The sequence below is a fragment of the Dromiciops gliroides genome, chromosome 6 (assembly GCF_019393635.1).
Source record: "Dromiciops gliroides isolate mDroGli1 chromosome 6, mDroGli1.pri, whole genome shotgun sequence".
In the NCBI taxonomy this organism is placed as follows: domain Eukaryota; kingdom Metazoa; phylum Chordata; class Mammalia; order Microbiotheria; family Microbiotheriidae; genus Dromiciops; species Dromiciops gliroides.
Window position 1 is genome coordinate 64,347,991 of NC_057866.1, and position 72,089 is coordinate 64,420,079.

The 72,089-nt window shown below is 35.6% G+C and overlaps 1 protein-coding gene across 1 annotated transcript; it reads right to left on the minus strand.

The window, feature by feature from the left end:
* Positions 1-25,091: 25,091 nt before the first annotated feature.
* Positions 25,092-25,496, minus strand: LOC122731999 (40S ribosomal protein S20-like). Its single transcript, XM_043972213.1, has one exon. The coding sequence runs from the start codon at positions 25,494-25,496 to the stop codon at positions 25,092-25,094; it is 405 nt and encodes a 134-aa protein (XP_043828148.1).
* Positions 25,497-72,089: the final 46,593 nt, after the last annotated feature.

Here is a 72,089-nt window from a genome sequence, read left to right on the forward strand (position 1 = left end):
CAATTTTCCTGGGTTCTTTAGAGTTATATTGGATCATTGCCTTGCTGAAAATAACCACGTGCTTCCCAGTAGATCATCTTACACTAATGCTATTATTTTGTATACAGTACATTTCTCTCTGCTTTAGTTCATGTGGGTCTTTCCAGATTTTTCTGATAGCATCCTGTTCATCACAATTTCTATATAGTACCTTGAACTTGACAGGGAGTTTTCTTCACAATAGACCAGCAGAGTAGGTACCATACATTTTGACCTTGTAGTCAATCAACGTAACTATTTGCCTCCATCTCATTCCCTTCCAATGATATTTATTCCATTTTCTACCTTATTTTGCCCTAATCCTCCTCATAAGTGTTTTGCTACTGACTGCCCCCTCCTCCACTCTACCCTCCATTCACACTTCCCTCCTTATCCTTTTCCCTTCCTACTTTCCTGAAGGGTTAAATAGATCACTCTTTCCTATTGGATGTATGTGTTATTCCCTCCTTGAGCCTGCTATGATGAGGTTATGGCCTTTGAGCTAATTCTGTTTTCCAAATTTTTCTTCCTCCCTCCCTCCTCAACTCTCCCTATGAAATCAAGCAATTCAATATATGTCATACATGTGGTGTTATGCAGAACATCTTCACCTTCCTCTAAAGTGTTTTGCTTTTTATAGCTCCCTCCCCCAAACTTCTCTTCCCTCCTTCTCCTCTTCTCCCCCACCCCCCATCTCCTTCTCCTCCCACTTTTCCTCAGGTCAAAATTGTATTACTATACCTGCTTGAGTATGTATGTTATTCCCTCTTTGAGCCAATTCTGATAATAGTGAGGTTCACTTACTCCCCCTCTCCTTCCCCTTCTTCCCTTCCCCTCCATAGGTTTTTTTTTGTTTCCTTCATGTGAGCTCCCTCTCCCCATTCCACCTCTCCCCTCCCCTCTCCCCCAGTCTATTCCTCCTACCTCTCCCCCTTTTTTTAAAGATGTCATCATTGGTTAGCTAGATGGCACAGTGGACAAATACTGCTTATTATTTTAAGGAAAGCTCCACCTATTCCTATGCTCTCTAGTGTTTTTTTAATAAGGAATGAGTGTTGTATTTTGTCAAATGCTTTCTCTGCATCTATTGAGATAATCATATGATTTTGGTTAGTTTTGTTATTGTTGTAGTTGATTATATTAATAGTTTCTCTAATTTTGAACCAGCCTTACATTCCTGGTATAAATCCCACCTGGTCATAGTGTGTTATCCTGCTGAGCACTTGCTGTAATCTCCATACTAATATTTTATTTAAGATTTTTACATCAATATTCATTAGGGAAATTGGTCTGTAATTTTCTTTCTCTGTTTTGGCTCTGCCTGGTTTAGGTATCAAAACCATATTTGTTTCATAAAAGGAATTTGGTAGAACTCCTTCTTCACCTATTTTTCCAAATAATTTGTATAATATTGGAATTAATTTTTCTTTTAATGTTTGGTAGAATTCACTTGTAAACCCATCTGGCCCTGGAGATTTTTTCTTAGGGAGTTCATCAATGACTTGTTCAATTTCTTTTTCTAAAATGGGACTATTTAAGGATTTTATTTCCTCTTCAGTTAACCTGGGCAATTTATATTTTTGTAAATATTCTTTCATTTCTTTTAGATTGTCAAATTTATTGGCATACAGTTGGGGAAAAAAGCTCCTAATTATTGATTTAATTTCCACTTCATTGGTGGTGAAATCACCCCTTTCATTTTTGATACTGGTAATTTGGTTTTCTTCTTTATTTTTAAAAATTAAATTAACGAAAGGTTTATCTATTTTATTGTGTTTTTTTTCATAAAACCAGCTCTTAGTTTTATTGATTCATTCTATAATTTTCTTGCTTTCCATTTTATTAATTTCTCATTTCATTTTCAGGATTTCTAATTTTGTATTTAGTTGGGGATTTTTAATTTGTTCTTTCAGATTCACTTTTACAGAGGAGTATTTACTTTAAATGTTCAGCAAAAACAATCCTAAAAACATTTCTGCCAATACACCAGTGACATCATATTTTTCATAATACCTTAGTCTCTGGTGAGAAAAGTAATATTCATCCCAGAATGTAACTTAGTTTCTGCATAAAATTAGTCCTACCAAATTTACACCCAGAACCTGCTTTCAGGTATGGTCATGCGACTCTAGCTTTACAGAGCTTTGCTGCTTAGCTAATTGCAACATACAGCTTAGAATTCTAGGCTCCATGGTACCTATGGATAAGGCTCTCAGGTACTGGACTCCTCTCTGCAACTAGAAATTAAAAGGGCCACATGGCCTATGGCAGGATTATGTATGGATAGATATGAATGGAGAAGGAGCTAGGCCTAGGACCTGCCCATCAAACCACATGGTTTTAACCACTTTTAGTGAATGAGACCTTCAAACCTGGAAAGAAAGACAGACTGTTGCATTCAGGTAGCTTTAAATATGTAGCTAATAGGAAAAGGGTGTTCCCAACCATGTGGCAGAGCAACACAGAATGTCCATCCATTTGGCAGTCCTTCTGTTTCTCAGCAGCAGGTCCCCGGTACTCCCCATGTGTGTAATTCTATTTTAGATGATCTGGGCACACACCAAATCTGTTACATATTTATATAGTACTATGTGAATATGGTATATTATAGAAGAGAAATGAGAGAGCAATCAGATTTTTAGGTTAATGTACTTTACCTAAAAGGGAAAAGAACAAATGGTAAGGCAAAAGACCAAGGCCTATTTCTACAAGACCACACGTCTGCCTCAGAAGGGAGGAGGACTAAGGGCTCTAACCTTATGGGATTATCACCAATGTATTCAATTGACTGAAATGAAGAGAAAACATCCCCAATGTGAAACACATATCTGGTTGTTATTTCCTTTGGTAGGGTCACTCAGTCTAACTATGCTAACCATTACAAAGGCTTTCCCTATCCTTGTAATTAGCATATCAGAACAGTTTACAATTTACAGAGTGTCTTAGCATTCTCAAGTCTCTCTTGGGCACTTTCATTGTGCATCTTCATAACATCTGGAAGCAGCCTTTAGAGGTTCTTTTCGTTGGAGAGAAAATGGCAGAGTAACTCTGTACATGCGCTTTCCCCCATTATTTAAATGCAACTGAATAAAAGAGTTCCTGTCCTCAAGAAGCTTGCATTTGAGAGAGGGAAGACAATATATTCAAAGGGATCTAGAGATGGGGAAAGAGAAGAGTGGTATGGGAGTGGAAATGCTTTGAAGTAGGGTGGAAATAAAGTGTAACATTCCCTGCCCTAAGGGAACATTACATTCCATGTGTTGAAATCTGTTTATGCACACACAAAGGCACACACATACACTCACACACACACTCACACACACACACACACACACACACACACATATATATATACACACACAGCACAGCAGAGTGGACCCAGTGCTGAGTCTGGAGGCAGGAAGACTGGCATTCAGATCCAGCCCCAAGCCTCCTCCTGTATGTATGTATGTATGTATGTATGGATGGATGGATGGATGGATGGATGGATGCATGGATGGATATGTATATCTCTATATTTCTTTTTATTGCTATCTTTATAACTACATATCTGCACCTATCTCTATGCCTATTTTGTGTCTACTTTTATATCTATCTCTATCTTTATTCTCTATTTATGTAACACATAAATTAAAGCTAATGGGAAAGTTAAAGATGAGGAGTAAGAAAAGCTTTCAGTAGAAAGTAGTATCTGACCCATACTCTCAGGAAGCTGGTCTTTTTTAGGGGTGAAGTAACAGAAGATATAGTGAACATAAGTCAACACATCACCTATTAGAACCTTGAGTCTTAGAGGCAGTAGCTAATGTTCTGGTTGGAGTAGGAAGATGATGATGGATGGAATGCATGCAGTGTGATATGGAGATGGCCCCAAAATGTCCTTCTTCTCTCTAAAAGAAGCATACCTTTCAGTCATTTTAATTCTCTATCAACAGAAGTGACCATTGAAATCTTAAACTTAGGGTTCCTGGACTAGTTCTGTCCAAAAACCCCAAAAACCCCAAAAAACCCAAACCTCCCTTCTCTAGCTTAAATGCTTTAGTTGAGAATAATGTTATCTCGGAATTTCCCTTTCCTTTTACTAGGAGGCATGCATACAAGAGTCCATGATCTCCCTTCGGTGGCCATGTGGACAGCTTCTAAGTCTTTCTCCAGAATACTTCATAAAGATTCCTTAATTCTGTCTTTCTTAAACTTTGAAAGTGCACTCAGTTCTTGTCTTATATTTATGCTCAGAAAAAGGGGAAAAGTGGCCCAAATCATTATCTCTGGCTATTTGCTTGAGCATATATAATTCCAATGAGTCTCTGCTCCAAGTAAGCCATGATGTTCCTACTAGGGTGTGAATTTTTCAAGTGGAAGAAATATGGAAAGAAAAACATTGCAAAATAGGCAAATTAAAACAACTGATTTGCTGTACTAAGGGAGTACCCAAATAATAACAAAACACATACTTAAGTGTTTTCTATGAATTTGAAAACAAGATTTTTGTACATATACATTATCAATGATCTTAATGCTATGATCTATTTTAATATTTAATATCAATACTATCTTTTGTTTATAATAAAGAGGTTAAATGGGACTTTCTATACTTTATTTTTTTTTTCTATAATGTGACTATTATGTAGGAAACACAAGTTTAGGTTAACTCCATGCATTTTTCCACCTGCCAATCTCCATCCTTTATACCAAGGCAAACATGAGTGCATTTTAAAAAACAAAAAACACAACAAGAGGTAATATTGTTGTATTAGTATTAGCTTTCTGTTACTTTATTTTCTTTCTAGCAAGCATATTGTAACTTTTTTCATTGTGAAATGAAACAATTTCCACATTTGTGCATGCTATGATGTATTATCTTCCATTTATTTCAGTAGAACATTATAAAGTATTCTAGGAGTTGTTCACCAGGTCAGTAGGATAGTTGCTTACCTTCCATTCAAAATCATGCGTGATGGAGGATATCCAGGATTGATTAAATTTCAAAATAAAATCCCTGTAGATGCTTTTAGATATTGTATCAGTCTGCAAAACTTGGTTACTGTAGGATTACATGACCTATCCCCCCCCCCCAAATAAAACAAACAAACAAACAAAAAAACCTGGCTCTACTACTTTGTGGAAATGCTCCTTTGTTGTGCATAAATCATCTTTTTTCCCTCAAGGCAGATGACACTTGATATAGGTAGGAAGGTGAAAGTAACTAAGTAGATATTAATTTGTTTACTTTGCAGTAAACATAAAAGTTGTGTCCAATTAACATAGTCTATTTTTCTACCCTGTACAAATAAATGCTTTCACTTTGAGAGCAGCTCCAGTCCTTAAAACTTATTCCCTAGGGGTCACCAAGCATTGAATCCAGATAAAATCATTCAAATTACAGTGGCCCTCACCCCTGAGATTTAATCAGGCCTTATTATGAGAGGTAGTATTAGCATTGTCATAGTCCTTATATAGAGAGACATGGAAAACCAAAAGGTTACCTCTGAGTAAGCTAATAAAATTTAGCAGCTATTTTTCCTTATTAACATTCCCACCTGAGGCCAGCTAGGTGGTGCAGTGGATAAAGCACTGGCCCTGGATTCAGGAGGATCTGAGTTCAAATCCAGCCTCAGACATTTGACACTTACTAGCTATGTGACCCTAGGCAAGTCACTTAACCCTCATTGTCCTGAAAAAAAACCAAAAAAACCAAAACAAAACATTCCCACCTGAGTAATTATTGTTATTCATCTTTGTAGTCCCTCAGAGGCACAATGTTGAAGAAAGTTGAACATAAACTTTGGGCTTTGTTTAAAATATGTGTATATGTATATGTGTGTGTGTGTGTGTGTATACCCTGGAATGGTGACTTAAACACAATATCTCATTCAAATATTCCACTTTTAGAATGAATTGTATATATGTTTTAAAAACAAAATTTGTATCCATGCCTATTCCACGCATTTTATTTTCCAACATTTTATTGGCCTTTTATAATGTTTGTAATAACTTTATCAAGATGATCTTTTCAAAAAATATCAAAGGACATCTTTATAATGGTGGGTGTTGTCTTTCCTTTTCAACATCCCTCCCCCCCCCCCAATTATTTTGCTATAAGAGGAAAAATTGCTTTTTACTGGTACAGCTCTGGCTCTCAGTAGTATTCATTCTGGGCCTTTTTTTTTTCCTCAGCTGATTTTGCAGCTTCAGTTAAACACAACCCTGAGAGTCATCCAGACAGCAGATGATGATGCAGATACCTAAATAAAGATGTTCCTGGCATGATCAACTGTTAAAAACCTCAAAGTTGTGAAAACAAGAACAGCCATGTTAATTTCAATTACATGCAAACTGCACATACACATCTCCTTTCAGAGTTTGCCAAGTGAAAGCTAAAAATGCTGGTGGTAAAGAAACATTTAATGCAAAAATTATTGTTTTCACCAAAGGAGAACAAGTAACAGCAAACAATATTCACCCTCCACTGGAAAGCTACATTTGATAATCTCAAATCAAGGTAAAGATAATAAATAAATTGTTCAGAATATCTTCAAAGGCCAGTCCCAGTTTTTAACATATGAAAAAGCAAGTAGTATAACGCTCCTCCAAATTTATTTTGAGAGGCCCATAGAGAAAAACAATTAGAACCTAATGGGTTTCTCATCTCTAAAATAAGGCAGGTGGATTAAATGGCCTCTAAGATCCCTTTTGCTTCAAGGTCTATTATCCTATTATCCCTTGAAAGCTGAGAGATCCAGGAGAAGATCTCTAATATGTTCAGTAGATAATCTATGGAGGATGTTTGGGAAGATATAGGCAACTGTGGAAGGGTTCCAATATGTACCACTGAGGGTCACCTCTATGTTGATAACATCATGTGGTCAAGAAGGCACCAACTCATAGACAGAATTCTTAGTTTTATGGAACTCTATGTTAACACAAAATTATCATTCTACTACTTTTTTGGGTGTGTGTGTGAGGCAATTGAAGTTAAATTACTTGCCCAGGGTCACACAGCTAGTAAATGTCAAGTATCTGAGATCGGATTTGAACTCAGGTCCTCCTGAATTCAGGGCCAGTACTCTATCCACTGAGCCACGTAGCTGCCTCTACCTACTTATTTTTAACAAGAATGTCTGTATATAAGATAAGCTATTGTCAGTCTTTGAAGGGGAATCTTTCATTATTTAAGTAATAAGGTGATCACCCTCCCCTGATATGCTTCCCCATGTTCCCATGTGTGCACCCAGATACACAGAGAGTTGTGGAGGAACCATTCCTAGCAACGAACATCCTGTTACAATCTGGGTCATGGATGTCAATATACGATCATGACTTTTACTCTGACATTACTAGGAATCTGTTACATTTCTGAAGACCAGAGCATGAAGGATGATTTGGGCTGAGCACTGTGTGCTAGAGAAATATACAGGAAGGAAATGTGAATACTCTGTGCTTTAAAACATTGAAAAAAAACTGTATTTGCTGAATACTTTGTGTGAAAGCAATGAACCCAATCTGTTTTTTAAGGTGTTACTTTCTTCAGTATATTTTTGTGTCTCCTTTACCAAGCTAATTTTTTTTCGTGATTTTCTTGCATCGCTCTCATTTCTCTCTCCATTTTTTTCCTCTACCTCTTACCTTATTTTCAAAGTCCTTTTTGAGAGCTTCTATAGCCTGAGACCAATTCATATTTTTCTTGGAAGCTTTGGATGTAGGAACTTTGACTTCATTATCTTCTGAGGGTGTATTTTGATCTTCCTCATCACCATAGAAACTTTTTAGGGTCAGCATTTTTTCTGTTTGTTCATTTCCCCAGCCTATTTCTTGACTTTTAACACGTTGTTAAAGTGGGACACTGCTTCCAGGGTGGAGGGCACACTTTACCAAGCGCATGGGGGGTTGAGCAGCTGTTCTCTGAGATACTTCTGGGAATTTGTAAGTCTTTAGTTCTTCCAAGGTGGTATGATTTAAGGAGAGTTATATTTACTACTCTCCTGGCCTGTGCTCTGGTCTGCAAGCAACCATAGAGCTACTTTTCTGCCCTGAAACTATGAAGCCTGCACCACTATGGCTACAAGCTCTTGTGTACTTGTATTCTTCCCCTGTCTAGGACTGCCACCTAAGACTTTGATCTGGATCCAAATATGGGCAAAACAACAGCCATGCCTCAGTGCTGACAAAGAGATCCCTGTTCCACTGCTGATTTAGAGGCTCTGGAGGCCTGCTCCTGGTTTGCTGTTGCTGTGGCTGAGGCTGCTCTGGGGTTCAGTCAGCACTGGCCCATGCTGGGCTGCACTCCACTTTCACTTGTGATAGGGCAGAGTTTCTAAGTTGTGTTTGGCTGGAAAATGATTTCACCCTGTCCTTTTGTGGGTTCTGCTGCTCCACAAATTGTCTTATGGCACTATTTGAAGGTATTTGGAGAGGTCTTGCAGAGAACTCAGGCAAGTCCCTGCCTTTCTTCCACTATTTTGGATCCTCTCCCTACAATGTATATCTTAAAGAGTTGCTAATAGTATTATCCACTACTGATTATGTTCATTTCTCCTCCATTCATTTCATCCCCCCCACCATGATTTTGTTCACGTCCTTCTACTTCCTTTCTTATAATTATTGTTATAAGTCCCTAACTACACCTTCCCCTACTTTTCTGTTTGGGTTTTGTATTAGTATTGTTTCTGGATTTGGCATCTCTTTTCTTATGTCTCTTTAAAAATTATTCCTATCTACTATATTTACAGGCCTAAAATCCATACGCAGAGAAAAAAATATAGGAACTATGATTCCTTTGGTATAAGGAAATCCCAAATAATAATAATAAAAAAAACCCTGCTTGTACCAATGTAGGCTGTCATCTTCTTTGCAACATGTAATCTGAGAGTGTTGCCTAGGGCACTGAGAGGATAAGTGATTTGCTCTTTGGTCACCAAGCCATTGTGTGTTAGGATTGGTCACTGAAACCAGGTCTTCCTCACTTAATGGTTGACCTCTTTCCACTCCATCATGCTGTTTCTCATTAACATAACAAGTTCTAACTTGGATTAGAACCAGAGATGTGTGAACCAGCTCAAACTGCCCCAAAAGGATCAGTTGTTAAATTTTCAACCTGAACATTTATGTATACCTATATCTATCTCTATCACATTATGTTTAATATATAATATAAATACATTATGTGCATATATTCTATGTACATATATATATTCTCTTATTAAGACATCTAGTTGGAGTTGGAACCAGGATTCTGGCTCAGGTGCCTGCTAAATCCAAACACAAATATTACCACCACCACATACACACACACACACACACACACACACACACACAAACACACACACACATTTATATATTTAATGGGAATATTATGAACAATAAATAAGGTTAACAATAATAATAAGATGTTAATGTTTATAAAGTACTTTCCTCACAGTGAAACTTTGGAAAAGGTCAGCTATGCATTATTATCCTTATTTGACAAATGAAGAAACTTAGGGTCAAAGAAATTAACTTGTTTCTCTTATTAAGATATCTAGTTGGAGTTGGAACTAGGATACTAGCTCAGGTGCCTGATAAATCCAAACTCAAAAATTACCACCACCACATACACACACACCTATGTATTTGTGTATCTATGCACATATATATATATATACATACATATATATATATATAAAGTTTTATAATAAAATAAATATATGAATATGGTTTTATACATATATAAACATGTATATATACATAGATATATTTCACATTTTACTCTATTTTTTCCATTTCCCACAATTCAAAAGGTGTCTATTTTTTAAACCATTCTTTTCCTCTTTTCTTTTTTACTTCTATTGTCATTCTTTTTAGTAAAAGCAAAATAATAGATAACACTCAGATTCTATATAAATCAGATTTGGATTTTTATAAAAAGTTTAGTGAATATCTATATCACTTCATACAAACATGGCATCCATTGAACCATGATATTTTTATTCCATTTGACAAATGGTTATTAAGCATGAACTATGTTTAATAATGGTGTTGTAGGTAACAGAAATACAAAGGTAATACATTCATTTTAATGAGCCTACATTCTACATAAGGGTGAGAACAGTGATATAATGAATGCATTAGCAAATAATTATAACATATTTTGAGCAGGGGAAGAGCTCTAATAAGTGTGTGCAGTTTGGGTTTGGTGTTGCTATCAGGAAAGTGTTTCAATTTCAAATTGGCACCTGAACTTAAGCTTGAGGAATAGATTTTAGGAGGTGTAGGTGAGGAACTGGTGCATTCCCAGCATCAAGTGTAGAGCATCTTTGCAAAGACATGGAGATTGAAAATAGAATGCTCATTTATAAAAATAGGCTAGTTAGTCTGACACGTAGATGATGTAAATGAGAATAATAAGAAATAAATCTGCAGAGTTAGATGAGAACCAGAATGTGGAGGGCCTTAATTGCCAGGCTGAGGATTTTGTATTTTATGCCAGAGATAATAAAGACTCATCTAGAAATTTAATTAAGGGAGTGGTGTGGCTTGTACTAACCAAGATGTCACTTTAGACTTTGTGGAGAGGATGAATTGAATAGTAACTATGTGAGTGAAGAGAGGAGAGTAGAAACAAGTTATGATATAGAAACAAAATAAATAAAATGCTGTAATTGATTAAACATAAGAAGTAAGTGAGAGAGACAGAGAGAGAGAGGAGAGAGAGAGAGAGAGAGAGAGAGAGAGAGAGAGAGAGAGAGAGAGAGAGAGAGAACCATGGTGAAATTAAAAACCTGAGTCTTTTGAAAAATTGTGGTGCCTTCACAAAAATATGGAAGTCTAGAAGAGTGAAGAAAATAGTCAATTCTTCTGTGTATAACCACACCTCTGGTTCTAATAGCTATCTATAAATTGATTGACTGATTGATTAATCAATCATTTGGTCTATCATCTATCTACCTATTAATATTGAACTTAAACCCAAGTCTATACAACAACTATATGGGTATTCTGTAAAGATAAATTTCTTTCCCTACTCCTGCATCTAGGATGAGTTATACTAAATGATCTCCTTTCAGGTTATTTCTAACTGAGATTTTGTAATTAAGTGTTAAAATTTTTACTTCTTTTGTTTCTCTTATTTTAGTTCTATAATATGGATTTCATCATTCTCTGTTATGTCCTGTGTTTACTCACCAAATTTTTTGGGTATCAGTAGAAAATAATAATAATATCATTTATAGGGTATTTGAGGCTAACAAATTGCTTTACATGTGTTTATTTAATCTGACATGGTCTGGAGAGTCTTGACTATCTCTTCATAAGATTCTACTACCTCTTCCTCCTATATCTTATCACATGAGCTACAGATATCTACATTATGATCTTTTTGGTTATGCTTATCATAAACATTAAAATCAATGTCAATTCAGTAGGCATCATTAACTAATTGCTGCCTTTGAGAACCTGGGTGCATTCCTCAATATCTTTGGTTCTCAAATTTCTTTAATTACAGTAGTAAAAACACACATCTCCATAACATGTAGATATTTGTAAAATGCTTTCCTGATAACTTGGGGAACTAAATATAAAGTGCAATCCTCAGTGTCCTAATTTTATAAATTAAGAAACTGAGGTTCTTAGTGCTATAGCAATTTGCTAAGGGCACACAACTGGTAAATATCAGAAGTGTCATCAGAACCTCATTCCCCCTAATCCAAGTCCAGTTCTTTTACCACTGTGACCAGCTGCCACCCTAAGATGAAATTCTGTGATTCTATGATCCTGTGATTTCTGCTTTCTTATATTTATAGTATATGTCAACTGAAGATCTGTGAAGTACAGACTTGTTTGAAAAGTTTCTGGAAAACAAGATTGAATAGAGGAAAAGATAGATTTAGATGGTATGTGACTGAGCTATTTTGCTTCATGGTTTTCATGTTTAAATTTCAGGGTATATTTAGAAGACTACATCTCTATTTGTCATTTCTGTCATATTCTTCAGTATTTCCAGATAATCTCAGAATATTCCTATCAATTGATCAAAGAAAAAAAACCATTATGTTCCTACTATGTGTCAGAGGCAGGTAGGTGGCACAGCATAGAGTATTGGGCCTAGAGTCAGGAAGATTCATTTTCTTGAGCTCAAATGTGTCCTCAGACACTTACTTAAGGAGCTATTGAATAATCTTAAGAAAGTTGGCAAGGTTTTCAAGGAGAGTTATAGAATTGTTAGGAGAGAAAAGGGGTTGGATATAAGATATGATGTGAAAGTTGAATTGCCAAGAAATGACAATTGTTTGAATCATGTGAGAAAATGATTAATAATAGGGGTTTGGGGACTTCCAGGGGCCCCCCTACTGAGAGACTGGCTGACCTTTCTTAAGGTCAGTCCAGAATCAGGAAATTATGTCACTCAAAACCACACCTACCTTGAAATCCTTGTTACTGCCAGAGGATCTGAACTCTGACCTCAGCACATTCTACTCATGGACTGCCCTCAAATCCAGTGAACCAATTGATTTGGGTGATGCTGGCCAATTAGCTTGGAGGAGTGTGTAGGGACTGCCTCCCTTCTGGACCTGTAGGTGGCTTCTGCTCTGGCAGGGACAGCTTTTTCCTCTTTTTCGCCTAAGACTTGTAGGTAAAAGCACCTTTTTCTCTTCTCTTTCCCGTAGATCCTAGCTAGGCTTTCCTATCTTTCAGAGCCATGTGAGCTCTCTTTACTAATATTTAATATACTTTAATAAATGCTTAATGCCCCAAACTGGAGCAGTAGCCTCTAATTTCTAAGTAACAAATATATAATAAACCCTAGCTAATTTTCCCTACACTTGGGACAGAAATAGGTTGACCACATTTAATTTTGCAAGTCGTAATAGGAAGGATGACTAAGAGTGAGGTACCCAGCTTGGCTCTGACCTTCTGATGTTAGTGGGCCAGAATTATTGTGATACCCTTAAAAGAGGTGGAGAATTTCAGAACAGTAAAATTTGAGAAAAAAAAACAGTAATCAATTCTGTTGGACATGTTGAATTTAAGATGTTTAAGTAAAATCCTATTCAAAATGTCCAAGAGGAAGTTTGTGGCACACTGAAATTCAGGAGAGATTGATGGATACGGTGGTTTGGGAAGCATTGGTATGCTTTTTATATGATTGTGATTGTGTCTGATTGAGATGCTCATTGAACCAATGGGAGCTGAAAGGGTCACCAAGAGAAAAAATGTGAAGAAAGAAGAAAAGAAGCTGTATAATAAAACTTTGGAACACCAACAAAAGAGCTTGAGATAAAAATGTTCAGACAAGGAGTAGGAGAACAAAAATGCAATTGATATTACTTTTAATCTAGAGAAGAGAATTAATTAGTTCATCTTCAGTCATTCCAATTGGGAATAAGGGGAGAGGAAGAGGGCACATCTGTCTTCTTCTTCTTCTTCTTCTTCTTCTTCTTCTTCTTCTTCTTCTTCTTCTTCTTTCCACTCTCGTTCTTTCATTATCATATCATAGTTATGTAGCCATTTCAGCCCTTTCAAAGAAATAACAACTTGAAGTAGGCACTTCTCATTTCATAGATGAAGACATTAAAACTCACAGAATAAATGACTTACTCAAAATCACTCACCTGTGAGCATCGCAGCCAAGATTCAATAACAAGTTTCCTTGTATGAAAGCAAATACTTTCTCTTTCCCTTAAAGCACATTGACTCTCATATATGTTTCTTAAGAAAAAAAAGGAAACCAGAGGAAAATATGAAATTAAAAGTGGGAGGATAAGGATAAGAATAGCATTCAGCACTTAATGATTCACTATGCCCCCAAACTGGATCTTTTGTGAATTAGGGGATATCTATGAGTGTATATAAATATGTATATGTGTTCATGCCTATGCACATATGTATATAAGCATATAGTTTTACATGTGTGTCTATATGTAAACACATATATGTGTATTTGAACATATGTGTATGTAAATATACATATACATAGACACATACACATTTTTACACATGTATCCAGGGGTATGGTGCATGTGAGTATAGATATAAGCATTTATTTACAGAAATATCTCTCATTTATATAAATGAAAATAATATACATTTATCTTTGTAGAAACAAATTGTATAATTGCACATGTGTATTATAGATAGGGCTTATTCATTCCCAGTTTAGCTTGTTAACTCTATAGGTAACACTTCTTAAATACAGATATTCATTACTTTATTCATTAAACAGCTAAATTCCTACAGAGTTGGCTATAAATCAAGCTTTAGCAAAGGGAACTATATTCCCACACAGACTTCCATTATGGTCTGGGAAATAAATATGTTCCCCTGAAAGGATTCCTCAATAGAAACAATGGAAACCTTAGATGACGATATGCTTTAGGTTTTGTGTAGACTTGGCTTGGTGTCTCTTGAATGCAAGTAGAGGAAGAAAAAAGGGTGCAAACATCAAGTGGTAACCAGAAGCCCTGTCAACTCAGAGTAGGGGTTGTTGAAACAGGTACAGATCAATGAGTATTATTATGTAATGGGGGGGTGTTAGTGACAGTTGGACACCAGGACAAAGGATATATTGGGTCAATTGTTAAGTATGCAAAAGGCCAGGATTTAGGGCCATAGTCTTAAACTATACTAGGCCGGGAAGGCCAGGCCACATAACAGAGTGCTATGAGATGAGTTCTCTTTTAAGAACTGCAACTAAAATTCATAAAAATAAATGACTTATTCAGAATCACTCACCTGTGAGTGTCAGAGCCAAGATGCAAGACCAGGTTTCCTTATACGAAGACAAATGTTTTCTCATCCCCCTAAAGCATACTGCCTTCCATACGACTCTCCTAGGACAAAAGAAGGAAATGGATGGAAAAGTTATTTTCTTACACTTGATGCCTTAAAACAGGATAAAATAAGAGTGCAGAGGAAAAGAACAAGCCCAGCAATCAGTATCTTGCTCTATGACTATGGGCAAGTCCATTTTCCACTCTGACTCTGGTTCTATTTTTCACCCTGGGGGGAAAAAAAAAGGTACTGTGAATCATTGTGTTCTAACATATCTCTGCCCTTGACAAACTTCATCCTATGCATCAATTACCTTCTAATTCCTTCATTTCCCAGGAAACGAAGTTGAAAAACATTTTGGCATATTAGAAAAAGTGGTTTTCCAAGGAAAACCAATCTTTAAATCCTGACTCCAATACTTATCACTTTGGTGAAGTTGGCTTATTCTTAGTTTCTCTAGACCTTGTTTGGAGAGGGAATAATTTCACATAATTAATCATGTTAAAGTTCTCATTCTTTTCTTAACAACAGTCAGTCATTCAACAAGCATCTATTAAGCTTTTACTGTGTGCCAGGTATTAGTCAAGAATTATGTATTATTATCTAACTTTATCATTTTAAATTTAATAAAATTATTATTTGATTATATCATTATTGTTGTATTGAATTATATATAATATTGTTTATATTACAATACATTATAATATATTCTATATATATAACATACTGACTGCAATATGCTATGCTCTGGAAGACACAGACAAGGAGAAAGGAAAACAATATTGTCCCTCAAGGGATTTCTAATGGGGGAGGGAACACATAAAAGGCAACTTAAAAGATATGAAGAAATGTAAATAAAGGCTATAGCACAGTTTGGAGAGAAAAACATGCCTTACCTGGACTACTGCTATAGGACAATGCCTTTCCCTGTCTCACCTCCCCCTTCTCTGATGTATCCTTCAGATAATTACTAACCTTTCTAAAGCATAATTCTGACCATGTTACTCCCCTGGACAAGGATCTTTAAAGGCTACTAATTGTCTATAGGATAAAACACATATGTTTCTGCTTTTATTTAAAATCCTCTTACCTTCCCAGGCAAATTCTTCACTTTGGTCCACTCCATATACTCCATCTTTTGGAAAAACCGGCTAACCTGCTGTTTCCACAACTTCACATTCTTTTTCTAGTCTCTGTGTCCATTCTTAGAATGACCTTCTTCTTTACCCCCCTTTCTTAGAATCTATAGCTACCATTAAAAACAAAACAATTTAAAAAACCTTCCACAATCCCTCTAGATATTAGTGTTTTCTCTCCCCTCAAATAATCTTCTATTCATATATCTGGGTAACTGTTGTACCTGTTCCTGTCCCACCTTGACCCAGTGTAATATAAGCTCCGTTGGGACAGGGAATATACATGGTCTAGCATGTAGCACAGACCTTTGACCAAAGAAGGAAATTATTAGAAGAGTTTTAAGATGAATTAGATCCCTAAGGTCTATTTTAAGTAGAAACCCTATTAATTTAAGATGAATATTCCACAGCCTAGTGTTTAAGGAAACTTCTGATATACTTCTGTAAAAAACTCCCTTCTATTGTCAGATGCACCCCACCCCACCCCACCTTAAAGAACAATTGACATTTTTTTCCCCTTTTCTCAGAAACCCCATAGATTCATACTTGGAGTACTTAGAATTCCTATGTGACTTTATTAGAGTTAGAATGAATGACCCCCTTCCCTGTGTGTGTTGATTATTCCACAGAACATAATCTATTCTTGCTTAAGAAGCCATAAGGCTTCACACACTAAAATGAATCTGTACTTTATTTCATCAATAGCTCTGAAATTCTATAAAATGATGTCAGTTAAGATGACGGATGTCTATGGTAAAGAATCAGAATCAATCCCTCTGATCATTTAAATATAACCTTGGATTAGCTCACTTCTAGAAAGGGCAGCCCTTGTAGGAGGTGAAAGACATGTATGCAGGTGGAACTTTGACTTCCAAACTAGATTTCTTTGCCAGTTCTTTCAGAAAAATGTCCCATTGTAAAGGAATGTGCTGTTCCATCCCATCTGTTCTGTCTTCGGGGCTTTGGAGGAGGGTTTCCAGCTGATAAATGTCACTGGATTACTTTCATGTAAATAATGAAAACACCATGGAAGTGAACTGTTGTAGATGCATACTTCACCCCTAAAAAAAACTTGCTCCTGGCTACTTGGCAGGTGAGCTCTGACAACTAGTTTCAAATCCCTAGGAGAACAGTAGGACAGGAAAGGTGAGAAAGATTTTACAGAAATGACAAAACCTGAGGGGCAGTCAGGGCAAAGCACAGAAAAAGGCGGGAGGTAGAGGACACCAGGGAGAGAATAATCTAATACCAATCAGATGTGACCTTGGTCCCTCAGCTCTTTCAAGGTCTAACCCTGCTGTACTCTCTGTTTTTCTCTGCTCTCTTCTTATTGTAACAGCAAGTTCTTGATTTTAGTGTTACTGACCTAAGTCATCCTGAAAGAGTGTGTCCTAACTCTTCAGGCAACCAAAGCACATCAAATTTCTGTTGATTCTCTCACTATTTAATTTTTAGTAATTCAATAAAAATGAGTCCCTCTTAGGAACCTTGAAGAAATAATTCATCTGTAAATCTTGAATTTGACTTACTCCTCCACTTGTCTCTCATGGCTTCATGTCAGTTACCCCTGCAACAGAAATAAGTCAAGATTGTCTCCATCAGTTCTCCCATGTATCCTCAGTCTCCCACAAACCTTAACTGACAATAAGAAAGAAGGGGGAAGATTAGTGTTTTCTTGACAAGTTGCCAAGCCTGGATCATTTTGAAATTATCAGAATCCTCATTTTAAACTTGCTCCTTCCTAAATCTCAAATTATATCCTGAGATAGACAAACTATTTATCCCCTTCATGGATATTAAAGATGAAAGAAAGGGAGAGACAAAGGCACACAAAGAAAGAAGGAGACAGAGTATGGTGGGAAAAACAGGAGTGAAGGAGGAAGGGATGGAGGAAAGAAAAGAGGGAAGAAGGGAGGGAGGAAGGGAAAAAGGGAGGGAAACCAAAGGCATCTATTTTGTTATTGTAGACTACAAAAATGTAGTGAGCAAAAGCCATACTCCTCTGGGATATAACTTACTTCAAATGTCTACCTCCGACTTTGCCTTTTAGTTTCAAATAGTCATGGGATAGTTAGCTATTAGCATGCTATTCCAATCACTTTGGTGATGGTTCCCCAGCTTGCCTGCTGACTATTCTCTGAAGAGACTTGAAAGAAAATAATGATAGAAGCTAATGGATACGCCTTAAAATATAATATGGCTGGCAAAACAAACCTTAAAATAGAGAGAATCACAAGAACACAAAGAAAGTGAGTGTATTGATGCTTGTATTCAATTATTGTGTTACAAGGCTTTCATTCCTTTGGAAGGACCTATTATTTTGCTACATAATGCAAAGTCACAGCAGGTGTCAAGAGCAGTGGGTTGCTTAGAACTGCATCTCAGCCAAACTCCTGAGCTTATTTAGACCAGGCTGGCTCTGTGTGTACTCTGAAACAAAGTCAACAGTTGCTATATCATCACTTCAAACCTTTGTTGGATCTTATTGTTAAGATCATGACATTCATTACTTAGGACTAAACCTTTCATTACACAGTTTGTCAAAGTCCTTCAAGCAATACACTAGTTGAAAAAGAACAAGCAGAATTAGATCCTGATTGAGAACTCTTAAAAATATATCAAAGGATTTTTCAATGTGTTATTGTCACCATACAGTGACAGCTTTTCATTCATCAATGTACCCCCCTACACATACACAGTACTTAAGAATATTCAAATGGCTTTTTTGTCCTTTGTAAATACTTTTGAAGCTACTTTTTCTAACATTGTCTAATACTGTAGTGATTATTTTCACTACTAGATTTAGTAAAATGTGAAAGATACAGGTTAAAGCAAATATATTCATCTTTTTGTTTTTATTAGGAGGGGGAGATATGCAGTCATTTTGAAATTTCCCCAAATTAGGTTCAGACAAAGATTTCTATTTGGAATGTTTGGATAAATATAATTTTAGCATAACATAATGAACGTAAAAGGAGCACAGCAGTGGAGAAATATTGTACTTTTGAAGGAAGACTCATCATTTATGGGAGTTATTTAAAACTATTTCTGCACAGCTCAGAGAGACAAGGAAACTATTTGTATCTTGGAACATACTAATAATTCTCTTAGCCAAGAAACTCAGTGTTCCTACCAAGATAATTTTGAATTTTTTCTCCTTTCCTTCCTTTCTTTTTTCTCCTTCCTTCCTTCCTTCCTTTTTCTTTCCTTCCTTCCTTCCTTCCTTCCTTCCTTCCTTCCTTCCTTCCTTCCTTCCTTCCTTCCTTCCTTCCTTCCTTCCTTCCTTCCTTCCTTCCTTCCTTCCTTCCCCTTCTCATTCTTTCTTGGATACTTGCAACATTTGCTTTTATATATTATATTTATTTACAAACACCTCTCCCTCACCTTCTCAGTGAATATCATAAAATGAAAAACAAATAGATAAACAAACTAACCAACACATCTATTGCATGTAATAGTATATGAATACTATATACATATAGTTCTCTACCTCCTCAGCAAAAGAAAAAAAAAGTGCATTTTCTCATCTCTTCCTCCAGAACAGGGTGGGTCACTGTATTTAAACAATATTCAGTATAATTTTATTTTCTTTTATTTACTTTTTAAAAATTTTCCTTGGGGCAGCTAGGTGGTGCAGTGGATAAAGCACCAGCCCTGGATTCAGGGGGACCTGAGTTCAAATCCGGCCTCAGACACTTGACACATACTAGCTATGTGACCCTGGGCAAGTCACTTAACCCTCACTGCCCCACAAAAAACATAAATTTCCTTTTCTCTTCATTGGTGTGTAAGAATGGACAAATCATTGTATCTAGCACCATCAATCACCAAACTATGGTTCACAACTCATTGAGCCATCCACTCCCATTATCTCACCTCCTTGCCATCCTTCTCCTGTGACCCCACACACCTTCCCCATAATTGAATTAATATTATCTTTCCTTCTGGCAAAGGAATGGGTTTTAACTCTCCCATGGCTCAACTCACCAGTTCTGAAACTTTTCATAATAAAATGTTGCTGTTGTTGTTGCTGTTGTTTGTTTATTCATTTCAAAGAGAAACGATGACATTGTGGACTGATTTCTCGATTTGCATTTTTTCTAACCTTGTCAATCTTTCCCCTCTTTAGGCAACTTGATGGCATGCTAGCCTAAGAAGCTCACTATTTTTGTGCCAGACTTAATTTTTAAACCGTTTTTGTTTGGCCCTATGATAGATTAGAATTATGGTGCTCAGCATATCCATTAGCAACACCGTTCCTTCCCCAATATCAAGAATTGTCAAGGTATCTCACCATTCCTAGCCATCTTGAATTCTTCCAATAAATTTTCATATACCCTTGAAATGACAGATAAACATAAAATTTGCTTGCTTATAAGAGGAAATTTTAATAGCATTTACATATAGACCTTAAAGATCAACTAGGCTAAGTTCCTTGTTTTACAGATGTGGAAGTAAGACTTAGAGAGGGAGCTTCAGCACTTTTCCAAAGGTCATACAATACTAAGTCACAGAGAAATAATATGAAACCCAGGTTTTCTGGATTCAAATCCATTGCTTCACACCACAGTGAAGCAGAATTTCATAAAAACTGTTTGACCCTCTGCAAGGTCACTTAGAAAATCTAAGGAGCAAGCCTAACTTTGACATAGGAAATTATAGAACTTTTTAATTGACCTTTGACAATAACCCTAAATCTATTGATCTTGTGTTGGATCATTCTTGGCCAGGATACACTCTTTCATATAAGTGCATTTTCTACTGCTTATTCTGTAAAGGGTATGGGAATAATTCCAGTGATTTGTTTCAAAGTCTCTCAGTCTCTCTCTCTCTCTCTCTCTCTCTCTCTCTCTCTCTCTCTCTCTCTCTCTCTCTATATATATATATATATATATATATATATAGTCATGCATCTTTGTTTGGGATGTAAATTTTACAATTCAGTGCTTTCTGCTTCACAGGTATGTAGGTTTAGCAGATTGTCTTTGCCCCCCTGCAGTTTCTAATTATTACAGTTTAAATGATTTAAATTAAACTGTGGGCCTCACATGGCCCTAGGGAAAGAAGCAGTACACACTACCAACATAAGCATTCTGAGACCTGTGAAGAGTTAGGAATCCTCTCCACCCAACTAGTGAGCCAGTCTTCATAATTATGGAAAGTTGCTCTATAAATTTAAGGAAACTTTGATTCCCCAATTTGTGAGGTCTAACATAATTTGATTTGAGACAGAATGAAACAATTATGAAAAAAATATAGATGAGAGATTTCCTTACTTTGGATTCCTCAACTGTAAAAAGAAATGTTCAAAATAACATCTAGGTTTCCTTTAGCCACAAAGTTTTAATTTTGTGTATCAGCAAGTGTGACAAAAAAGATCTTACAACAAACTTTAACCTATATTTTAGAATATAAAAAGAGGTGTGGTATGGTAGGCATATGTGGTGGTTTTTTTTTTTTGTTTCTTTATAAGACTATATAGAGCCTTCAGCTCCTTTCATAACTTTCCATACATCCCTCCAAATAGGAGGCAGGCATTAGGCATCAGGATGTTCCTCATTCTTCCCTATCTTGCTATTCTTTAGCAACTTAAAACATCATTCACACTTAATTCGTACCAAGCACTGGGCTTAGCTGTGACAAAATCAAAGAGTGAATGCTCAAGGAGTTTGTATTCTAACAGAGGAAAGATACACATGTGCACACGTGCTTACATAAATGTGAAAACAAGCTTATATACATGCAGATGTATACATGTACATGCATTGGTACCTACATAAAAAGGGCAGCTGGTTGGCATAGTGGGTAGAATACTATGCCTAGACTCAGGAAGACTTATCTTCCTGAGTTGAAATCTGGCCTGAGGCATTACCAGTTGTGTGACACTAGGCAGGTCATTTAACCCTCTTTGCCTCAGTTTCCTCATCTGTAAAATGACCTAGAGAAAGAAATGGCAGAATACTACATCATCTATTAACAAGAAAACCTTAAATTGGCTCAAAAAGAGTTGGATACAACTGAAAATGCCTGAACAACAGCAAAACCCACATAGGAAGACCAGCCAGAAAAAAATGTGTTTTGTTTTGGGACATTTTAGAACTGAAGCATTGAGCCATATAAAAATAAATTAACTCAAATATTGCCACATGCAATCCATAATCTGTAATATACATTATATATCATATTGTGATATGTAATCCATAACATAAAATATGACAGCTTATAGTCCTGGAGAGGAATCAGGATATTGGGATAGGAAAAAAAAAAAGATGGGAGCTCTCCAGCTGTAATAAAGAGAGCTTATGTGGGCAGTTATGTCGTGCAGTGGATAAAGCACCAGCCCTGGATTTGGGAGGACCAGAGTTCAAATCCAGCCTCAGACACTTGACACTTACTAGCTGTGTGACCCTGCGCAAGCCACTTAACCTTCATTGCCCCCCCCAAAAGTTTATTAAAATTGTCTTATAAGAATGTTCATAAGAAATTTGTTGAAAAGCAGGAGTGAAACAAGAGTAGGAAGACATTTTCCTTCTGACTCCCTTGACCTCACTCCCTTGCCTCAGCTGTCTTCTCACTGTAGAATTTCCCTCAGTATCTGGAACGTTTCTCACCCTGGAACTATGCCCTTGTAAGCCATTTCTTTAATTGGCTAGTTCCTGTTGGGACCTTGTCCTCATATCCCTGCTCACCTATCCCCTATTTCTCATCTCTTTTATGTGTTGTCTTCACCCATTAGAATGGGAAATACTAGAGTGAAAGGACTGTCTTTTTCCACATGCTTTTATCCCCAACATTTATGACAGTGCCTAGTATTTAGTAAGGACTTAATAAACACCTTTTGCCTGATTGTCTTTGCTTTGAAGTATCCAACATGGCTGGGCAACCATTAACAGTATGTCTTAAAGTCCACCCCAGCAGTCATTAAAATAATCATAAAACAAAGAAGGAAAGACAGACAGGAATGAAAGCAATCTTCCAAATCTCTTTTGTTTGCATTTTGAAAAAGAATTCCAAAATTCATATGACTTACCCAGACTCATAATTTAAGGGCGATGTATTAAACATTTTTCTTTGCTTTATCTGCCCTTCTCCATTGTTTCTAAATTCTTCTACCTTCCCAAATTCATATTAAGACACTACTTTGTCTCAATTGATTGCTCTTGTTGTCATATAAATATCCAATAGATATAGCTTTAACAATAATGTTTTTGTTTATTTGTCTTGTTTTTCTTTGTTTTGTATTTGGGGCATATCAGTGAACTCTAGAGAGGACGATAAAATGGAGTTCAACATTGTGGCATAGCACAGAAGCTATCTTCTTGATACCAGAAGTTCTTTAATGCTTATTTCAATCAAACTTCCCAGATCACAGAAAAGAACCTTGACTTTTCCTTTCTTTGGAGAACAAGCTTTGGATAGTTGGATGATTAGGCCTGGCTACTGACTACATCCAACTGAGAACTCACCATAGGAAATTTAAAATGGAGATAAAACCAAAACAGTTTCTATTAACTTAGATCATAGAAACAGTTTTGTTTCAACTTCCATTAGGTCAAAAGATGATAAAGTATTTAGTCAAAGCATTTAGTCAACACTATAGAAAAACACAAATAATCTCCAATTTCTAATACTTCTAGGTCACATATATATTTGGAGCATACCCTATATTGTATGAGATGTTCATCTCAAACGAATTTCTTTCAGATTTCTCACCTCAATAGAATTGGCAAAACATTCATTCATTCATTCATTCATTCATTCATTAATTCATTCATTCATTCATTTGTTTTGACTGGGGGTAATGCCACCCATTTCTATACTATAGGAAAACAGGAATACTATTGTACTGTGGTGGAGCTATGAACTGGTACAACTATTTTAGAAAGTTTGAATTATATCCAGTACATAGCTAGGTTGAATCATAAATTGAATGCTGAATTAAAACAACTATGAGGTACTACCTGACACCTATCAGATTGGCTAATATGACAAAAAAGGAAAATAATAAATGTTGGAGAAGCTGTAGAAAAATCGGAACACTAATGCATTGTTGGTGGAGCTGTGAACTGATCCAACCATTCTGTTGAGCAATTTGGAATTATGCCCAAAAGGCTATAAAGCTGTGCATACCCTTTTACCCAGAAGTGCCACTATTGGGTCTTTTTCACAAAGAGATCATAAGAAAGGGAAATGGACCCACATGTACCAAAATATTTGTAGCTTCTCTTTTTGTGGTGGCAAGGAATTACAAATTGAGGGGATGCCCATCAATTGGGGAATGGCTAAACAAGTTGTGGTATATGAATGTGATGGAATTCTATTGTGCTGTAAGAAATGATGAGTAGGAGGAGTTCAGAGAAACCTGGAAGGACTTGCATGAATTGATGATGAGTGAGATGAGTAGAACCAGGAGGACATTGTACACAGTATCATCAACATTATGTCTTGATCAACTGTGATAGGCTTGATTCTTCTCAGCAATACAATGGTAAAAGCTATTTAGAAAGGACTCATGATGGAAAAGGCTCTCCAAATCCAGAAAAAAAAGAACCATGGAATATGAATGCAGATGGAACCATACTATTTCTTTTGTTTTTATTGCTGTTGTTTTTCTTTTTTAAGGTTTTTGCTTTTTGCTCTGATTCTTCTCTTATAAAATGACTAATGCAGAAATATGTTTAATGTTATTGTACATATATAACCTATATCAGATTGCTTGCTGTCTTGGGGAGGGGGGGAGAAAATTTTGAAACTAGAAATCTTAAAATACCAGATGTTGAAAAGTATCTCTACATGTAACTGGAAAATAATAAAATACTTTTATAATTAAAAAAAATAAATTGAATGCTGGACCTAGAGTCAGAAAGACCCAAGTTTGAATTTGGCCTCCAACATTGACTAGCCATGTGATTTTAGGCAAGTCATCTATCTACTAACTGCCTCACTTTTCCCAAATGTAAAATGGTGAAAGTAATAGGAACTGACTCCTAGAGCTGTGAGGATCGAATGAAATAATAATTGTGAATCACTTATCACAGTGCCTAGCACATAGTAAGTGCTAGTTTTTATTAGGATTAGGATTATGCAGTAGAATTGCATATATTTTGACCCACCGATACCACTACTGTTCAAATAACTTATAAAGGTCCAAGACAGTGGAAAAGGACAGATGTCCTCCAAATAGTTATTTGTTTATTTATTTTTAGTTGCGATCAATTTATTAAAAGAGATGATTGATTGGGCATCTGCAATGGTGACTTCAACTTCTACCCCTGGTTCAATGCTGATAGAAGTGATCTGCTTCACAATTTCAGAAGGACTGTGCAAATCAATAAGACATTTGTGGATTCTCATCTGGAAGCAATCCCAAGTCTTAGAACCTTCACCACAAGGTGTTTTTCCAATTGTAATTTGAAGTGTCTTGGTGGGCATTTGAACAAGTTCCTTCACTTTCCAGCTCTTTTCCTTGGCTCCTCTAATCAGGTCAGCACAAACCTTCTTGAGTGACTTCCTGTTGCAGCTGATGAGGGTGATCCAGATCCAGGGAATGGCCACATCAGGCTCCACAAGCATCTTGCTGGTGTCCTTGAATGCCATGGCAGTAGAGCAGCTTCTTAACTGACTTATTTCTTGGTGAGAGTGAACAGTCAGAAGGAGGAGAGGCAGAAACTGCTGACTCTAAGTGGCTATGGCGATGGTACCTTCACCAAAGAGCTCCAAATATTTATAGGATAATTTTTTTTGATTCTAGTAATGAAGAGGAAGAAAAGAACACTTTTTTACTGTAATGCTTAAATTTAAGACAATTAGAATATATGTTACAGACATTCTAGTTTCCTATACAAACACTTTTTCTGTTATTCCTTGTATATTGAAACATTCATGTTTACTTATTTGCTAAGTTACATGTTAAAAATAAAAGTTAAAGATGATTCTAAGAGTAGGTGGTTAGTCTTATAACAGAAGTGAGGCCAAATAGAGGAAGTCCGAGTACTAAAATGTTGACTGGACATTCTGCCCAGAGGAAGGTCTCAGTGCTTAGACTGAGTGATGGACTAATAGCAATATTTGGGCAGGCATTAGAAAGAATGAAGAGCCTTCTATATGTGGCAATCTATAGCAGTGGTGGGAATACTCAAATATACAGTATTAGATCACAGATTCATTGAAATATTGAAGTATGTAAATTTGGGGATTCAGCAAAAGAGGATAGTGAAAAGAGGACCCAGCAACCAAAGATCCAAGTTCAAATGCAGCCTTGACTCTTACTAGTTGTATAATTAGATAAGTTACTTAACCTCTGTCTTCCTCAGTTATATCATCTGTAAAAATGGGTATCCATCCCCTACTTTTCAGTGTGATCGTGAGGATCGAATAATATTTGTAAAGTTCTTTGTCAACCCCAAAGTGCTGTATAATTGCTAGCTATTATTTCTTGAACAATCCCATTTCCCTGCTTAGAAGAAGTAAAAGAAAGGAAGAGCAATGTCCTGTTAAAGGGAAAGCATAAAGACACAATCAACATTCTAATGTAGCTTTTATGGGGCAGGGAAGGGTTTTTTCTGGGATGAAGACTCATTTTCTTTATAGAAAGATGCCAGGGATTTGCTACATATGAAGTTTACAGCACAATGAGGAATTAGTCAATAGAAGCTGAATCCTTGGAAATTTTCATTACTTAGAGGTGAAAAATGGCCAGCAAAATACATTAAATTAGTCACTCATCAATGAGACCAAGAGAATTTGAATATTGGCCCTGGTCACACAAGCAATAACTAATGTACTAGAGCTAAGGTTCTAACCTAGGGGAAGGGAGAAGGGAGTAAGCATTTACATAGCACCTAATTTGTTCTAGGCATGTCAATTAGTGTTTTATACAAATATTATCTCATTTGTTCCTCACAACAACCCTGCAGAGTAGGTGGCCAGCAAAGACTAAGTCATGGGTTCAGGATGACACAGGAAGGACCTTAGTTGGAGATTAATAAATGTTCTACTCCCTTCATTCCTACTTCATGAAGCTTCTCTATGCGTTCTTGGAAAATGTGCTAGGAAAATATTTAAACTCATTGTTCATATAAGGTAATGGTGAGACATGATATGATACTGTTTGCTTGAATAAACATTATATTTTACCTCTTAAGAATTACTTATATAATCTATATAAATTATGCATGTTCAAGCTTCTGAAGATTTCTTTTATCAGGTATGTTTTGGGGATGAAAATTGACTTAAAATGCAATCCACAGTGGAAAGGGCAATAAGTTAATACAGATTTTGTAATTAAAAAAAATAATTCACATATTTAAGAAATCTATTAGGCTATAACTAATAAGGATCTTGTTCTGGTCTCTTTCTTTTGTTTCTTTGTTTTTAGATTTTAAATTACAAAATCCATCCAGTAAGATTTTGTCTTTTCAGGTAATGATTAATATTTATTACATTCCCTAAACTTCCAAGGAATAGGCTTAAATAGAGGTATCCAAGGAGATTACTTGCTAATGGTGCAATCCAGTATGTCACAGAAATTGGGAATATAATAGTTATGTACCTAATTTGAATATTTCCAGAGAGAAATTGGGAAATTTCTTATTTAATGAAGACTAATGAAATAGTAGTTTATTATGTCAATGGATTTGGGGTTGTATTGATGTTGACTTGATGGAGTTTTGTTCTAGAAATTTGGAATAGAAGAAGGTAAGATAGATTAAACTCTGGAACTGTAATAAGAAGGAACTGAGTTCAAGTGTCAACATTTATTAGCTGTGGAACCTTGAGCGAGTCACTTAAACTTCTCTCTGCCTCAATTTCATCAACTGTAAAGAGGGAATAATGTTATCACACACCTCGGAGGATTATTATGAGGATCAGATAAATTTCATTGATAAAGCTGTTCTGTATATCTTAAAATTCTTTAGAAAGGTTATTTATTGTTATCAAGATATATGGAAGTGATTGTTTTGGAACTTTAGCCCTCTTCCTTTACAATTAAGGAAAATAGGATCAGAGAGGTTAAGTCACATGTCTAAGGTCATACAGGTATTCCATAACAGGGGTACAAGTAAATCCCAGTTCTTCTGGCTCCCTGTCTAATATATTTTGCATTTTACTTCTCTACTCTTTTTTCTATGTTCTTAGAAAAATAGGGATATTATAGATATAGTCAAGTGCTTAGGATGTAGAAAGGCTTTGAATGCTCTAATCTGCTATAGTTCTTTGGGGAAATAACTGCTTTTCACCTACTACAAGTCATTCTGTACTTTTTATATTGAACCTTGTTTTGCAGTGCCCAGTAAGTGAAATGATATTTATATATTCTAAAGTGCCTCAGTGGGAAGGGGGGAAACACATACACAAAAAGCTTGTCATTTAGAAGGTTTCACTGTATTGTGTTTTTCACTTTCAAAATGTAATTGAATTCCATGAGGGATTTGGCATATGTTCAGAATGCAATAAAAGTCATTAATGAGTAGACTATTCAGGACTGGTATTTATTGAAAAAGCTGTTTCCTGCAGAGCTGCTGAAATGAACAAACCCTTGTTTGGAAGATGTTTGCCATGTGGTACTTCAGTGTACAAAAAAAAATGCGTCATATATATTTTTTTTAATTTAAAAGCATACAGTAGAACACAATAGAAGACATTTAAACATACATAATAGAAGAAAGTGAAATTTTATTGTTTCTGGTGAGTAAGAATGATCAATATTATCAACTTAATGGCTTTAGTGATGGAGAGATTATTTTAAATGAATTGCTGTAATTAGATCAAGCTATGTGTGATTCACGCCCATTCAGAGAGACACTAGCCAAATTGAATTTTGATATTTATAAATGACACCTTCAAGATTAGCTTGCGATGTATCAAGAAGGACATATCCAAGGATCTAGTCAGCAGAGCCAGGTTCAAATTTTAGTTCTTTCTTTTTTTAATGTAGAAAGTGTGCTCTCACCCCACTTTCTCAGGGACAAACAGATTATCTCGCTAACCCCACTGGCTCAAACCCCTGCTGGCTTTGTTCCAACATTTTTATGGGGTGAGAATGTAGTGCCCCATTTCCACTTAACCACTTAACATATAAGGTAAACTGATGGGATCTAGACTTGTGTCAGATCTCTATTATATTTACATATATGACTTTGGACAAGTTATTTAATTGCTTTGAGTTTTGGTTTCCTTATCTATAAAATCAAGAGTGAGGGTAGAGAATTCCTTTCCTAAAGGAATGGTGAAGGAGGTAGAAACTATGATACACACTTACACACGTTCACAAACATACACACTCACAAGCACATGTACACACATATAAATTCATAGAGTTATCTCACAAAAGCAATGTTCTATTTATTGTCTGAAAACCTCTGAAAAGGGGGAGAATCGATTGATGGTAATTGACGTCAGACTTTATAATTTTACCTCAATATAATATATTTTGATATGATATGATATATAATATATGATATGATATAATACAACACAACATAGCATCATATAGCATAGCATAACATAACATATAATACTATAGGGCAAGACTATATGCAGATATCGGTCTATATACACATGGGTATGTCTATGTATAGATGTGTACATTTCTCCTTCCAGTTCTCTATGTTAGAGAGATTTTTCCTTTTAAATTTCATTTGCTGTCATTGTACTATCTGTAAAAAATATATATTCAATTGTCTATCTTAGGTTCCAAAAATTTAACAGTTATTTAACAGTTTTAGTGGAAAAGTGTGTACATAAGTAGTAACCTGTACATATGTAGTAATCTGTGGCTCAGAGAAGCTCACAAGGAATAGAATCATCTGTGGTGCCACTCTCAATAACTAATATTTTAGTTAATGCATTTTGGTTTTGCCTTTTTTGTGTTCAGTAGTTTCTCAGTTATATCCAACTCTTTGTGATCTTTTTTTTTTTTTGAGGGGGCAGGGCAATGAGTGTTAAGCGACTTGCCCAAGGTCACACAGCTAGTAAGTGTCAAGTATCTGAGGTTGGATTTGAACTCAGCTCCTCCTGAATCCAGGGCCAGTGCTTTATACACTGTGCCACCTACTGCCCCTTGCTTTTTTTTTTAATTGCCTGGGAATATAAAATTTCAACTTATATTCACTACTTTCCATTCAGGCTTTGCCCTGTTAAGATCAAAGTTCAAATAACACTCATCCCCACCCAGAATTTCTCCTGATAATATCCAAATTGGGCACACACACACACACACACACACACATATGTGTTTGTATGTATGTATGTGTGTATATATAATATTGTTCATTCTTACACACCAGAAACAATAAAATTTCACTTTATTATATATGCTTAAATGTCTTCTATTGCTTTCTTCTGTATTCTTTAAAATTAAGAATATACATGTATATAGGTATGTACATGTATACACACACACACACATATATATATGTATATGTGTGTATATATATATATATATATATATATATATATATATATATATATATATCCCTCAGTTCTCATTAAAACATGTAGGCAAAAGAAATATGGATTATAGGAGAGGTTTTATTTAAAAGAGACAGAATGGTGTAATGTAAAAAGTATTGAACTTAAGATCAGGAAAGCTTTGATATTTCCTGACTATAAGGAAGCCAACATTTCTCATCTTCAGCTCCTGCAACTGCACTGTTTTTTAAAATTTTTTGAGGATCTAATGCAAACACATACACACACATACACACACACATTCATGTATGTATAGGTAATACATATAGCATACAAAATGGAGTATGCATGTTATATATACATTTATATTACTTAGCCAGTCGTAATATGTGTATATGTAATACATATAGCATACAAAATGCAGTATACAGGTTATATATACATTTATATTACTTAGCCAGTTGTAATATGTGTATATGTATATGTCTTCATTTCCCTTCTGTACTCATGCCTGTCTATTGGCAGTTCTTCCATACACATGGCCCCGTATGGATGGACAAGATACTTTCCAGGAAACTGAGTCCATGTCCACTTGTAATCTTTTTTCCTTGTCAGATAAATCTCTTTCAAGCTCCCCTAGAAGTCAAAGGAATAGGTCATGGGAATGAATATATTGTTTACTTTAGTCAGGGATACATGAAAGTCATTATAATTGGGGCAATGAGGATTCATGACAAAGGAAAATGATCCTTGCCTAAGCAATTCATACCTTGTCAAGGAGACAGAAAAGGAAAGAGGAGTTTGCCCTTTGAGGAAAAACTTAGGCCCATATGCTACATATATAATACATGTCCTATATATAGACTAATTGCCATTAGAATGATGTATCTCCTATGGACCTAATATGGTGAAGCTAAAAATAAATGTATAACTGAATGCTTCAATTTAAAAAATGCCTCTAAGATTTCTTTCTTTTATGAATAGATCAGGTTGAAAGGACTAGGTCTTTACGTTTTGGAGTGCAGTGATCTATATCCAAATATATGATTTGTAATTAAGCTTACGATGTTTATGCTAGCCTAACAAAACCACCATTGAACCCGTTTCCTTGAAATGGAGCAGAAGTCTGATCCTGCAGAATCTAACAATTAAGCATAATAGTGCCATTAAAATGAATGGGAGACTGGAGAAGCATATTACCTAAGAATAACACATGACAGGAAATAAATTATGTTGCACTAACTCATGCTTGATGCGTTAATCAAGTGGCACCATGCCAAATATGCAACCTTGGGTGCCACTGAATTGAGTCTGCCTTCCACAGGGTCTGCTGATTTCACCAGCTTGAAAATTTAAAGGCACACTGGAGGCCTTACTCCCACAAATGACTCCCCTGAGCACACTGTGCCATAGAAAAAAGCATAGAAAATGAGTTTCGTCCCTGCTTCTTAGATAAGAATGATGAATCTAGTGGGAAGAGAAATAGGGAAGGTAAAGAGATGTTCGAAGTGATGTCACACCCTCCCATCTTTTAGTGCTTCTACAAGGAACATTGGGGAATATGTTGGTAGAAGTTCCAAAGTGCCTTTATGCTTTAAATCCACGGGGATTGCTGAATGGTTTTGAGGTCTGATAATGAGAATAGAATTTCATCTTCTTGTGTCATTTGAGGAAAGGGTTTGGAACATCTTTTGCTGGCTCTTAGTCTAAGGACCATTGCTATGGATGGTAGATGAGGCATCAGAAGCATGAACAAATTCAATGATGCTCAAGGACTGTGAACAATGTCACTGACAGGCAAGCATGAAAAAGGCACTATTAGAGGAATGAAATTGAAAAATGTTAGAAGCAGGAAATATATGAACTTAGTCTTTAGAAAAACAGTTTCTCAAAAAAGAATGAAGAAAAATGTCACGATATCAGAGAAGAAAGTGGAAAATAAGAGGAAGGGAAAAAGGGAGAAAAACACTTTAAATGATACTGATATAAGTTTTTCATGTTTTGTTTTTTCCCAACAAAAGGTATATGTGTTATTCTATTTAGTTTGTGTTGTACTCTGCTCTTCTTCATGGATATGTTGAATGTCCATTTCATATTTTCCGGTTTAAAAAAACAAACAAAAAAACAACTTTGAATTATAGCATAAGATTGAACTGAATACCATGCACTACTATAAAAACAAAACCAAAGGTAAAACAACATAAAAGCTCATGTTGAATATTAACCTGAAAATTTTGCTAATGTTTTTTCTTTTAAAATTATTTTTGTTTTGATACAATAAGCACTCACCAACAAATACAAAACCCCTATCTCCCCAAACAGAAAACAATAAACAAATATACTTAATTAAGCAATTCTAATTAATAGTACTCACCACTTTCCATTGTTGTAGTTTACTAATATTTAGTATAAAGGAAGAAGGTATGACATAATATTGATCATTTGGTACCAACATTAGCATTGCATTTGACCTAGGGTAAGAGGCTTAAGCATTATTTGTCTCAGTTTTCTCAAATGTAATGGATAATCTCCTAATTACCAGGGTTGTTGGGACCATCAAATGAGATATTTGTGGAGAGCTAAGTACAATACCTGGAAAAAATTAGGTACTTAATAAATGCTTATTATTTTCCTTCACACTGAATCTTTTTTCTTTTTCTTCCAGGGCAATGAGGGTTAAGTCACTTGCCAAGGATCACACAGTTAGTAAGTGTCAAGAGTCTAAGGCCAGATTTGAACTCAGGTTCTCCTGAATCTAGGGCTGGTGCTTCTTTATCCACTGCACCACCTGGCCGCCCCCTACTCTGAGGCATTTTAAACATGTACTCCAATGTTGTCATTGCTGTTATTTTTACCATGTATTTGCATTTGGTGTTTTCTGTCCATACATTTTATTTCTTTACATTCATTATGGATTCCTATTCTTATATTTGATATTGGCAATTTGTCTTACCTGGTAATATTAAAATAAATTAGTTATAGATTTATTGGGTGGTTTTATTAATAATTAAAAAAAATTATCTTTATTTTGCTTGTCAGTTTGAGTCTTTTGGTTTAAATTTTATCTTTCTAAACAAAAACAAATTATGTTTCTTTTGATTTTGAAAATGGCAGATTTTGAGCTTTTATGAAAGTATTAAATTGTTGATTTTCTAAATTTAAAAACTGAATGATCATTTTGTGTGTCATATCTTTTTATCTTTCATTAATATTTCATTAATTTGTGTTTAGAGATACATATTTTCCTCAAAAATTAAAACTATTTCTTCCCAGTTTTTTTTTTTAATCTCGCTCTTCTAATTGTCTTTAATTAATTTACCACGTTAGATCTACAGCTAGGTGGCAGGATGGATAGAGCACTGGTCCAGAATATGGCAGGGCCTGAGTTCAAATCTCATCTTGTACACTTACATCCTGGGCAAATCAATTGACCCTAATTCTCTTAAACATCCAGGGTCATCTCCAGTCCTCCTCTCACCTGGCCTGTTCTCTGGTCCAAAGATAACCTCAAGCCAACTTGCTAATTAACCAAACAGCAGAACTTTGTGTGCTGTGGTTCTTATCTTTGATGAGCCTGCACCCCTCCTCAACCTAGGCCTCCTGCCACTCAAGATTTTTTCCTGCTTCCCCCCTGGGGTGGGATAGCCTTTCCCACTGGGCCAGCTGTTCAGCCCTCTCACCCACCACAAGCTTAGTTCCAGAAGATGCTGGGGCTGCAACTGATTCAGGGGCTCAGAGGTAAGTTCCTCTGGCACAGTGTGCCTGAGGTAAGTGTTGGGGGGATTGCAGGGTTGGACTCTACTCACAGCCCAGGAAAATAATCTCAGTCCATATTTTTGTGATCTCCAATCCTACTGATAACATACCTTGTCACTGGACCCAGATGGTTCCAGAGAAGGAACTGAGGCTGGTAACTTTGAACAGCCCTTCCTCACTTAAATCCAACTCAGTTCAGGTCATAGCATCTGTCATGGTCCTCTTCAAGAATGAAGGGCAAGGGGCAGAGCCAAGATGGTGAAGAAGAATCAGTAAACTGCCTGAGCTTTCCTTCTGTTCCCTCAAAAAGAAGATTAAATCAAGCCTCTGGATGGATTCTGAAACTACAGAACCTGCAAAAAGACAGAGAGACAGTCTTCCAAACAGAGATAATTTAGAAGACTTCAGGAAAGGTCAGTCTGACTCAGGCAAAAGGGAGGAGCAGCACAGGGTGACAGTGCAGAGCCAAAGGGGTCGGGATAAGTCAGCAGGAAGCTGTGGGCCACAGCCAAGTAACTGAGGCCCCTGGATCCTGGCTCAAAAATCTGGTGGCACAGCAGGACAGTGGTGAAACCCATGTGCACCAGCTGAGAGGGCAGGTTGCCAGCTGGAGGACCACTCACAGGACAGTTGCGACCAATCCCACTGATCCCAGCGTGCTCAGACAGGAAGTCCAGGGCAGGAAAAATCCAAAAACCATAGAGGCCTCAGTGTAAAAAGACAGTGACACAGCCACTATACCCCAGCACAAGAAGCTCGAAACAGGGACCCTGGTGCCCCCAGAGGAGACCTCAACTTAAAAAATAAATAAATAAATAAGCTGCAGTATGAGTAAGAAACAAAAAAGAGCTCTCACCATTGAGAGCTTCTGTATCAACAGGAAAGAGGCAAACACAAGCTCAGATGAGGACAATACTCTCAAATTGCCTACATGTGAAGCCTCAAGAGGGAAAGTGAATTGGTCTCAAGAACCAAAAGCTTTCTTGAAAGAGCTCAAAAAGGATTTTAAAAATCAATTGAGAGAGGTAGAAGAAAAAATGGGAAGAGAGCTCAAAAAGGATTTTCAAAGTCAATTGAGAGAGGTAGGAGAAAAAATGGGGAAAGAAATGAAAGCAAAATAAGAAAATTATGAAAAAAGAATCAGCATCTTGAAAAGGAAGCACAAAGATCAACTGAAGAAAACAATTCCTTAAAAAGTCTTCTGGCCAAATGGAAAAAAAGGTGCATAATCTCACTGAAGAAAACAATGCCTTAAAAAATTCATGTGGCCAAATAGGAAAAAAAGGTGCATAATCTCATTGAAGGAAACAATGCCTTAAAAATTAAAATTGGACAGTTGGAATATAAGGAATCCATGAGACACCAGGAATCAGTCAAGCAGAATCAAAATAATGAAAAAAAAAAAAAAAGAAGAAAATGTAAAATACCTCATTGGAAAGACAACTGATCTGGAAAACAGATCCAGGAGAGACAATTTGAGAATCATTGGACTGCCTCAAAACCATGATCAGAAAAAGAGTCTAGACACCATATTCTAGGAAATTATTATTATTTTTTTAAGTGAGGCAATTGGGGTTAAGTGACTTGCCCAGGGTCACACAGCTAGTAAGTGTTAAGTGTCTGAGGCCAGATTTGAACTCAGGTACTCCTAACTCCAGGGCTAGTGCTCTATCCACAGCGCCACCTAGCTGCCCCATTCCAGGAAATTATTAAGGAGAACTGTCCTGATATTATAGAATCAGAGGGTAAAATAGTCATTGAAAGAATCCACCAATCACCACCTGAAAGAGACCTCAAAAGGAAAACTCCAAGGAATATTGTAGCCAAATTCCAGAATTATCAGGTGAAGGAGAAAATACTCCAAGCAGCCAGAAAGAAGCAATTTAAATATCATGGAGCCATGGTCAGGATTGTTCAGGACCTAGCAGCTTCAACATTAAAGGACTGCAAGGCTTGGAATATGATATTCCAGGAGGCAAAGGTGCTTGGATTGCAGCCAAGAATCTATTACACAGCAAAACTGAGCATTCTCCTTCAAAGGAAAATATGGACATTCAATGACACTGGGGACTTTCAAGGTTTCCTGAGGAAAAGACCAGGACTGAATAGAAAATTCGATCTTAACATACAAGACTCAAGAGAAGTTTAAAAAGGTAAACAGGGGGTAAAAATTACTCAATTAGGTTAAACTGTTAACATCCCCACACGGGAAGATAATACTTATAACTCTGGAAAACTATAAATGTATTTGGGCAGACAGAAGATCTATACACAGAGGGTATAAATATAAATTGTCTTTGATGTTATGATCCAAAGACAATTAAGGCGTTAAAAAGGGAGTTTATGGGGAGAAGAGGAAAGGGCAGGTGGAATGGGGTGAATTACATCATATGAAGAGGTGAAAAATAAACCTATTACAATAGAGGGAAAGAATGGAGGGGTGAACATTGTTTCAACCCTACTCTCATTAGATTGGATTCAAAGAGGGAATAACATGTACTTTCATTTGGATAAAGAAACTTAGCTCATTCTTTAGGGAAGTAAAACGAGAAGAGGAAGGGGGGACTGATAGAAGTGAGGGTAAAAACAAGGGAGAAAAGGGTAAATAAAAGGGAGGGGGTGATAAAAAGGGAGGGCAGATTGGGGGAGGCAGGGGTAAGAAGTAAAACATCAGTGAGGAGGAATAGGGTGAAAGAAGGGGGGAAAATATAAAGGTGGTAGATAGAATGGAGGGGAATAGACAGTAATAACTGTGAATGTGAATGGGATGAACTCTGCTATAAAATGGAAGAGCATTGCAGAGTGGGTTAAAAACCAGAATCCTACAATATCCTGTTTACAAGAAACACATCTGAAGCAGAGAGATACACACAGAGTAAAGGTAAAAGGCTGGAGCAGAATATATTATGCTTCAGCTAAAGTGAAAAAAGCAGGGGTAGCAATCCTTATCTCAGACGAAGTGCAGCCAAAAATAGATCTCATTAAAAGAGATAAGGAAGGAATCTATATCTTGCTAAAAGTTACTATAGATAATGAAGTAATATCAATATTAAATATGTATGTGCCAAGTGGTATAGCATCCAAATTCTTAGAGGAGAAGTTAAATGAGTTACAAGAGGAAATAGACAGTAATACTATACTAGTGGAGGACCTGAATCTCCCCCTCTCAGAATTAGATAAATCTAGCTGAAAAATTAATAAGAAAGAAGTGAAAGAGGTGAATAGAATACTAGAAAAGTTAGACATGATGGATGTCTAGAGAAAACTGAATGGGGATAGAAAGGAATATACCTTTCTCTCAGCAGTACATGGCACATTTTCAAAAACTGACCATGTATTGGGGCACAAAAACATCATAGTCAAATTTAGAAAGGCAGAAATATTAAATGCATCCTTCTCAGATCATGATGCAATAAAATTACAAGTAAGAAAGAGTCATGGAAAAGTAGAATGAATATCAATTGGAAACTAAATAATTTCATTCTCAAGAATGAATGGGTCAAACAACAAATCATAGAAACAATCAATAACTATATCCAAGAGAATGACAATAATGAGACAACATACCAAAATCTATGGGTTGTAGCCAAAGTAGTGCTTAGGGGAAAATTTATAGCTCTAACTGCTTACATGAATAAAAAAGAGAAAGAGGAGATCAATGAATTGCTCATGCAACTTAAAAAGCTAGAAAAAGAACAAATTAGAAATCCCCAATTAGATACTAAGCTAGAGATCCTAAAAATTAAAGGAGAAATTAATAAAATCAAAAGGAAGAAAACTATAGAATTAATCAATAAAACTAAGAGCTGGTTTTATGAAAAAACAATAAAATATTGATTAATTTTATTTAAAAAAAAGAAAGAAGAAAACCAAATTACAGGTATCAAAAATGAAAGGGGGGATGTTACCACCAATGAAGTAAAAATTAAATAAATAATTGGGAATTATTTTGCCCAAGTGTATGCCAATAAATTTGACAATCTAAATGGATAAATATTTACAAAAATAAAATCTGCCCAGTTTAAATGAAGAGGAAATAAAATCCTTAAATAAGCATATATTAGAAAAAGAAATTGAACAAGCCATTAATGAACTCCCTAAGAAAAATTCCCCAGGGCCAGATGGGTTTACAAGTGAATTTTACCAAACATCTAAAGAACAATTAAATCCGAAATTATACAAACTATTTGGAAAAATAGGTGAAGAAGGAATTCTATCAAATTCATTTTATGACACAAAGGTAGTGATACCAAAACCAGGCAGAGCAAAAACAGAGAAAGAAAATTATAGACCAATTTCCTTAATGAATATTGATGCTAAAATCTTAAATAAGATATTAGCAAGGAGATTACAGCAAGTGCTCAGCACGATAATACACTATGACCAGGTGGGATTTATCAGCAAGCATTATATGTAAATGAGATAAGTTAGAGACCTTCCCAATAAGATCAGGGGTGAAACAGGGATGTCCATTGTCACCTCTGCTATTTAATATTGTACTAGAAATGTTATGTTAGCAATCAGAGAAGAAAAAGGAATTAAAGGAATTAGAATAGGCAAGGAGGAAATAAAACTATCACTCTTTGCAGATGACAGGATGGTATACTTAGAGAATCCTAGAGAATCGACTCAAAAATTACTTGAAACAACAACTTTAGCAAAGTAGCAGGATATAAAAATAAATCCACATAAATCATCAGCATTTCTATACATGAGCAACAAAGTCCAGCAGCAAGAGCTAGAAAGAGAAATTCCACTTAAAGTAATGGTAGATAATTTTAAATACTTGGGAGTCTAATTGCCAAGACAAACCCAGGAACTCTATGAACACAATTACAAAACACTTTTCACACATATCAAATCAGATCTAAATAATTGGGAAGATATCAATTGTTCATGGATAGGCAGAGCTAATATAGTAAAATGACAATTCTACCTAAATTAATTTACTTATTCAGTGCCATACCAATCAAACTACCTAAAACTATTTTATAGAGCTAGAAAAAATAATAACAAAATTCATCTGTAAAGACAAAAAGTTAAGAATAGCGAGGGAAATAATGAAAAAAATTCACAGGAAGGTGGGTTAGCTGTACCAAAACTCGAGCTTTACTATAAAGCAGCAATCATCAAAACTATCTGGTACTGGCTAAGAAATAGACTGGAGGATCAATGGAATATACTAGGCACAGGAGACACAGTAGTAAATGACATTAGTAATCTACTGTTTGATAAACCCAAAGACTCCAGCTTCTGGGATAGGAATTCAGTATTGGACAAAAACTGCTGGGAAACCTGGAAGATATTATGGCATAAACTAGGCATAGACCAACATCTTACACCTTATACTAAAATAAGGTCAAAATAGGTACATGATTTAGACATAAGAGGTGACACCATAGGTAAATTGGGAGAGGAAATAATAGTCTACCTTTCAGATCTTTGGAAACGAGAACAGTTTATGACCAAAGAAAAGATAGAGAATATTATGAAATACAAAATGTATGATTTTGATTACATTAAATTAAAAAGGTTTTGTACAAACAGAATCAATGCATCCAAAATTAGAAGAGGGCAGAAAGCTGGGAAACAATTCTTATGGTCAGTACTTCTGATAAAGGACTCATTTATAAAATATATAGGGAACTAAATAAAATTTATATGAATCCAAGTCATTCCCCAATTGAGAAATGGTCAAAAGATATGAATAGGCAGTTTTCTGATGAAGAAATCAAAGGTTTCTATTGCCATATGATAAAATGTTCCAAATCACTATTGATTAGAGAGATGCAAATTAAAACAACTCTCAGGTACCACCTGACACCTGTCAAATTGTCTAATATGACATAAAAGGAAAATAATAAATCTTGGAGAAGCTGTGGAAAAAGTGGAACACTAAGGCATTATTGGTGGAGCTGTGAACTGATCCAACCATTCTGGTGAGCAATTTGGAATTATACCCAAAGGGGTATAAAGCTGTGCATACCCTTTGACCCAGCAATACAACTGTTGGGTCTTTTCCCCAAGGAGATCAGAGAAAAGGGAAAAGGACCCACATGTTCAAAAATATTTATAGTTGCTCTTTTTGTTGTGGCAAGGAATCGGAAATTGAGGGGTTGCCCTTCAGCTGGGGAATGGCTGAACAAGTTGTGATATATGAAAGTAATGGAATTCTATTGTGCTGCGAGAAACAATGAGCAGGAGAAGTTCAAAGAACCCTGGAATGTCTTGAATGAACTGATGATGAGTGAGATGAGCAGAACCAGAAGAACATTATACACAGTATTATCAACTTTGTGTGTTGATTAACTGTGACGGGACTGGATTCTTCTCACCAATACAATGGTAAAAGAGAGTTCCAGGGGACTCATGATGGAAAAAGCTCTCCAAATCCAGAAAAAAAAAGAACTATTGAATATTTATGCTGATTGAACCATACTATTTCTTTTGTTTTTGGTGCTGTTGTTTTTCTATTTTAAGGTTTTTCTCTATTGCTCTGATTCTTCACTTATAGCATGACTGATACAGAAATGTGTTTAATGTTGTTATTTATGTGTATGTGTACATATATATGTATATATTTGTATATGTGTATATATATGTATATATATATATATATATACATATATACATATAAATAACCTATATTAGATTGCCTGCTGTCTGGGGGATAGGGGTGAAGGAGGGGAGGGAGGGAGAAAAATCTGAAATTGGAAATTTTATGTAAACAAATGCTGAAAGTTATCCCTACATGTAACTGGAAAATAATAAAATACTGTTATTAAAAAAAAAGAAGAATGAAGGGCAAACAACACCTAGTCAGCAGTGTTCCCCCCCCCCCACATTTATAATGCATCACACATCGAATGGCATTATACCTGCAGTATTTCCAAAAACAATGATATTCATTAATTCTATTTCATGGAGTTGTTTTTGTTTTTTCCATGTCAAGTCAATGATTCTCGGATTGTCTTTCCAAGTTCAATATTCAATTCAACTCACTTTTGTTTGCAGATATCACAAATATTCTTCCAGTTTTACCATCCTTTGTTTATGCTCTTATATTTCTTGTTTCATCTCCAAATTACTGAGTTCCATCTCCAACATTCAGAGTTTCTTATGTTTTATCAAGGTTTTCCACAATTGATTCTAAAGGATCTTTTTATTTTAAATTAATTAGATATATTTTTCTTTTATCACTATTTATTCATTTTATGTAGCTTTTTAAAGTTGTTTAGAATTTAAATTCAAATCTCTGGCAGTTCATTTTTATTACTGTTTAATTAGTCCTTTTTCTGGATATTTCTCTTTTTTCTTAGACTCTATAGTATATTTTCATTTTATTATGGGCTCTTTTTGTTTTTATCTGCTTTTTCATTGATTTTAGGGGCAAGGATTTGTTTTTTTATAATCCTTTATTATGTGTTTATTTTACTTTAATCTGTTTTTAGTGATGAAGCATAACTGGATTTAGAAATGTATACTTAACCATCTTCTCAGAAATCTTGGGATTAATAGTTATAATCCAAAAACATGTAACCAACTATGCCCTTTACCTTCTGCTCTGCTGTGTGAATAGCTGGACTTATCGGGTGAGAAAAAAGATGTATCACAAATAGAAAATATTTACATTACTTTCATTGTTTCTTGATATTGTAGTTAAATGAAAATATTAACTTGTTCCATTAGCCTATTTACAGGAAAAAAAATGAAAAAAGAAAGTCATGGTTGTTTTCTTTTCTTTTCCCCTCAAGTACCACTGTATGTACAGTTTTATTAGACAACTCAAAAGTAAGTAAAAAAAATTAAGTAAAAAAAAAATGTTGGTGCTCAAAATTTTAATAGATATTGTCATGGAAAATAGTAAGCTATTCAACCAAGATAATACACTATGACCAGGTGGGATTTATACCAGGAATGCAGGGCTGGTTCAACATTAGGAAAACTATCAATGTAATCAATCACATCAATAAGAAAACTAACCAAAATCATATGATTATCTCAATAGATGCAGAGAAAGCTTTTGACAAAATACAGCACCCATTCCTAATAAAAACACTAGAGAGCATAGGAATAGGTGGCGCTTTCCTTAAAATAATAAGCAGTATCTACCTAAAGCCATCAGCAAACATTATATGTAGTGGAGATAAGTTAGAAGCCTTCCCAATAATATCAGAAATGAAACAGTACTGTCCATTATCACCTCTATTATTTAATATTGTACTAGAAATGTTAATTTTAGAAATAAGAGAAGAAAAATGAATTAAAGGAAATAGAATAGGCAAGGAGGAAACAAAACTATCACTCTTTGCAAATAATATGATGGTATACTTAGAGAATCCTAGCGAATCAACTAAAAAATTACTTGTAAAAATTAACAACTTTAGCAAAATTGCAGGATATAAAATAAATCCACATAAATCATCAGCATTTCTATACATGATTAACAATGTCCAGCAGCAAGAGATAGAAAGAGAAATTCCATTTAAATAACAGTAGACAATATAAAATACTTGGGAGCCTCTTTGCTAAGACAAACCCAGGAACTCTATGAACACAACTACAAAACACTTTTCACACAAATCAAATCAAATCTAAATAATTGGGAAAATATCTATTGCTCATGGATAGGATGAGCTAATATAATAAAAATGACAATTCTACCTAAATTAATTTTCTTATTCAGTGCCATACCAATCAGACTACCTAAAAAATATTTTATGGAGCTAGAAAAAATAATAAGAAAATTCATCTGGAAAAACAAAAGGTCAAAAATATCAAGGGAACTAATGACAAAAATGCACAGGAAGGTGGGCTAGTTGAACCAAATCAGAAGCTATACTAAAAATTGACAGTCATCAAAATTATTAGGTACTGGATAAGAAATAGAGTAGAGCATCAATGGAATAGGTTAGGCACAGAAGACCCAGTAGTAAATGATTTTAGTAATCTACTGTTTGATAAACCCAAAGACTCTAGCTTCTGGCATAGGAATTCAGTATTTGACCACAACTGCTTGGAAAACTGGAAGACAGTATGGCATAAACTAGGCATAGACCAACATCTTACACCTTATACCAAAATAAGGTCAAAATGGGCACATGATTTGGACATAAAAGGTGATACCATAGGTAAATTAGGAGACTCTAAGATTTATGGAAAGGAGAACAGTTTATGACCAAACAAGAGATAGAGAATATTATGAAATGCAAAATGGATGATTTAATACATTAAATTAAAAAGTTTTGGTAGTAAGAGAAGCAATGTATCCAAAATTAGAAGGGAGGCAGAAAGCTGGGAAACAATTTTTATAGCTGGTATTTCTGATAAAGGCCTTGTTTCTAAAATTTATAGGGAACTAAATCAAATTTATAAGAATCCAAATCATTTTCCAATTGAGAAATGGTCAAAGGATATGAGCAGACAGTTTTCTCATGAAGAAATCAAAGCTATCTATTGCCATATGAAAAAAGGCTCCAAATCACTAATGATTAGAGAGAGGCAAATTAAAACAATTCTGAGATACCACCTCATGCCTGTCAGATTGTCTAATATGACATAAAAGGAAAATAATAAATGTTGGAGAAGCTGTGAAAAAATTGGGACACTAATACACTATCATTGGTGCTGGAGCTGTGAACTGATCCAACCATGCTAGAGAGAAATTTGGAATTATGCCCAAAGGGCTTTAAAGCTGTGCATACCCTTTGAACCAGCAATACCACTATTAGGTCTCATCTAAAGATAAAGATGGGGAAAGGAAAAGAGTATATAGCAAGTGCAGTGATGATGGCCTAGGACAGAAATGAGGGGAAGAGGGATTTATTCTTTCTCTAATAGATATGATGATGATCACGGTAGTGTTCATAAGGATGGTGGTGATGATCCTCTCAAAATCCTAATTGGAATTGGAATTGGAAGTTGAGAGGATGCCCATCAATTGGGGAATGGCTGAACAAGTTGTGGTATATGAACGTAATGGAACACTATTGTGCTGTAAGAAACCTGGAAGTACTTATATGAACTGATGCTGAGATGAGCAGAACCAGGAGAACATTGTACACTGTATCAGCAAAATTCTGTGTTGATCAACTGGGATAGACCTGACTCTTTTCAGCAATACAATGGTCCAAGAGATTTCCAGAGGACTTAATGATGGAAAATGCTCTCCAAATCCAGAAAAAAAGAACTACTGAATATAGATGCAGATTGAACCATACTATTTCTATTTTTCTTTTTTTTTTTGAGGTTTTTCCTTTTTGCTCTGATTTTTCTAATGCAGAAATACATTTAATGTGATCATGTAAATATATAACCTATATTATATTGCTTGCTGTCTTGGGGAAAGGGGAGAGAGGGGAGAAAAGGAGAAAAATTTGAAAATAGAAATCTTATAAAAACAAATGTTGAAAACTATCTCTACATGTAACTGGAAAATAATAAAATACTGTTATAAAAAAGAGTGAGCTACTCAGTGATAGGGGTTGGTCTCTATAATACCTCCTTTTCCACAGAGCCTATTGCTGAGCTTTTAGCTCTAACTAAATTTTGACTTAAGACAATATATGTAATATATACTTAAATCCAGTTACTGTGCTTCCTATTTAGGATAACATCATTTGATGTACTGGCATGTAGTCTTTCTCATTCCTCATTTTAGAGGCTACATAGTTTCATCTAAAATAAACAAATTCCTCTATTTAGTATTTAACATTATTCATAATTTGGCCCCAACTTTTTTCCCCATATTTGTGCAGTGTTATTACACATAGAACCCCTTTTATACACTCTGTAAACAAGTCAACCAGGCCTTCTTAGAGTTCATCACACAACACACCTTCTATTTCTGCACTGGCTTTTTCCCATTCATGGAATATACTGCCTCCTCACCTCTGCTTCTTAGAATCCCTACTTTCCTTTGAGACAGCTCATGTTACCTTCTAAATGAGTCCTTTCCTAACCCACCCAGCTGCTAGTGCAAACCCTAGCACTTGGTATCTTTTTTGTATTTTTCCCTATGTGGAAGTTCATATATGTCTCATCCTAAAGAACATAAATTCCTTGAGAAGAGGTCCAAATAACCTTTTGGAATTGTATACACATATCATAGCAGAAGGCTTAGAAGATAGTAAGTATTAATAAAAGCCTGTTGATTAATCATTAGTGTTGTGGATGGTTGTCTAAATGTTTCTGACCAGAAGTCTTTTCCATATCTGTACAGCAGAAAATTTTTAAACTATGCTTTACTGACACCACTGCCCAATTGTCAATGGATAGATTTCAGGTGGTCTGTTATTTTGGGTGGAAAAAATCTTCCATATTTTCACTAACTACATCCTGAAATTAAACATTTCCTTAAATTATGAAGCAACAAAATATTATCCAGTGGTATCCACAGGCTTTACTAGACTGCTATACAAGAGGGATGATTCACATGAGTTTACTTTCAAAGGATATCTATAAAAATCATAGAGAAGGGAAGAAATATTTTAAAATGCACAAACATTGATTTAGAAACAGAAGCACTCTTAGGAATTCTATAAATGCTAGCTTCTTAAACTGTGTTTCATGATTCCATATGGTATCACATAACTGAATGTGGGGGTCACAAAATATTTGGCAACAGTAAAAGGTTATATATAGTTATTATATATATATATATATATATATATATATATATATATATATATATATATATATATATATATATATATATATATATATATATATATATATATATATATATATATATATATATATATATAACAGGTTATATGAAAATTCTTTGGCAAAAAGGGGTTGAAAGTGAAAAAAGTTTAATAAATCCTGCTCTAAACTGACCCCTCATCTTTTTTTATGTGGGGCATTAAGAGTTAAGTAACTTTCCCAGGTTCACACAGCTAACAAGGGTCAAGTATCTGAGGCTGAATTTGAACTCAGGCCATCCTGCATCCAGGGCCAGTTCTTTATCCACTATACCACCTAGCTGCCCCTCCCTTTATTTTTACAGATAAGGAATCTGAAGCATAGAGAAATGAAGTTATTTCCTCATTATTCAGAGCAGGATCTAAGGTGAACTCCTTTTTAATTCAGATCCAGTGTTGGAATGAAATGAGGCACTCTTAGCTCAATGAATAGTTAACAAAATGTTGCTTTGCCTTGATATAGCATGATATGTAAACAAAGACATGGTGTCACTTTGCTTCTATAGCTGCCTCTTCCATCACTCTCAGTTTTACATAGATGTGTCTGATCGTGACCATGGTTACTTGTATGTTCATCCAACTACATGTGGTTTGGACTTTTTATACCCTTGGCTGACCAGGAAGCTATGTCAAGGAGACATGAATCAATCAGGATCTGGGAAAAGCTTTTTGTCTTTAAGGGAAAACTAATCCTTTAAGAAAGCAGAAAGTTATGGAACTATTATTTCCATGTATATACAGGAACAGCAGAATTAGTATTTGAAATTAGGCTGACATGCCAAATGACACAAAATCTACTTCACTATAATATGTGTACTGTATAAAGGCAAATATCCAGTTTTTCAAGATGCAGAAAGTGAATTATGTAAACTAGGAATATAAATTAAGCTTGACAGAAATATTCATTCATTCATTTGTTCATTCGTTCGTTCATTCATTTGTTTATTTAGTAAGCTTTTTTCTTTTCTTTTCTCTTTCTTTCTTTTCTTTTCTTTTTTTTGCAGGGCAATGAGGGTTAATTGACTAGCCAGGGTCACACAGCCAGTAAGTGTCAAGTGCGTGAGAGTTGGATTTGTACTCAGGACCTCCTGAATCCAGGGCCAGTGCTTTAGACACTGTACCACATAGCTGTCCCCTTGTCAGAAATATTTAAATCTGAACTGTAGAATTCTTTATAAAATAGATGAGTGAGATTTCTGGGGTCGGGCCAAGATGGCAGAGGAAAGGCTCTCAGAACTTACGGCACGATCACTCCAAAAAGCCTTTAAATAATGCCATAGGACAATTCCTGGAGCAGTGGAAGTCACAAAGTAATGGGCTGAGATCATTTTCCAGCCAGAGATGGCTTAAAAGGTTGGCAGGAGGAAGCTGCTTTCCTGGGGCATAGTGGAGCCCAACCCCTCGTTCACACTGACACAGATCCAGTCCCAGGGAGGCCGAGTCAGAGCCAGAGACCTCCAAAGCCTCTGAATCAGCTGCAGGGACTGTGTGGTCTGGAAATATGCTCACAGTCTGGTGAAGGGATGAACAGTTGCTGGGGAGAGATTACCTGGTTCTCTGCTGGCACTGAGGCAGAACATGGTGTTTCATCCCTGCTGGGAACCACGAAGTAGGCTTGAGTGGTGGTGGCCCAGGTGGGGGAGGGACTGGGGATCATTGGAGCTAATAAACACAGCACACAAAGTTTTGCAGCCTGATCACATTTAGGTGACATGCCTGGGGTCAAGCAGTGGATGAGTGTCTTGTGACTGGGGGCTACATTTGGTCTTGGGTACTCCTGGGTGCAGAGTGGGTGATTTGTCCACTGTGTCACCTAGCTGCCCCATGATGACATCTTTAGGGTAAAATTGAGAGGTGAGAGGATTGCAAGGCGGGGGTGAATGGGATAGTTAGAATGGGGTGAAATCCTACATGAAAGAAACAGGACAGGGTTTATGGAGTGGGGGTAGAGATGGGGGAGGAGCAGGACAGTGAATGAGCCTTTCACTCATCAGAATTAGCTCAAAGACCTTAATTTCATTAGAGTTGGCTCAAGGAGGGATTAACACACATACTTAATTGGGTGGAATAATCTATTTCCCTGCAGGAAAGTAGGAGAGGAAGGAGATAAGGAGGGAGAGTTGAAAGAAGGGCGGGCAGATTGGGGGAGGGGCAGTCAGAAACAAATCTCTTTTGAGTAGCAATATGGTGAAAGTAGATAGATAAAAGAATAAATATCATGGGGAAGGGAATAGGATGGAGGGAAACAGTTAACAATAGTAACTGAAAAAGAGAAAAGGCAAAAAATTGTACAAAACCTTTATAGCAATTCTTTTTGGAGGCTAAGAATTGAAAATTGCAGTAAAACCCATCAACTGGGGAATGACTAAATAAGCTGTGATATATGATCTTAATGGGATATTATTGTGTGTGGATGATTTCATAAAAACCTGGAAAGACTCATATGAACAGATGTATAGTGAAGTGAGCAGAAACAGGAAAACATTGTGCACAGTGTCAGCATTATTGTTCTATGAGCATTTGTGAATGATAACTACTCTCAGCATTACAATGATCCAAGACAATCCCAAAGGATTAATGATGAAGCATACTATCTTCCTCCAGAGAAAGAACTGATATTGATTGAATACAGACTGAAACATGCTATTTTCTTTTTTTTTACTTGAGTCTTTTTATATAAAATGACTAATACATTTTACATAATTGCAAGTCTATAACCAATATCTGATTGCCTACCACCTTAGGGAGAGGGGAGGGGAGGGAGGGAGGGAATGAGAGAGGGATAGACTTTGGAACTCAAAACTCTACATAAATAAGTAAAACAAAAAAAAAAACCTGATATAAAAAAAAATTATAAAATAGATGAGTGATAATCATTTAGAAAAATGGAGTAATCACCAAAAGTCAGCATGGTTTTACTAATGAGATATGATGAATTAACTTTATTTCCTTTTTTGATACCATCCGTAAACTGGTAGGTCAGGAAAATATCAAAGCCATAAAATATCTTGAATGGACCAAGGTGATTTAACAAAATGTCCCCTGATATCCTTTCAGCCAAGATAGAAAAATTTGGGATGGATGACCAAACAATAAATTAGTTGCATTGTAATTAGCTGAAAATTCATAACCAAAATGTGTTGAAAAATTGATTCCAGGAAGAGGGTCTCTAATGGTATGATACATAGTTCCTATTCTCATCCCTGTCCTTTTTTATATTTGTATCAATAGCATGGATGAGAATGGAGAAGTGAGATATAATTTTGTAGATGATGCAGTTTTATTCTCTCTCAGCTAGATCTATTTCCATAAATTTTAAGTCACCCTAATTTTGTTTCTAAGTGTTACATATTTGAATTGGTTTTAAATATTATTGTTGCCCTCTAACCTTCACTAAAGTCTAAAACAGTAGTATTTTTGTTTTTGTTTTGACTGGCTGGGTTAAAAAAATAGTCTTAATGTGTTAATTCTGTTTTGCCATTGTAGGAGGTACATACTGGCCATGAAATCAAGATTGAGGCAACCAGAGTTTTACATCAGAGCATGTAAATTTAGAGGGTCTTGTCAAAACTTTTACTCCTTCCACAAAAACGATTTTCTTGACTAACTAAGGAAAAAAAAATAGGTCTTCCTCTCTATCTTGTCTTGGCCCTGCTCTGTCCACTTCTGGCACCCCCCCCGCCCCAGCAGTAGACTTATATCCTTGTAAGAGCCCAGTCTCTCTCTTTCTCCTCAAATGGAAAGCATTTCACTTAAAAGGAGATAATTCCCAGCCTTGTTCAGCAGTGTCAGTCATGTCTGACTCTTTGTGACCCCATTTGGGGTTTCCTTAGCAAAGACACTTCTGAAGTGTTTCTCCATTTCCTTCTTCAGCTCATTTTACAGATGAAGAAACTGAGGCAAACAGAATTAGATGACTTGCCTAGGGTTATACAGTAAATAAGAGTCTGAGGTTGGATTTGAATTCAGATCTGACTTCAGTCCCTGAGCTCTATCAACTGTGCAAACAAAAAGCTCAGATTTATCTTATAAAGTTGATTTGAGGATACATTTTGGGACTGCTTATCCTGAGTTAAAAATGCTATTTATAGCTTTGTTTTGGTTCAAATCTTTGTTCTGCTATTTACCAGCTGTGTGACCCTGGAGAAGTCACCTTTTTCCTCCCAGGGCCTTAGTTTTCTCATCTATAAAATGAAGGTGTAGAACTAGATGACCTCTAATGTTTCTTCCTGATCAAAATTCTATGATTCTTTATAATTCAGGTAGCATAAATGAAACTACTCAAAAAAAATATCACAGAAGTCCTCATAACTATATAAACTTTGGATGGCTGGGCTCTATCTTTGCTCTCTTGACTCTTAGCTGAGAGCCTTAAGTTATCATATTTTGTCACATCATTTCTGTTCTGTTATCTAGAGCCAGATTAATATTGTGGTGTCCACTATGTCACTGAAGTACTTCCCCTGGATGAAGTGAAATAGAACAAGGAGGAAGAAAAAAGAGAACTAAGGTAACCTGCATTCAAGTTTCATTAAGAAGGGCAAAGAATTGCTCAGCACTGCCCCTCTATGACCTTTGCAATAAGAAGGAGGAAAACTAATAAAAGAACATTTCATCTAATCCCCACACAAGTTAATATAGGCTGTTCAAAGTCTTTAATCCTGTGACCAGTAATAAGGAAAGCTAAACCAATAAAAAAGGCACCAAAGACATGTTATCATTGTCTTTTGTTGAAAGTTCATTGTCCTTTTTTTGGAAGTTCTCCAATTATTCATGTTAATGTAAAGGAAGAGTTCTTTGTGTTACCTTTGCATATATTTTCTCCTTCTCCCAAATAGCAGGTTACAAAGAGAATCTATTCTAGTTTCTATTCAGTACCTGGCTCTAAGCATTCAAATCCTGTAAGAAATTTTCTCTCCTTATGATATAGTGAAAACACTGAATTCAAAATCAGGATAAGTCTGAGTCCAAATACTGCCTCATATTTAGCAGTTTTTTTGTTTTTGTTTATTCATTTTGTGTGTGTGTGTGTGTGTGTGTATGTATGTTTACCTTAGGAGCTTAACAGCTTCAGTTTATCTATCTGCAAATATCTACATTTCCTTGTTTTAGGATGAAATGTATGTATTTATGTGTGTAGGTATGTATGTATGTATGTGTTGTGATATTTAAAATCTGAGATGTTTAAAATCCAATGTGTGTCCTAACCTCCCCCCCCCCAGTTTTTTGGGGGAACTGGCTAAAATTTACTGATAAATTCAGTAAGAGTTTAGTCTTTTAATTATTTATTAAAGTGTATCAGAAGTTAGTGAAGAGAGATTGGGTGGAAAACCCTAGCTTAGAGCTATGCAGGATAGCCAGAGAGAAACCCTTGCTTTTCCTAGCAGTCCAAGTGAAGTTCTGCTACCAAGTCAATGTTCCAGATGAAAAAAAGAATCATCCAGTGAGCTACCCTCACCTTCCTACTTCCTGTCTCCCCCCCAAAAAAGAGGAGGTCCTTCAAGCTGATTAGTTGAGGGTGGTCTCCTGTTGATGTCATAGTCCACAGCCTATGAGAACAACACCCCACTCAGGGCCAGCCAGGTGTGGTCTCGATTTAATCATCTTTAAGTAGGTTCTCAGTCAGTCTCTGTCTCACCCAATTCAATCAATTCCAAATCAATCTTCAGGTGGGGGCCCCTGGGTGTCTGTCAAATCCCATTATTTTATCACAGTATGTGTTTATATATGAATGTATGTATATCAATATGAAGGCTTCCTGAAGAAGACAGGATTTGGGCTAAGGCACTTATGTAGGAAAAAGTTCAGAAAATGAATGAGAAATAAGAGGAGATGGTAGTGGATAGGTGAATTTATGTTATTTGATGAAAAATTTCAGAACAAATAACAATATTTTGATGAACTTTGATGCTACTTGAAATTTAGTATGACTACCTTAATACTGATATTTACTTCCCTAATTTTAGAATTTAACATTAACATCTCTTTACAAAGACTAAAGTGTGTTAAAAAAGGCCAGAGGATATTTTAATGAATAAGGATAGAGGGAAGATGCTATACTTTTTTATGATATTGCTAGCCTTCTCTGCTCAGATCTAAACTGTATCCATTCCCAGGAAATGGAATCAATAGACAGACTTAATATTCACTCCAAATTCCAATCACAGAAATAAATCACTTATGGGATATCTCTTGCTATCTCATAGAGATGTCCAAAAAACATAAGTCATTTTATTCCCATCTAACCTAGTACTTCTTCTAGACTTCTCTATTTCTTCTTTATTTTGAGGATATTTTCTCCCTATTCATCCAGAGACTTAACATTGGACACTTTATCTTCCCCCTCCCTCACCCCAGATATCCAGGAAGTTTCTAAGTCTATTGATTCTCCTTTCACAGTGTCAGTCTTATACATCCCCTCTGTTCAATACTAGCCAATTTCAGGCCATCATTAATTTTTACCTGAATTTCTATAATAATCTCTCAAGTGGTCTCTCTTTTTCCAATCTTTCTTTTCTCCACATATTTGCCAATGTAATCTTCTTTATTTATTTTTTTTGTTTGTTTTTTGTTTTTGTTTTTTTTTTGCGGGGCAATGGGGGTTAAGTGACTTGCCCAGGGTCACACAGCTAGTAAGTATCAAGTGTCTGAGGCCGGATTTGAACTCAGGTCCTCCTGAATCCAGGGTCGGTGCTTTATCCACTGGGCCACCTAGCTGCCCCTGTAATCTTCTTTAAATGTGAATTATATTCACTTTTTTTTTTGGGGGGGGTAAGGCAATTGGGGTTAAGTGACTTGCCCAGGGTCACACAGCTACTAAGTGTTAACTGTCTGAGGCCAGATTTGAACTCAGGTCCTCCTGACTCCAGGGCCAGTGCTCTATCCACTGTGTCACCTAGCTGCCCTTATATTCACTTTTTAAAGGTTTCATCAGCTTATCCTACTGGATAAGATGGAAACTCCTTAGCTTGTCATTCAAGGGCCTCCAACATCTGAATCCCACATAGTTTTCTCACCTTATTTCATATGACTCCTTTTCATAAACCCAACATTCCAACCAAACTGGACTAATATACTAACTCTTCCCTGAATTCAGTAGGACAAGCCATTCCCTATCACTGGAATGAAAATCTTCTTCATACTCATCTCTCAGAACCCTTTTATTCCTTCATGGATGATATTAGATATTGCTTCCTCCATGAAACATCCTCTGATCCTCTAATTTATTAGAACCTGTTCTCTTAACCTGGAAGGACTTGCATGAACTGATGATGAGTGAGATGAGCAGAACCAGAAGAACATTGTGTGTTGATCAACTGTGATGGACTAGATTCTTCTCACCAATACAATGGTACAGGAGAGTTCCAGGGGACTCATGATGGAAAGGGATCTCCATATGCAGAAAAACAAAGAACTGTGGAATATAGATACTGATTGAACCATACTATTTCTTTTGTTTTTGGTGCTGTCGTTTTTCTATTTTGAGGTTTTTCCTCATTGCTCTGATTCTTCTCTTATAACAAAACTAATACATAAATATGTTTAATGTTATTATATAAATATATAACCTATATCAGATTACCTGCTGTCTAGGGGAGGGGGAGGGGGGGGAGGGAGGGAGAAAAATCTGAAATTGAAAAGTTTGTATAAAAAAATGTTGAGAACTATCTTTACATATAACTGGGGAAAAATAAAATACTTTTATCAGAAAAAAAAGAACCTGTTCTCTCAATGTTTGTCTTTTTTTTTTTTTTCCATTTGTCTTTCCTTTTCTGTCCCTGTCTGTTTCCTGGCACTAGAATGCACATATTAAAAACATATTAACATTCAGTGGTAGATGAAAGAAGCATCAGATTTAAAGCTTTTAAGCCTAAATCATGAAATATAAGTTGTCAACAGAAAAATCTAGTTGTTTTCACAGATGCTTTCTAATGCTTACTAATATATCTTTGTATCTCTCTGTCTCTTTCTGTGCATCTATATTTGTTTGTCTGACTTTGTCTCTTTCTCTCACTTCCTATTCTTCCCTCTTTCCTTCCCTCCTCCCTCCCCCCTAACCCAAGTCTTACACAGAGTATGCCCTTCATGAATGAACCAAGTTCAGAAACAATAAAACCAGTCTTGGAACAAAAATGTCCTCTACTTCAAATCTGATAAGTGGTCATGCCCCCTTCCTTGGGCAACATTTGGTGAGGAAGAGCCAACTGCATTACTTCTTGAGAGAGAGATTATTTGTAGGCAGGTAGGTCTGTTTTGCTATGGTAACAGAGTATAAAACCCATAATGATAAGGACTCTGTGATATTTATTTCTGTGTTCCCAACCAGTAGTGCATAGAATAGTTCTTGGTATATACATAGTGGTTGTTGAATAATTTGTTTTTGTTTGTTTTCATTTTGTAATTGAATAAGTAAACATACAATGTCAATACTTTCCTAGGTGTTGCATCAAGTCTAAAATTAGTCAGTCTCTTCTAAAAAGATGGTTTAGAATACTTCATATACTTTCACAATTAAGGGGTGAATGGAGATGGCATAAAAATGTCTTTTATTATTTTCTACAAACTTTACAAATGTTTATATTCATCCAAATGAAATTTAAATAAAAAAAAATCAGAGGTACTTTATTCTGAAGAGTATGAACCATGAGTCAGCATGACTCATTAAACTGCTGCATAAGTTGTTAATCTATCAGGGCCCAGAGGCAAATGTGATTCCAAGTGACACAATGGATTATAAGAATTAGTCTGCTTTCTCAGAACTCTAATTAGCTGATCAGAATGTTCCATTGTTGCTTTCAGTGTTTAAAAATAACAATAAAGCTCAATAGGCCATGCTTTGGAGTTGATTACAATGTGCTTCCATTGCAGTTGCAAGGCTAAAATCAGAAGAAAAAGAAATGCTACCACCCAATAAGAGTAATAATGGCAAAGAAATAACCTGCCTGAACATGATTCTTGTTCTTGTCATATAAATAAGGAAAACAAGTTAATGAATTTTCTTGGTATTATAGAAGATTGTAATTCTGGCATACTCATGACTACTAAAAACCAATTATAAAGTTCCAATTGTTTATCTTGAGTTGAAAAATCATTTTCTTTTTAATAATTTTCTCCTTCATGTCCAATAGAAAGAAAGAACTGACCAGAACTACTTCAGGAGGCAGGCATCATATCTCAGCTTCACATTCACAAAGAACCCTTCCTTGCTCCTTCCTATTTTTAGCCCTGTCCACCAGAACTAAAGGAAGGAAGTAGAAATAATAATACTCAGTTTGATTATAATTCCCATTTGACCAAACAAAACAGTTCCCATTTAGAGGAAGGATGTGATGATCTAAAAGCTAATGGATTTAGTACAGTTTGAGCAGTACATGAAGAGAAAATACACAAATGTGTGGAAAAGAAAGGAAGAAGTAAGATTACTAAATTGACATTGCCTAAGAACCTAGGAAGGCAGAATAAAATTATCTTATATGGAATCTAGGACAGTATTTTTAGTCTTGTTAATCCCAATAAAAGTTGTCATTGTATTTTTACTACAAATTACTAGAGTTTTTTGCTTCAAGTGAAGGGCAGATATCATAATTATCATAAATGCCGAGATTTCCTACTACTGTGTTTGATCTGACATAATTGTTCCAAATATGCCATTGCCAAAGGAATAGAGCAGTTAATAAGGGTGAAGAGGGAATAACCCTTTTCTTATGGTATATAGATGGTCAGTGGAGAATCTTATCTAAACACTGCAATAGAAAGGTTCAGAATAGCTAATAGAGTAATCATGAGGTGAATAATATTCTAAGTGAGCACAGGAGAGGGAAAGGTGATTTTTGAAGGAATAATAAACCAATTATGATTTCCTTAAATGTTCATTATTTAACAGTGGTGTTTTAATGATCTCCTATGGGCAAAACACTCTACTAGGTGCTCAGGGAAATATATAAATATTGAAGACATGATTCTAATACATAAATCTTACACTCTAGTGCAAGGGGACAGGATATCAAAAATTTGCAAATATGCCTCTAAATCTAAAGGCCACATGGAACACTGGAACGATTATTGGCTTTGGAATCAAAAAACTTGGGTTCAAATTTCTGCCTATGCTGCTTTTCACCTGTGTGACTGAGCAAATCACTTAATATCCCTCAGTTTTCACATTTGTTAAATGAAAGAATTAACTAGATGGGTTTAAGTGTATTCTTATAGCTTGAGATCTTATTAATTTTGCAATATTACTCAAGGTAATACAATATAATTTTTAGTACTACTTAGACAATAATAAAAACTTGTTAGAAAGGAAAATTTGTATATGAAGTCAGGAACAAAGATTACAATTTGCCTTGAGAATTCAGGGTTTTTCTTTGTTTGTTTGGGGTTTTTTGGTTGGGGAGAGTAAGGGAAGGGAATGAAATAATTTACATGGTCTTTATATAATAACTACTTTGTCAGGCACATACTGAGTTCTTTAAAAATATCACCTCATTATCTATATCATTATCCCCAATTTATAGTTGAGGGAATTGATGGAAACAGAAGTAAATTACTTGCATGAAGTGACATAGCTAGTAAGTATATAAGACCGGATTTGAATTTAAATCTTCCTGACTTGAGGCACAGTGCTATATCCACTGAACTACTTCCCTATGTTTTACTGGAAAAGTTTGAATTTATATGACCAAGAAATGGAGAGAACATATGCAAGGAATACGGTTTGCCGTGAGAAAAGGCATGGTGGCAAGAATTAGTAGGATGTCTATTAGGGAATGGATGGAAATGGTTTGCTGGAACATAGCATGACTGTGCCAAGTTGTAAATAGCAGGCAAGGACATTTGGAAATTATTAGGAATGCAATAACCAATCATCTGTAATCAAAGTGATTTGAGAATACTTTCAGTGGTACAGATCACTTTCCTTCTGCGTGGCTCTCCTCCATGTCTGCCACTGGATTTCACCCAATTTCTGTGAACTTCCTTGGATTTATATATTGTCTCTCCATTAGAATGTGAGTTCCCTAAGAGGAGGAACTGCTTTTTGTCTTTATGACCCCCAAGTTTAGGATATTGCCTAGAAATTAATTAATAAACAATTAAGAAATACTTGCATTATAATAACATATAGAAGATACCAAAGGAACCTATAGGCTCTTCATCTATCAAACTTGGCTCTCAAAACATGATAGGCCCCTATTCTTTTTAACTCATGCTTTTTAAAATGATATCCTCCACACTGCATCTCCTTCATAATTCCTTACTTGTAACATATTGCAGTTTCCTCTCACACACTCTGGCAATATTCAATTTCAGTTCTTTGGAGACTGTAGAGTTCCATGACTTATAGTCCTACAACAAAACTAAAAGAATATGGATACCATAAAGTTAGAGTTTTCTCATTTAAAGAACTTTGCAATTTACCAATGGTAATATACTCTTGTTGTTCAATAGTACTCCTTGACCATTTGCAGTATATAAAAACATATGCACAATACATATGTATATATATGCAAAAGGCACATAAGTGCTGGACCTAGAGTCAGGAAGATGTGAGTTCAAATGTGAACACAGACACTGATTAGCAATGTGACCCTGGACAAGTCACTTCACCCTGTTTACTCAATCTCCTCATTTGAAAAATGAGCTGGAGAAGGAAATGATAAATCACTCCAGTATCTTTGCTAAGAAAGCCTGAAATATGGCCTTGAAGTGTCAGACACCAGTGAACAAAAACAACAAATCCAAATATGTGTGTTTATGAATTTATTTACCTAAGCTCTTTAAATTTCTATTCAACTGCATATAGCAATTTTTACTATAGGCATAGTCTTATATTCATTTTTTTAGTTGATACTAACTTATATCTTGGCTTCATTAACAGTGCATGAGTAGACTAGTAGCCAGAGGCAAGAGAGCAGAGGAAAGGCTGTGACTCTTCCATGCTCCCAACAAATCTGTCCACATACCTGCAAAAATAATGTCATGACAAAACTCCTGGAGCAGCATAATCCACAAAAGAACAGAGTGAAACTATTTACCAGCCAAAGATGGCTTAATTAAATGACTATGATCATATGCTGTTTGGGGAGAAAGAGGAGCTCAGTCTATTGTGCAGATCCAGCACCAGGCAGGCCACATTTCCAGAGCCATGGAATCTTAAGCTGCTTCTTCTGAAACGGCTCACAGACCATTGAGGGGGTCCAGCTTTTGGCTGGGGGGAGGGGGGAATAGTTGCAGTATCTGCTGGAGGTAAGGCAAAGTGCCCATATTCTGAACTAGTAAGCAGACTAGAGTAGCAGTGGCCCAGTGGGTGACACAGCACTCCAAGCTTCTGACCATAGAGAATCAGCTTTCAGTCATACTTGTGCTTGCGGGTTAAAGAGAAAATGGGTCATGGTTACTTACAGGCCAGATGGGCTGAGAACGAGCCTAATCATACCCCCTGGGACCCTCTGTGGCTTGGAACAGTGTGTCCTGGAAGCAGTGCTACACATTAAAAAGGAGTTAAAAAGAAGATATAGGCAGTCAAGATTAGCAGATAGAGAAAACAGCAGACCATTGAAAGTTTCTTTGGTGACAAGGTAGATCAAAATACACCCTCAGAAGAAGATAATAACAAAGTCAAAGCCCCTACATCCAAAGCTTCCAAGAAAAATATGAATTGGTCTCAGACCATGGAAGCACTCGAAAAGGATTTTGAAGAGAAAGTAAGAGAAGTAGAGGGAAAAGTTAGAGAGGTAGAGAAAAAATGGAAAGAAAAATGAGAGTGAATCAGGAGGGTCATGAAAAAAATTTAACAGCTTGAAAAGCCAAAATTAGACAAATGGATAAAGAGGTACATAAACTCTCTTAAGAAAATCATTGCTTAAAAATTAGGATAGAGCAAATAGAAACTAATGACTTTATGAGAAATCAAGACACAATAAAGAAAATCCAAATGAATAAAAAAAATAGAGGTCAATATGAAATATCTCCTTGGAAAAACAACTGACCTGAAAAATAGATCTAGGAGAGATAATTTGAAAATCATTGCACTGCCTAAAAACCATTATCAAAAGAAGAGCTTAGACATCATCTTCCAAGAAATTGTAAGGAAAATTGCCCTGATATTCTAAAAAAATAAGGTAAAAAAGAAATTGAAAGAATCCACCAAACACCTACAGAAAGAGATCCCAAAATGAAAACTCACAGGAATATTATACCCAAATTCCAGAGATCCCAGTTCAAGGAGAAATTATTGCAAGCACCTAGAAAAAAGGAATCCAAATACTGTGGAGATACAGTCAGGATAACACGAGATCTAGCAGCTTCTACATTAAAGGACTGGTGGGAATGCAATATGATATTTCAGAGGGCAAAGAAATTGGGATTACAACTAAAAAATCACCTACCCAGCAAAACTGAGCTTAATCTTTCAGGAGAAAAATGGGACTTCAATGAAAAGAGGACTTTCAGCTATTTTTTATGAAAAGACCTGAACTGAATAGAAACTTAACTTTTTTTTTTTTAAGTGAGGCAATTGGGGTTAAGTGACTTGCCCAGGGTCACACAGCTACTAAGTGTTAAGTGTCTGAGGCCGGATTTGAACTCAGGTCCTCCTGACTCCAGGGCCAGTGCTCTATCCACTGTGCCACCTAGCTATCCCAAACTTTCAAATACAAGACCCTAGAGAAGCATAAAAAGGTAAACAGGAAAAAGAAATCATGAGGGATATTAAAAGGTTAAACTGTTTATATTCCTACATGGAAAGATAATACTTCTAACTCATAAGAACTCTCTCAGTATTAGGGCAGCTGAAAGGAATATATTTATACAGAGGGCACAGGTGTGAATTGAATATGAAGGGATGATATCTGTAAAGCATTTATTTTTTGTTTGTCCTTGTTTTTTGTGGGCCAGGCAGGGTGGGGTGGCTTATGTCTGGGGCCAGATTTGGGCTTGGGGCCTCCTGGGCCCAGGGCTGGTGCTTTGTCTACTGTGTCATCTAGCTGACCCATGATGACATCTTTAAAATAAAGTTAAGTGGTAAGAGGAATGCACTGGAAGAAAGGGAAAGGGAGAGGTGGAAAGTAGTAAAGAATCTCTCATAAAAGAAACAAGAAAAAGCTTATGAAGTGGAGGGGAAGATGGGGAAGGATTAGGGGAGTGTGTGAGCCTTACTCTCATCAGAATTGGCTCAAAGAGGGAATAACATACACACTCCAGTGAGTATAGTAATATATTTTGCCCTGAGGGAAAGTGGGAGGGGAAGGGGCCAAAGGGGGATAAGATGAAGGAAGGGAGGAAAGATTGCAGGAGGAGGCAGCAAAAAGCAAAACACTTTTGAGGAGGGATAGTGTGAAAGAAGACAGAAAACTGAGTAAATATCAAGGGGAGGGAATAAGATGGAGGGTAATACAGTTAGCAATAGTAACTATGAAACAAATAATGAGCAGGATGTTATCAGAAGGATGTATGAAAAATGCAAACCATCAACAGAGAGAGAACTGATGGTATCCAAATACAAATTGAAGTATAATTGTATTTGTTATTTTCTCTTTCTAAAGTAATTTTGTCTATTTTCTTTTACAACCTGAGTAATGTGAAGATGTTTTGCATGAGTGTATATTGTATTGAATTGCTTGATTTCTTAGGGAGGGTTAAGAAGGAAGGGAGGAAGAAAATTTGGAACACAAAGTTTTAAAAAATCAATGTGAAAAAATTTGATTTTTTACATGTAACTTGGGGAAAATTCTAAAAAAAATTTATTAAAGGAAAAAAAAGCATGATAGTCACTGGATCAGTAATAAGGACTGTATATTTTGCTTTGATACATTCAGTTGCATAGTACCTCGCCTATTAGAGGTCCTTAATAAAGGGTTGTTCATTGATTAATCAATGAATGGTTATTTGGCTCTTAACTTATACACTTACTTTTTAAAAATTATATTTGCATTTTTCAAGACATAGGTTTACATTTGCATATGCAGGTATTGAGAATAAAATAATCTATTTCTTCAATTCAATAGCAGTCTTCCAAATTCAAATAGAGAGATAGATTGACAAATATAAAATTTATTAAACAGTGTTCCAGGAATTGTACAAACCATTGGAGATACAAATACAAGATAGCAAGACAGTTCCCATCTTACAGAAACTTATATTCTAATGGGGGAATGTCTTGAGAAAATAAAAGTAACCACAGACTTCTGGGGATTTATTTTCTTCTATTGTGGGAACTGAGGGACTCCAGGCCCCAATGCAGTTACCTCTTCTATTTTGTTGTTTTTGCTTTTGATTTCTATGCTGAGGTAGATTTCTTTGTGGCACACCTCTATGCTTGAAGTGCTGATGAGCAATGATACTCTGGCTCCTCTGCATTCTAGTCAACTGATTTTCCTTTCAGAAGAGAATGCCCCCTGCCTAGTTGCTCTGATGCCTTTATGAAACGGTGATTTCATAATATATTTCTCATTCTGTTCTATTTCTCTTCTTGTATGTCAATGAATTCTCCATAGAGGGATACACACAATGTATTTTTGTTGTTCAGAGGTTTCAGTAGTGTTCAACTCTTCATTAGCCCATTTAGGTTTTCATGGCAGATATTTGAGTGGTTTGCCATTTCCTTCTCCAACTCATTTTACAGATAAGGAAACTGAGGCAAACTGGGCTAAGTGCCTTTCCCAGGGTCACACAGCTAGTAAGTGTCTGAGACCATATTTGAATGCAGGAGGACAAGTCTACCTGAGTGCAGGCACTCTAGGTATTCCCGATTTCTGACATTCAATCCATTGTGTCACTTAATTACCCTACACACAATGTATATTACATACACTTTGATCATCTGGCACTTCCAGTATCTTGGACTAACAAAAGTCTATTTGGGGCAGTTAGGTGGCACAGTGGCCAAAGGACTGGCCCTGGATTCAGGAGGAATTGGGTTCAAATCTGACATCAGACACTTGACGCTTACTAGCTGTCTGACCCTGGGCAAGTCACTTAATCCTCATTGCCCTGCAAAAAAAGTCTATCTGTTAACTCTCATTGTCACTTCAAGGCTAGCCTACCTCCTTTTCCAGTCATAAATGGTGTTGATAATGTCTTTAATGTGACATATCACACACACACACACACACACACATAATTTAATACTATGGTTCTCTCTCTCTTTTTATGGCTCTCTTTTGCTCTCTTCCATGTGTTCTCTCCTTATTTCAATTAAAGGGGTCCTTTTTCTTTTCTTTTTAATAAGACAGAATTTCTAACTGCAGATAATAAGGAACAAAAATTCTTGGTAAAAGCACAAAATAATTCACAGACCAACAATTCTATGTTGAATCTTACAAAGATTTATACTCATCAGATAACCATTTGGAGAATCTATTACAATAACATTAAACAAATTATAGTATTGGTTTATTTTGTAATAATAAAATATCCCTTTGCCTTTATAGAGTCCTTTATAATTTACGTATCCCTACAAACTAAATTTTTTTCAGTTAAATCTCATAACAACTCTCTGGGATAGATAAGACAGGCATTATCTTTATTTCAAAAACAAAGAAAAGATGCCCAAAGAGGTTAAGAAACTTGGCCCTAGTCTATGGTGAAGAAATGGTTAGTGCCACTTGGGCTTTGGCCTGCCAGTTCAACAAACTTTCTTTGAGAGTGAATGAACAATTTTGGTGACTGGACAAGTTTTACAAAATCAACATGAAATATAACCTCAACTCAATGCTTTTAAGACAAATTCAGTGTTTCAGAGGGGAAGAGGCCAGGATGTTGCCTTATGGGCAAGAGAAGAAAATCTCAGGAAGGTGGGCTTTGTGGAGAGAAACATTGCCTAGAACAACACAATACTAATGGTGGGGAGGCTTCTACCCAAGATGTAGGGTATAAAGATAGAAAAACTGGTTAGAGCATGTCCTGTGAATGATTTCCTAGGGACAGAGCTGTTGTGAGTGAACTTGTTTTAATAAATTAACCAGTTCACAATAACTTGGTGCTGAACTTATTTGTTTCTGCATTTCTTAAGGAGAGTTAATGGCTATCAGATCCCCTTTCTTCTACACCTTCCACTTTTCTTTTTATGTCAAATCCCATTTATGGTTTTGAATTCTCCTTTTTAAGGTGCTTTTATCAGATCAAAATGCTATAGCCATTTTTGTATTTATAAATGATTCTTGAGTACCTGGTACATATACACTGAAATTGACCTTGTAAAATATACAATGAGGTTATAACATGGAAACTTCCTTCTGGAGAAATCTGGACAAGCACACTGTCAAGCCAGTTCTCTATAAGATGTCTTTCTTTCCATGTAATTCCTTCTCCGTCCTTTCTCCACTACAACCTCATCCCACCACATACATACATACATACACACATACATACATACATATATACATACACACACACATACATGCACATGCATATGCTCAGTAAGGGGCGCCATTAGTTTCTTTCATTCCATAGGATATAGAGAATGAAAGAAAGCTTCAATGCAACTTTAAAAAAACAGTAAACTATACCAAGGAAAGGGGCATTTTCATTGTTTACTGCTTCTTTAGTCTATTTCAGAGTACTGTTCATTATGCTCTTTTACTAAAACACATTTTAATTGAGGGAGTACGATATATATATATTTGTAATTGTTTTGTAAACCATGGCTTAAAACAGTGTTAGCATGTCGATTTTATTAACGAATTTTGCAAAAGTCTCAGCAGAAGAGAAATTGTTATACTAATAGCAATAACAGACCTAGAAGTCCTTTTATTGATTTATTTGTTTTTGAGAACTGTATAAAAACCCCACCATTTTGCAGAACCCCTAGGGCAAGCCAGTGGTATAAAATAAGTAAACATTTTGAGCCAAAACAAATGAAAGCCAGATTTGCACTTCCATGTCATTCAGAAAGTTTCTCCTATGTGTTTGAACAAGTTGAACTGAAGACATGTGTCCCAACACCCTCAGAAGGAAGAAGCCATTACCTTTCAACAAAAAAGAGGAAACTTACAAAACCTGAGGATTGTCCTTGATAAAAACCTCCCTAACTAGATGTTTGTCTACAAGCAGCTAATCTTCATTTAATCTCAGTTGGGTAAAGGATGACAGAAAAGTGTACAGATGGAGTCAGAACTGAAGGGCTTCAGCTTTTTTCAGCCACATTTAAGGTTTATGGATTTTCTGTAGGCTCACTTTATCATACTGTTTTCTGGCTTTTCACGTGTCTTTGTATATTTATATCATATTTATATTGCATATTTATGTTCATATAATGTCATATAATATATACACAGACACTTTGGTGTACATACACATGTACATGTATATATGCATACATGTGTGCATGTGAGGTATTTATGTAGGAAAATGGACATATGTGTATATCTCTATGTTCATGTGACTAATATTTTATATATAAATATAAATATATTTATATTTAAACCACTATAAAGGACACTCTCAACTATGTACCCCATCAATATCTCTATGTCAGGGTCAGTATAACATGTCATAGACCAGAGGTAGATTTAATTAAAATCTTCCCATAAGTAGATTGGGGCAGCTAGGAAACACATTGGATAGAGCACTGGGCCTACAGTCAGACTCATCTTCCTGAATTCAAATCTGGCCTCAGACACACTTAATAGATGTGTTATCCCAGGCAAGTCACTCAACCCTGTTTGCTTCAGTTTCCTTAACTCTAAAATGAACTGGAAAAGGAAATGGCAAACCGCCTTAGGATCTTTGCCAAGAAAACCTCAAATGGGGCCATGAAGAATGAGGTACAACCGAAAAATGACTGAAGAGCAACAAAAAGGTAGATTTGACATGAAACATAGAGATGGACCCTTTCAGAAGTGTTTTAGGTATTTCATACCTGAAGGAACATCTCAGTAGACAGCTCTTTTTCACTTTCCCTCACCACTACCATACATGCCATGTAATGATAAGAAAAACTAGAGCAATTCATTTTACATGTTCCCTCACTTTCCTCCCCTTCCTCCAATTGGGTGGCTTTGCTAAAGTCAATTTATAGGCTGAAACAAAAAACCGTTACAGACAATCGGAGAGCTTATGGATAGGGTATACCTACACAAGTCTATAAAAAAAAATGTATGAGTTGCCTCTTCCCTTTCTACCTCTTACTTGAAGGAAAGTTTCAAAGCCATATTTTTGGACATAATATAGCTAGAATAGTCTAGATTTGGCTCTCATTAATACCTATCACCTCATATAATGTATTATAGTGAATTGTGGTTATCCACCTCAAAGAGACAGCCTGGATACATTGCTAGAGAACTGGCCTTGGTGTCAAGGAAAACTTGGTTTCAAGGCATTCTTCTGACAGAATTAACTATGTGGCCCTGTGCAAGTCATTTAGGTTCTCAAAGCCAGAGGCAACTTTCTTAGATGACAATTTGCAGAGCATGAACTGATCTGCATAAGTAATGGGAATATCCTCACTGGAAATTCTATATATTAAGGAAAATTCAGGTGTGCTGCATGCCACCCCCCTTCACAATAAACAAATAAATAGATAAATTATTGGATGAATGAAACAGTTAATAACAGATGAATATATATGTGTGTGTATGAATGAATAGACAGATATATAAATTGATAAAAATGTACGTAGCACATACAATATAACACAAGATCTATACAATGAATCCATAGGTCTAGACCAAGAAACACACACACACACACACCCCACACACAAATAACTCTCTGTATTTAGTTGTCATTTTTGTTTTGTTTTCCCTTTGCTAGACAGTCCATAAGGATAGAGGTCATGTCTTACCTAATCTTTGCAGCTTCCTTAGTTTCTCATGCAACTATATGCACAGAATAGGTTATTAATAATTATATCATAAAAAGCTATAAAGCTTTAGATGTTAGAGGTCATCAAGTTCAACCTTTTCATTTTGTAGTTCAGGAAGCACAGAGATACAGTTATCCCTTCCACATTGTGACTTTCCTCATTGTAGTTTTGATATATCAGGACAGTGTAAGAAATTAAAAGAGAATTTAGGGGAAATTTTGTGAAAGCCACAGATAACATGTGAAAGCTGGCAGAAGACACAAAAATGTTCAGAAACTCAGAAATGCATAAAATGTATAATATTATATAATATCAACAAAAATTTTACAATAAGGTATTGTCAACACTCCATTAGAAATTTGTTTTTAAATCAGACTTCTGAGGTATGAAATGAGGACCCAAAACGTTACATAGCTTTTCCAAATTGCAGTGGTATCATGCCCCTAGCCCCCATGATCTAGAAGGGATAACTGTAATTCATCACATGCCCAGAGTTGCTTAACCATTTGGTGTGTGGGGTAGGATTTTAACCCAGGTCTTCCTGAGGCTAATTCCCATTTCTAAAACATTATATTATTTCTCCAAAACATAAACAAATTCAAAAGGAAAGTTGTGTTGTTAAATAATGTTTGATTATTCTATGATACTTTTTAGGGGTTTCTTGGCAAAAATAGTTGAGTAGTTTGCCATTTCCTTCTCCAGCTCATTTTACAGATGAAGAAACTGAGGAAAACATGGTTAAGTAACTCCCCCAGGGTCATACAGCTAGTAAGTGTCTGAGGCTAGATTTCAACTCAGGAAGATGAGTCTTTCTGACTCCATGGCCTGGTACTCTATCCACTGTGCCACCTAGCTGCTTCACTCATATGAAAAGGTCAAATCCAGGTCTCAGCCTGTTTTTGCTCTATCACTGTCTTATAACTAGTTTAACTCTACCTTGGTCCTCAGCTCAAAATAATCTAATTGAACAAAGATCTCAAAGAGGAAATTTGATGATGATGATGATAACAATAGCTATCATTTTTTAAATCCTTTCCTAGAATTGGTAACAATCGGCACAATTGATTTATAGCATTTGAGTCAACCTCTCTCCTTTTCTAACTCACAGAAACTTCAGAGAGTGCTACTAATTATCTGAAAAATCTCAGTGCTAGGAAATCTATCAAAATTTCTCTTGCCATAACTCATATTGTTTTAATTCAAAATTGAGATTAACTATAATAAGGTCTATACAGAAAGTAGGTTTGAGTTAACAGACAAGTGACAGGTTCTCCAGAAATAAGTCCTCCCCATAATCAAGCTGTCTGTTAAGGTGTTGACATACATGAGGTAATAGCATGGTTGGTAAATAGTCTTACTTTTATCTAGCTGTTTTTATTAGACAGAGGGGCATAGCAATAATATATGAAGCTGTTTAAGTAAATTTTTTGGACAGCCAAACAAAATATTCTCAACCAAAATCACAGAAAAGTTGATGTTAAAATTAATTATTGCTTCCAAGTGAGTGCATTTTTGGTCAAAATTTCAACAGTGAAGTTGTTGACCTTCACTGGGAAAAATATTGAGGCCTTAAAGCCCTGAATGTTAACTTTTCAACCAAATTAGTGTTTAGAATGATTATAATAATTTGCTGTTTCTGCTAATAGTTTTTTGTATAACAGCAGCATATTTGACCTTTTTCAAATGTCAGAAATAATATTTAATATTAATATGCGCCTCAGCCACTTTAAACACTCAGGTAATATTTAATATTAAAATAATAATCTTGATATTTGTGCTCAAAATGTCATCGCATATTGCATGAATGGTGAATCAACGTCTCTCTGAAGTTGATAGATTCAAATATTTCTGCCATGAAGTGGATGATGAATTTGGAATGGATAAAAGTAATTTATTTCATTAAAAATCATATTGTCTATTTAAAATGAAGTTCAAGAAAACCCAATTACTTCAAAGAGTCAGTCACTTAAATCCTGCTTACCACATGGCTTAGAAAAGTTTTGTAAAGGAATTAGCTGGTTCATATTGACACAAAAGTTGATATCTTTATGCAGGGTCCAAATATTCCTCATGAGCCTTTCACTGAAGTTTGCTTCCAATCTATGCATGGTATAGAACTGACAGTCCTAAATGAAATGTCTAATGATTATCTGTCCATGGGCCACATATGAGTCACAGATTTTGAAAGTTGTAAGGGACTTTAAAGGATAGGTAGTCAAACTTCCTGCCTATTATAGGAATCCTATCTATGGACTTGAGAAACTGAACATAAAAACAATGCTTCTATCCTTCTCCCACTAATTGCTAACACTAATACAAGGCCATCTAGGTGGTGCAGTAGGTATAGTATTAGGTCATGAAGTAAGGAAGACTTATCTTCTTGAGTTCAAATCTGGCTTCTGATACTAGCTGTGTGACCCGGGACAAGCCACTTATCCCCATCTGCCTCAGTTTCTTCATCTGTAAATTTGAGCTAGAGAAGTTAATGGCAAATCACTCCAGTAACTTTAGCAAAAAAACCCAAATAGGGTCATGACAATTCAGAGATGACTGAAACAACTAAACAACAAAGCCCTTCACTTTGAACAGGATAGAGGCTGATCATCCTTCTCTAACCATATTAATCTCCTGCCTTATTATCCACTATACTTTTTTCTCTAGCCCATTGACATAGGATTTGTATAAGGAAAGGGCCTGGACCTATAATTTGTTTGCAATAGGGAACGCCCAGGTGAGGAAATTCCCTCTTTCAATATAGGTCATCACCTTTGCTTCAATTTGTAGTCTTAGACATTCAACAAAAGCACTTGCACAGGGTATCATAGGAAGCTTGTGTCAAAGTCAGAAATTAAATCTAGGTATTGTCACTCTCAAGTCAGCTCTTGAGCTACTGCTTCATGCTTTTAGAAATGGTGGGTGGAAGGGTAGTTTTGGAACAAATAATGCAGGGTTACTTGGTTATATGCCTGATACACATGTCAATATGCCACAAACATTTTTTATGAAGGACATAATTTTCATTTTTCAATTCTGCTTTGTTGTCATTTTTATTTCAGGAAAGTTTAAATTACTTAAACATATGTATATATATATATATATATATAAATATAAACATATACATGTTTATATTTAAAATCAGTCATATACCTATTATTTTTATTTTTAAAAATAATTTGGTTCTACACCAATAACCTTTGGAGTTGCAGAATAGAGGAGGAAGATTTCTTATTGTCTTCATAAACCTGCAGATTTAGAGATAAAAGGGATGCTAGAGATCATTTAGCTCAATCCTTCCATTTTAAAGATTAGGAAAACTGGGAATTAGGGAAATTAATTGGCTACTCTAGGGTCATCTATGGATTAAATATCAGAGGAAGAATTTAAAACCAGGTCCTTGGACTCAATATTCCCCTCTTTTCCCACTGAGCAACATGTTTCTCATTATACCACATGATTTCCATTTTTGTCCCTTATTATTCTTCATTTATATTTATTAATGTTTTCATTTCATCAACCTAAGACCAGACCTAATGACATAGGCCTTATTCATCCAAAATTTATGCACCATTTATACTTACCAAAAATTTAGTGTCAAGTAAACATTTTGTTTTAAGGAAGAAGTATACTAAAATTGAGGTCAGAGAATGATATTTATCACTGTCTTTTAAGTCTGAATGAATGCTAATTAAAACATTTCAAGGTACAGAAGAAAACCAAGCCTTGCTCCCTCTGTTCTCATATATTGTACTCCAAAGCTTTATGTTACTAATGATGGAATACATTTTTCTTTAACTCTATATCAAAATGAAGTCTGTAGTATATATTTGGGACCCTAATGACTTTTAAACATGTACCACTCTTCTGTTCAGGGTCATCTGTATTATTTGCTTCAGGAGAGTAATCTTATTATGTTAACATAGCAAAACAGGGTTTAATATTGAGCTTTGGAGCACCGCCATTTCAAGTATACTCTTTCCTCATGTTCCAGAGGGGAAGCCATCATTCTGTGTTTAACATAATATTTTTACCTAGGGATCCAGGATTGGAGATCAGAAATGGAAATATTTTAGTTTTTTTCTCATTTGTAAAAACATAGTAGTTAATTTTAGCATAATTTTTAATTGTGTGTCTGTGTCTGTGTGCCAGTATGTGTGTGCGATTGTGTGTGTGTGTGAAAATCAGATCCAAAAAGTGTTTGTAATTCTAGGAATTTTTGTCTAACTCCCATACATTCCTTTGTTCTAAGATTTTATTATTGGTTAAAAACATATAAGTTGCCATGACAACAGCTATCCTATTTTTCTGACCAGGTTATAAGCTGAATCTTGCTAGAATCATCTATAATAGTAGCAAAATTCTGAATTAAACAATAGGATAAACAGACTTTAAGTCTTTTCAGGAAGAGGCTGCCTAGGTCAGTATATCTTATCGATATATACATATATGACTATGTGATTAATATTATTAAGAGAATTTTGGTGTCTAGCATAGAAATAGGATAAAGGAAGCTGAATAAAGAGAGATGAATCTCTCCAATGATTTGAAGGGAATATTCAGAAATAGGTTGTTTTTAAAATACACTTAACGGGCATATTTAAAATGTCTACCAGCTATTATTATGAAGATAGACTCAGGCAATCATAGCAAAGTAGGATGCAAAAATATGGGAGTAGAGTGGAGAAGGGGAATTAATTCAAAAGTTACATAGAAATTCTGAGAAAATTTGGAAATTAGAAGATCTAAAGAGGTGCATTTTGATCACAACAAAAAATGTTATTCTATGAATTACATAACTATAGAATAGTTTTGGGGAAGATTGGCAGATAGCTTTTAGGAAAATAAGAATTATTAATAGAAGAAATAATTACCATTCCTGTTCATTTCTTTTGTGTGTTCTCCCCTCTCCATCTATCTTCTCACTTCTTATCTCAGCAGAAACTTTTATCATATAAATTAGAGAATTTTTCTTTAGAATTCATTGACAGAAATAAAGTTGTATCTACACTAAAATAGAATTTAGAAGGCTTGAATTATATTGCACTCATGGACATACATATTTGGTAAAGATATGTGGTTTCATCTGTGTGGAGGAGGTGGACTTGTGCTGTTTTAGCCCAGGTGGAGATTGATTACAGCATGGGAGAAAAGTTGGGAGAAGCTAGAGAGAATAATGGCAAACAATATCCTGAGTTACCTACTGGCATGAACAGTGAAAAGAGCTGATATTATTAGAAATAACCATTCTTGACTTCTTGTAAGCTACATCTAGACAGACCTGTGTTGATTTTATATATATAATATATATATATAATATATATATATAATATGTCATTATATCTATATCTATCTATATGTATGTATGTATGTATCTATCTATCTAGCTATATGGGTCTGTCTAGATGTAGCTTACAAGAAGGCAAGAATGGTTATTTCTAATAATATCAACTCTTTTCACTGTTCATGCCAGGAGATAACTCAGGATATTGTTTGCCATTATTCTCTCTAGCTTCTCCCAACGTTGCTCCCATGCTGTAATCAATCTCCACCAGTCAGGAAAGTATCTCATACAATTGTTCCTTTGGGTCAAGGGTTACATATCAGTTGTCAATTTAACTGCAAATTGTAACCTTAGAGTTGCCTGATATACTTAAAAGGTTAAGCAACTTGCTAATGGTTATAGTGCTAGTATATTTTAGATCTTGAGCCTGATCCTCCTGATCATATGGCCAGCTCATTGGCCATTTTCTCATGATGCCTCTGCCTGAATTTAAGTGAAGAAAAATTATATGACATGTTCAAAGAAAGATATGACTAAATATGTTTTCAGTAATCAATAGCTCCAATAATACAAGGTGTTCCAAAAGTCAGAGAAGTTTTATACTATTAAAACTTAAGCTATCTGGGGGCAGCTAGGTGGTGCAGTGGATAGAGCACTGGCCCTGGATTCAGGAGGACCTGAGTTCAAATCCGACCTCATACACGTGATACTTACTAGCTGTGTGACTCTGGGCAAGTCACTTAACCCTCACTGTCCCGCAAAAAAACCAAAACAAAACAAAACAACATGATATATTTCTCACCAGAGGGAGGAATATAAAGATCAATAAGGTGGAGTCATATTAATATAACATAATCTTTTTATAACATAATAAGAGAAAACATACATGACGAATTCAGATCAACATGGGATGACACATAATGTGATCAAAAAGGAAGAAAGAAGAACATGGAGACAATATACCTTATTATTATGACAACGATCTAAATTTAAACACACACACACAATGTTTTGGTTAACCAATCATGATTACCTATAAAACCAACATTACCTAAGTGACCATGATCTATCATAATGACTATAGGAAATAATTGCCCACAAGATGGCTTCATAGTGAACCTTTTCCAGTGAATTGTTATTAGATATATGTGAAAGATATTATTGCAATTTTATTTAAGTTATAACAGGGTACCATGATCTAGGCTCCGAAGACAAACTTACAGTGCCATCACAATGCA

Bases quoted from the DNA above. Each gene is read 5' to 3' on its own strand.
- LOC122731999 (XM_043972213.1), bottom strand. From the start codon at position 25,496: ATGGCATTCAAGGACACCAGCAAGATGCTTGTGGAGCCTGATGTGGCC.